Source organism: Ictidomys tridecemlineatus, chromosome 3 (assembly GCF_052094955.1).
Source record: "Ictidomys tridecemlineatus isolate mIctTri1 chromosome 3, mIctTri1.hap1, whole genome shotgun sequence".
Taxonomy (NCBI): domain Eukaryota; kingdom Metazoa; phylum Chordata; class Mammalia; order Rodentia; family Sciuridae; genus Ictidomys; species Ictidomys tridecemlineatus.
Genome location: NC_135479.1, coordinates 87,108,498 through 87,180,586, shown reverse-complemented (window position 1 = coordinate 87,180,586; position 72,089 = coordinate 87,108,498). Strand labels below are relative to the sequence as shown.

General features: G+C 39.3%; 1 protein-coding gene and 2 long non-coding RNA genes across 4 annotated transcripts in view; all 3 read right to left on the bottom strand.

Moving 5' to 3' along the window:
• LOC144375851 (uncharacterized) overlaps nucleotides 1-852 on the bottom strand; it is a 3,227-nt gene extending 2,375 nt beyond the window's left edge. Inside the window, exons 1-2 of the long non-coding RNA XR_013435702.1 lie at nucleotides 694-852; nucleotides 1-301 (exon numbers count right to left, since the gene is read on the bottom strand). The exon at nucleotides 1-301 is cut by the window's left edge and continues 2,375 nt beyond it. This is a non-coding gene — a long non-coding RNA (uncharacterized LOC144375851). The remainder of the gene's footprint in view (nucleotides 302-693) is intronic.
• A 16,242-nt stretch (nucleotides 853-17,094) lies between these two features.
• Slc25a36 (solute carrier family 25 member 36) lies at nucleotides 17,095-49,769 on the bottom strand. 2 transcript variants are annotated; one of them, XR_013436540.1, is made up of 8 exons: nucleotides 49,514-49,769; nucleotides 35,930-36,094; nucleotides 34,218-34,295; nucleotides 30,233-30,333; nucleotides 29,230-29,273; nucleotides 26,446-26,482; nucleotides 22,461-22,527; nucleotides 21,480-21,636 (listed from the first exon to the last, which is right to left on the bottom strand). XR_013436540.1 is itself a non-coding variant. In XM_078043416.1 (7 exons), the coding sequence occupies exons 1-7, from the start codon at nucleotides 49,552-49,554 to the stop codon at nucleotides 20,585-20,587; spliced, it is 936 nt and encodes a 311-aa protein (XP_077899542.1). In that variant the 5' UTR covers nucleotides 49,555-49,763; the 3' UTR covers nucleotides 17,095-20,584. The 2 variants fall into 2 exon arrangements, 1 of the variants encoding a protein (XP_077899542.1); XM_078043416.1 differs by lacking the exons at nucleotides 26,446-26,482; nucleotides 29,230-29,273 and adding an exon at nucleotides 17,095-20,778 and having other exon boundaries at nucleotides 21,347-21,636; nucleotides 49,514-49,763.
• Nucleotides 49,770-51,087: 1,318 nt separating this feature from the next.
• Nucleotides 51,088-52,477, bottom strand: LOC144376271 (uncharacterized). Its single transcript, XR_013436541.1, has 2 exons — nucleotides 51,626-52,477; nucleotides 51,088-51,308 (listed from the first exon to the last, which is right to left on the bottom strand). It is a non-coding gene; the product is annotated as an uncharacterized LOC144376271 (long non-coding RNA).
• Between the last annotated feature and the right edge of the window lie 19,612 nt (nucleotides 52,478-72,089).

Sequence of the window (72,089 nt, the reverse complement as noted above, 5' to 3'; positions counted from 1 at the left end):
TACTAAGTAAGTACCAGTTCCATTGTAAAGTCAAAAACCAAAAGTTGAACAATTGTCAAGTCAGGGAACATCTGTAATGACAGATGAAAGAGGCTTCTATTATAAAAGAGAAAAAGCATTTGTAAAAATATGTATTTCAATGTATGCGTGATTGGGGGCACAGTTATACTCAGACACAATGAAGAAGCCAGATGGACCTACCCCTCCAGCTAGACTCACGGCCAGCCAGCATCTCCAAATGCAGAGGTGGTTGATTTGTGACTCCAGTAGACAGTGGTATTGTCTCTGGTCTTGTGACTTTCTGAAATGCAAATGAAACAAAAAACAATCTTGATTTATACAGTAGAAAACATTTCTAGAAAGTGCATTGTATACAAAACCCACAAAAATATTTTATGTTTATATATAAAACAGAGCTCAAGGGTCAGATCATTATGACCAGACTGTTCATGGATGCAGATTTCTGGCAGGAGACTGGGAACCCTTGTGGAGCACAGGACAGTTGTGTGACGTGGGACTGTCTCACACCTTTCAGGGTCTCCAGCACCTGGCCCACACCCATCGGGTGTCCTTTCCAGCATCCTGATGACTAAGCGTATGGCTCAGATTCCCTGAGACCCTGGCAGCCAGTGGCCTGCCCAGGCTGGACATGGCTGGCAAAGAGCCACCCCTGGAATGCAAACACACACTTACCTTTTCCTTCTGGATGCTTCCTGCTCCTCTGGATCCCAGATGCAACTCAGAGAGGACAGACATCATTGTCCTCTTTTCCCAGATGAGCTAGAAGACGACCCAGGAAACTGCTGGTGCCACACCATCGTGTCTTGGGCCTTCAATAATTTTACTTCCAAATCTCTAAGAGACCTAGCAAAGAATAAGGACTATCGTTAACGTGTGGTCTCTGTTTTACACAGAAACACCTAGCCAGTGGCGTGCATTGTTTTCCTAAGGTACTCACCAATGAACTTGGGCTGGGTAACGAATGCTTGGTAAACATGACATCATAACCTAATGAGACTTTGCTCATATCATAAGGACAGAGAGGAAATGCCTCTGGTACATTTCTGCTAATAGCCACTCAGCTGAGATGTGACACAGATGAGCAGGAAGGAACTCTCTCTTTAGGCGCACGGTCCCACTGCCAGCCCTTGGCTGATTATCAGATGCAGGAAGGAGTTCATTGCGGCCATTCCCGAGAGCCACGGCATGAGAGGAGTCGATATGAAATGCCCAGCAATCCATATTTCTTCTATCAGAAAAACTGACCCACTCTCTTGTCTTCTAGCACTGGCATGGCTTTGCGGAATATCAGGCAAGGGTCCGATGGACACGGCCATCTCTCTCCCCCGCAGGCACCAGATAAACACTCAAGCTACTGTCCCGATCCCTCTTGTTGCTTTCCTATGCATTTTTCTCTTAAAGATAAAGAAAAATGTTTTCTCTACCCAATTCTTTTCTTTCTGATGCAATATTTTTTTTTATTCCTCGAAAGAATAACTGAGACTGGCAGAAGTTCCTCTAAACACAGGCCTAGAAGACAGAAGGTTTAGAGGAGGGGAAAGTGATTGCCTTGCTCTCCAGGGCCATGGAGGACCTACAATTCCTGGCTTCCTATAGATTGAATGTCCAAGCAGCCCTGTGGCTGGAGGCTTCAACATCCCTATTTGGTAGTTGGAAGGTTTCCAGAGCAGGTGCCCGACTGAGGATTTGGACTAGACCCGTCTGAACGAGCAGATCATGCCGAACCTCTGGTACCCTTTGGGGACACTAGTTTGAATGATGTGCCCCTCCCCTATCTCACACAGGGACAGGGTGCTCATGGCCTCCTTGGGCATCATTCTTGGTGTGGCACAGTGACTTTGGAATCAGACTCAGTTCCCAAATGAGAACCTGCAGGGGTGCGGCGGGGAACGCCAGTGCTACCTACAGATCGTTGCCGTTCTGACCCCCACAGATGGAACCAGGGGCACAAATCAGTGGGCTTTCGTGATATACCTTGAAGAACTGCTGCAGAGGGTTCCAAGCTCCAGTGAGCTCTGCCAGGATCTCTCTGTAATCCCGTAAACATTTCCTGAATGGGAGTGAAAGGATAAACAAGAAAGCTGATGAGTGTGTCCTGGGCTTCCTTAGCCTGAGAACACATCTCCAGTGAATGAGATCTAAGGAAGGGAGGGACGTGGATGGGCTATGGCAGGCTGTGTTCTCTTTGCCTTGACTGCTTGCTTTATTTATTTATTTGGCACAAGGGATTGAATCCAGAGGCACTTAACCACTGAGCCACATCCCAGTGATTTATTTTTTTTTTTTAATTATGAGAATAAGGGTCTTGCTAAGTTGCTGAGGGACATTTCTGAGGCTGGCCTCAAACTTGTGATCCTCTTGCCTTGGCCTCCTAAATTGCTGGGATTACAGGTGTGGGCCACTGAGCATGGCCCAACCGCTTTTAAGTGAAACCCACGGGAACAAAGAGGAAATTGCACCAATAAACACAATATTACTTTAAATCCTTGATTTCCCGTGTGATCTGGCAAAGCGTATTTGCTAATGCCCACTCAAGTCAGCCTGAAATCTCATCCCCCAACAGCAGAGAGGGGCGAGAGGGGATAAAAAGAGGGTACTGACCACAACTGCGATTAGGACCAGGATCAAACTGTTTTAAAGACACAGGGTCACTATTTTTGCAGACTGCTCTCCTGTGGGGTAGGGAGTTTGGAAGTTCTCATCTTCATGATCTTGTTCTAGCTAAATTAGATCATTCAATCATAAAATCATTAATATGCAGCACAAATTTGGAGATATGTATACGACAGTAGTAAATCGTATGTGAAAGGGCAAGTATTCCTCATGGGGAATCTTTTTATTCAAATTACATTTAATTTGTCCTTCATCCTCACCAAAGGCCACAACAATTCTTCAGTTCTGTTCATGGTTTTTTTTATTAATTTATTTTTTAGTTTTAGGTGGACACAACATCTTTATTTATTTATTTATTTATTTATTTTAATAGACAGTGAGAGAGGAGAGAGAGAGAGAGAGAGAATTTTTAACATTTATTTTTTAGTTTTTGGCAGACACAAAATCTTTGTATGTGGTGCTGAGGGTCGAACCCGGGCCGCACGCATGCCAGGCGAGCGCGCTACCGCTTGAGCCGCATCCTCAGCCCACATCTTTATTTTTTTATTTGTATGTGGTGCTGAGGATCGAACCTGGGCCACACACATGCCAGGCAAGCGCGCTACCGCTTGAGCCACATCCCCAGCCCCTCTGTGCATGTTTTCATTGTAATTTTCCAGGCTCCGGGACATCCTAGGAATTTTCTGACATGTGAATTTAGTAGAATTTCAGGGGTGCTCCTCTGGGAATGGGGCTGCTCCCAGGTTCTGAAGGTTCTCAGGCCTTACCCTTAGCTGGGAGGGAAGAAGTCACTCTGGACCCAGATAGTGGCTCCAAGCCCCAGGGCAGCTGCCGGTCACCCCTAGGGCTTTTGTAGTGATGAACGCCTTTCTTCTCTTTAAGTTTCAAGCCATTTCTCTTCCTTAAACCTTTCAACCAGGGAGACAATGGGCAGAAAATTTGGGTGAGTTTTTTTTTTTTTCCTAAATTATATTTCACCAAAGTTGAGAATCAGGTTGCCTTGGTAATTATTTTCTAGTTGTTTGAGGAATTTAATTATCAGCTGTCCACAGACCTTGCAACGGCACAATCGCTCTCCTGTGATATCCCTTCCCTAAGTGCACAGCCCCAGGATAACTAGCACAAACCCAAAGCAGGGGCCACTCTACAAAAGGCTTGGTCTGGGCTTTCAAAAATAAAAATCAAAGACTAAGAGTAGTCCTGGATGAAGGAGAATAAAGAGACCTAACAGCTGAATGCAAACTGTGGTTCTGAACTGGATCTTTTGCAATGTAATCAGCAACCTCTGAGTATGGGCTGTATTTCAGTAAGAGGATTGCACGGATGTCAATTTTCCGGAATTAGAGCATCACACTATGGTTATATAAGAGCATATGCTAATATCTGTGATTTACTTTTTTTTTTTTTTTTTTTTGGCAGTACTGAGGATTAAACCCAGGTGTGCTTTAACTGCTGAGCGATATCCCCGGCCCTTTTTATTTTTTATTTTGAGACAGGGTCTCACTAAGTTCTCAGGGATGGTCTTGAACTTACAATCCATCTACCTCAGCCTCCTCGGTTGCTGGGATTACAGGTGTGTGTCACTGCGCCCTCTGTAACTTATCCTTAACTGGGAAAAAGGAACTGAATTAAAAAATGAAGAAAATTGAAAATATGTAAACAACATGCCTATGGTATTCAAATCTTAATGAGTGCTATAGTTTGGATCTTGAATGTCGCCTGAAGACTCACATGTTGAAGGTCTGGACACTAGTACTTCAAGAGGTAGAGCCTGGTGGGTGGAAGTAAGGTCACGGGGGCAGCCTCGGAGGAGATATTGGGACTCTGGTTCCTCCTCCCTCTCTCTGTTTCCAAGCTGCCATCTGTTTTATTCACTGTCATGTTGTTCTGCCTTGCTATGACCATGGACTTAAACCTCGAACCTGTGCACCAAAATAAACCTTTAATCCTTATAAGCTGATTATGTCAGGTATTTTTGTCACAGCGACAGAGAGCTGACTAACACAAGTTACTGCAAACGTAGAGGCTTTAAGTAGCACAAATTTATTATTTTATAGTTATGGAAGTTGCAATTGGGTCCCCCTGTGCTAAAAATCAAGGTGTCAGAAGGGTTGCATTTCCTTCTGGAAGCCCCAAGAGAGAAAATCTGTTTCCTTGCCTTTTCCAACTTTGAGAAGTTGCCTGCATTCCTGGCTCATGGCCTCCTTCATCTTCTAAAGCCACAGTGGCTGGTTCAGTCTTTCTCACAAAGCTGTTTCTCTGTTCTGACTCATCTTCCTCTCTTTTCTGTGATAGAGATTGCACAGGACACACACCTGAGTTACCCAGGACCATTGCTTTATCTTAAAAATCTGCTGAATAGGAGATTTCCCCTGCAACCATAAATTTCCCTCCCCATAAAACACAGCATATTCTGAGGCTTGTGGGACTAGGGGACAAGGATGCAGACATCTTTGAGGAATCATTATTATGACTAACACACACACACACACACACACACACACACACACGCACGGGAGTGGAGGAGTAAATGTGTTAAGAGATTAACAAGAAATGAAGGTTTTATGGAAGTTAAGTATAATATTCTGGCAACTTCTGTGGATTTGAAATTTTTTTCAACATGAAAAGTCTAATTTTAAAAAACTCTTACAATAATTGGACATTTCAAGCAACCACAAATCCACAGTCCCTTATCAGAAATGCTGAAATGCAGAACGCTGAAAAGTGAGATTTCATCAATCCCCCGCACCCAATCTGCCGGGCTTTTTACAGCCTCTGTTCCTTCCCTCGCTGGGACCAGCCGTATGTTTCACTATGGAAATGTCGATGTCCTTTCGTCTGGTTTGCACTGTCTTACCTGCTGATATGTCAGGTGCTGGGGAGGCAAACAGGGACACCCAGCCCTGTCCCTCAAGAACCCAGAGCTGAGTGGGGCAGAGACCCAAGCTGCCTGAGATCAGCTGAGGAGGGGGAGGATGAGGACACTTGAGGGCCACTGGCTGGACAAGTGGAGAGAGGACAGCCGCGTGGGCTCACAGAGGGGGCTTTGAGCCTACCCGGGGGGAGCTGATGTCAATCATCTGATAGAACCCACAGTGGAGTCTGGAGGCCCGGGGAAGGCGAGGCTCAGCAGAGCCTTGTCTGCTTTTTGATGCTGAAGTTCCTGGAGAGCTCCCGGGGGGTTCTGTTAGCATGGAATATTTAATGCAGAACACACACACTCAGATATGAGGCAGGCAGCTTCTAAAATGGCCCAGGAGTCAGGCTGCTTGGTGTTCACACTCTGTCATTCCTTCCCCAGGGTGCAGGTTTGATGCAGTAACTTGCTTCTAAGGCAATATGGCGGAAAGTGATGGCCCTCCCCTCTGAGAACCGGTTTAAGAGACTCCGGCTTCCTTCCTGATCACCTTTTCTGTTCCACCTCTTGCTCACTCTACTGAAGCCAGCTGCCCCGGGCAGGCAGCCATGTTCAGGATCGGAGGGTGGTGGCCTTTGGCAGAGAGCAAACCCCGCATTCCAATCACTCCAGAGGAACTGATCCCTGGCAGCAATCACAGGTGGGAGAGGGGAAGCAAATCCCTTCTTCAGTCCTGGGCTGATGTCACCCCAGCTGACACCTTGTGCATGCTAAGAGTCCCAGAGATGGTTGACCCAGAGCCTTGACCCCTTAGAAATTACGAGATCATTAATATCTATTGCAAAATTACGAAGTTTTGGGGTAACTTGTTATGAGGAAATAGAAAATGTTTTCTCTTGAAAGAGGTGATTATTCAGAATTTTGTGTTTATCCATCCCTTGGTTTTCTGTATCAAATTAATATGTACAAGGTTTACCTAAAGAAATTTTGCAAATTTTGGAACTTCCTAGAAACAGAACCTTGTTATGATAGAGGTATCCTAGGTTGACCCCTGTGATTTACTTTTCTCATTTACAATGAGGTTCCTGAGGTTGAGCCACATTGATGGCGGAGTTCATTCATTTTCCCTGATGTGAATCTCTCCATTCTCCTGTTCTTGGACTCTCGGAATGTTTTCTGTGAGTTGCTTTGGCAACCAAGCTGCTATGAACATTCCTGTGTGGTTCCTGGAACATATGAGCTCGGGCTTCTTGGGGTCTGTATCTAGGAGTGGAAGAGTAAGCTGATATTTTTCCAAAGTGTTAATAACAGTTATAATCCCAGTTGCTATGCATTAGAATTCCTTTGCTCCATACCCACTTAATGTCGTCCAATTTATTAATTTTTTGCCTTTTTGAAAGTTGTAAAATGACATCTCACTGTGATTTAATTTGTAGTTCCCTAGTTACTACTAAGATGAACTTTTTTCTCTCATATGTTTATTGCATAATAGGTTTTATTCTTCTGTGAAATGCTTATTTAAGACTTTCTTCCTTCTTTTCTTTCTTTTCCCTCCCGGCCCTTCCCTCCCTCTCTTTTTGTACTGGGGATTGAAATTCTAAATCACCAGGGGTGATTCACCACTGAGCTACATCCCCAGCCTTTTTATTTTTTATTTTGAGATGGGGGCTCAGGGTATTTTTAAGTTGCTGAGGTTGGCCTGGAACTTGTGATCCTCCTGCCTCAACTTTCTTAGTGGCTGAGATTACAGGCGTTTGCCACTGCACACAGCCTTATTTGTGACTTCTGTCCAGATGTTTATTAGGTTGTCTTTAACTGATTAATTCATAGATATGCTTTATATGTTGATTCTAGCCTTTGTCAGTTTATGTATTGCAAATATATTATCTCAGTTTTGGGATTTTCATTCTTTGTGAAGTATTTTGAGCAAAGGAAATTCTAACGTTTATTTATTTTTTTGCTGTACTATGGACTGAACCCAGAGACTCTCTACTGCTGAGCTACATCCCCAGCCCTTTTGATTAATTTTTAAGACAGGTCTCTTAAATTGCTGAGGCTACCCTTAAACTTGTAATCCTCCTGCCTCAGCCTCTCAAGTCACTTGGAATTATAGGTGTGACCACCACACCTCACCTAAAGTTGAATGTAAGCTAATATGTCAATCATTTCCTGGATGGTGTATCCTTTCCATATCTTGCTTACGAAAACCTTTCACTCCACCTGTAATCCCAGCGGCTCTGGAAGCTGAGGCAGAAGAATTGCAAGTTCAAAACCAGCCTCAGCAACTTAGCCAGACCCTAAGCAACTCAGTGAGGTCAAATAAAATGCGGAAAAAAAGGGCTGGGGATGTGGCTCACTAGTTAAGCACCCCTGGGTTCAATCCCTGGTACAAAAAAAAAAAAAAAAAAAAAAAAAAAAGAGGGAGAGAAAGAAGAAAAGAAAACCTTCAATAAATCTATAGTAAACATCATACTTTTGTGACTCATTATAGTAGTTCCTTTAAAATAAAAACAAATCAGGAATGCCCACTATTACTATACCACTTTTACTCAACATTGTACTTAAGAACCTAGCCAGAAACAACTAAAAAGGAAGAAAATAAGTTTTATTGTGATTATCAACATAGAAAATTCACAATACTTTTTTTTAATATTTATTTTTTAGTTGTAGTTGGACACAATACCTTTCTTTTAATGTGGTGCTGAGGATCGAACCCAGGGCCTCACACGTGCTAGGCGAGCGTTCTACCACTGAACCACAACCCCAGCCCTGAAAATTTGCAATACTTTATAGATGAAATATTAGAGCTAATGTAAATCAAACGACACTGCTGGATATATAGAAAGCACTATTTTATAGCAACCACCACAAAATTAAAAAATTTTTAAAAATGGCATTTATAATAACAACCATTTAAGACAGATACAAATGTATCAAGAAAATATGGAGAAAATTATAACACTTCTGGAAAACTCTCAAAATCCCAGATAATTAGAGAGCTTGGCCCTGGAATGGTATCAGTTGCCTCTAATGCACCTATTTAATCACAACAGAATTTTTTGTCAGAGTTTGTTAAACTAATCCAAAACGTGCATGGTAGAACAAGGGACCTGAAGAGCCGAGATTCTTAACTCAAGACAGCGTGTTTTGGGGCAGGGACACATAGAGCGAGGGAACAGAAGGCAGAGCCGAGAGACCTGGGCAGATACCTAATGGGTATTTAGAGGTAGGGTGTCACTAAGTTGCTTAGGACCTCACTAAGATGCTGAGGCTGGCTTTGAACTTGTGATCCTCCTGCCTCAGCCTCTGAGCCACTGGGAATACAGGTGTGGGCCACCAGGCTTGGCTACTGAAGGTATTTTTAATTTATTTATATTTTAGTTTTTGGTTTTAGTTGGACACAATACCTTTATTTATTTATTTTTATGTGGTGCTGAGGATCGAACCCAGGCCCTTGCATGTGCTAGGCGAGTGCTCTACCGCTGAGCCACAACCTCAACCCCTGAAGGTATATTTTAGATCAAGTTAAAGAATTTCCCTTCTAGTTCTAGTTTACAAAGTTACCATGACTGAATATTAAGTTTCACCGAATGCTTTTCCACATCCATCAGGATCATATGTTTTTTCCTCACTGACTACTAATGTGATGAATTACAACAATAACTTCTTTAATGTTAGGTGAACCTGGAATTCTTGGGATTAACCCATTTTGGTCATAATTTCACAATTCTTGAAAAAAATACCATTCTAAATGCAATTTGCATTGATTTTATTAGATCCACGAGAAAGGTTGGCCTGTAATTTTTTCTCTACTCCTCTTCTTGCCTCCTTTTCACAATCAAGGAATTCTAATCTGAAAAATGAGAGTGTACCTTTGCTTTCTCTTCTCTGAAAAAAATATTCATAAGTTTGGAATAATCTGATCTTTAAGTGGTTGGTAAATCATGATGATTAAAACCAAGGATCTCTGTGTGTGGCCTCTGAGAAAATTTTAAACTACAGCTTAATTTTCTCCTTGTAAATCAGTATTGTTAGTTTGGGTAAATGATTCTTATTAGGAATTTTTTTCATCTAAATTTGTGAATTTTTATTAAAATATTTGCATAAATACACAGTGAAGATGAATTACATTTGTTTATAATGGAAATCCAAAACCTAGTGGCTCGAGTGGATTTCATCACTAACTAGTGTAATGAGAAGACCCAAGGTGGCTGTCCACAGTGGTCTGTGGCTCTGCCATTCTACCTGGGACTCTTGGTTCTGCTTTGTCACATGCTGGGTGCTTCTACTCTGCCACCAGGTGGCTGGCCTCAAGCACAACGATTGTACTCCGGGCAAGATGAAGTCAAGAAGACAAGGGTCCACACAGCGATCAATACTCCCCCAGTAACTGAGCTCTCTGACAGGGTCCAGAAAAAGTTGAGAACGGCTGAGAGTGATTAACAGGCATCAGAAGCCAAGAGCAAAATCCAGAGAGCTTCCTTGGCAGTCTCCAAAGAAAGGCTCATTTTTGCAGGGAAGAGCAAGAAAACTGAGGGCCAGGCTCAGGATTTAATCATCCAAATAGTCAGTCTCCAAAATTAAGCTCCTAACCAAAATAGGTCTGCAATGCCCAGGTCAGGGCTGTGACTGGGAAAGAATGGGGGCTCTGACACACGTGAGGGGGTCATCTGGGTTGAGGCCCCTGCAAAACTTAAATCCTTATTCTCTGCAGACAACAGGCAAGGTAACCAAGTAACCTGAGTACTGTAGATGCAGCTTGGCCTGGCCCCAACAGCTGGGGCTCCTGTTTAAGGAGCCTGGTCTAGCTACTGCTGCCACCTAGTGGTCAGCCTTCCAGCCGCTGAGACCAACGCCAAGTAGCTGGCCTGGCACCATTCCAGGAGGGTTGAACTGTGAAACCATTAAGGAAGATGCTGACTCTATATGGTCTCCGGCATTTGAGAAGGCCAGCAATTTGTTCTAACAGGGGTAGACACATATTTCAGGGGATTTACCTCTCCTGCCTGCAAAGCATCACTCTCCGAGATAACATTTCAGGGAAGGAGTGTGGGATTTTGGCCCGTGTCATGGGATTCACCAGCTATATCTATCATACAACGCACCATCAAAAGCTCTGGCTTCAAAGAGCATTGCAGTGGTCCCCTAAAGGCACAACCGAAGCTCCATTTCACAGGCGACAACTTGGGACACTAGCCTCCAGGGTGTTGTATACAAACCAAAGACTGTTAGGCAATTCTGCATCCCTATTAGAAGAATACATGGGTTCACAAGGGTGAGCCCACTTACTACTTCCAGCTACGAGTTTCATTTTTTTGCATCTCTGCAAATTTGGAGGTACTGGTCCCCAAGGGGAGGAACACTTGTGCCAATACATAAAAGCAAGAGCCCACTTGGACTATAAGTGTCCTCCGCCGTGGTGGCACTTCAAGGTCTTTGTCTCTAGAGGCCAGCAGGCAAGAGGAAGAGTCCTCATCTTATTAGGAGGAATAGCCCCTAATTATTAGGAGAGAGTTAGGGCTTCTCTTGCTCAGGAGTGCAGGGCAGAGAACAACACGACCCAGAAGGTCCTCTCAAGGTCACCTGGTATTCTTGCTCCATTTTGGTGGCAGCTAGACAAATAGCAGCAGACCTGTACTGCAAGGGGTATAGTCACCAGATTGAGACCCTTCAGAGGTAAGGGTCGGGATCATGCTACCCTATAGACCAGAGACCAGCACAAGTGCGACCTGAGCGTGAGTGAAATCTAGAATGGACAGCAGGAGAGAGAATGCAGCTCCATGCCCCTCCACAGTGTTGGGGTCTGCAGAGGATCTTGTGGACCTTCCTCTTAGGCTCTCCTTGGAAACCGCATCACACTGGGCTCTGGAGCTGCTTTCAGAAGGCAGGAGGAGGTGGATCTGAGCAGAACCAAGAGCCAGAGACGGGCAGGAAGCTGTGTCCTCCAAGTTGTTGCATTTATTGTTGTTGTTGTTTATCTTTGCAGCATCTGTAGTCCTTATAGGGTTTGGATTTTGTTTCATATTGTTTCTCAGGTGACTTTCTTTCTTTCTTTTTTTTTTTTAAGGGAGTGGGTGGGGTACTGGGGATTGAAATCAGGGGCACTTGACCATTGATCCACATCCTCAACCCAATTTTGTATTTTATTTAGAGACAGGGTCTCACTGAGTTACTCAGCTCCTTGCTAAGGCTGGCTTTGAACTAGGGATCCTCCTGTCTCAGCCTCCTGAGCAGCTAGGATTACAGGCATGTGCCACTGCACCAGGCTAAACAGATTTAAAAATTTTTTAATTAAAAAAATTTTTTTAGTTGTTGATGGACTTTTATTTTATTCATTTATTTATATGCAGTATTGAGAATCAAACCCAGTGCCTCACACATGCTAGGCAAATGCTCTGGCCCTGAGCCACCACCCCAGCCTCTTGAACTGATTTTTATAAAAGAATTTTCACATTCTCCCCTATTACAACCATGAAAGTTATACCATTTTTTGCTCTTTGGTGGCTATCGTAGTTACCTCAATATGGATACTTAAAATTTTTAAAGTTTTCAGCACCCTGAATAATATGTTCTATAGAACATCTAAATAATTCCATTCTCTCTATTCCTTCCTTCAGAAAAAATTTAACACATGATACTATTTTTTAAAAATCCCACTGTTATTACTTTTATTTGGCAAATCACCTTTTGCATTTGTCTACCCAACTTACCATTTCTTCCCCTTACATCTTAGGTCTTTGTTCTGGTATTTCTTCTCAAGTTTATCTTTCAGGGGCTGGGGTTGTGGCTCAGTAGTAGAGCACTTGCCTAGCATGCCTGAGGCACTGGGTTTGATCCTCAGCACCACATACAAATAATTAAAAAAATAAATAAATAAAGGTCCATCAACTAAAAAAATTTTTTTTTAAAAGTTTATCTTTCAGAATTTCCTTTGATGAGCTTCTAGTATAGCAGACTCGGAGTTTTATTTTCCTGAAATTTCTTTATTCTATTCTTATTCCTTGACCATCACGTAGGCAGAAGAAACCCCGATCTTCACTTTGGTGTTTGGTGCACTATGTCTACAGGCAGGTGTGAATCCTGCTTAGGATGTGTTGATTTCATAGAGCTACACATTCATGTGTCTGGTCTTGGAAGGTCTACATCTGTCTTTTTGTTGTTATAATCCCTCATAGGGCTGGCCCTATGGGATCTCACCAGGTAATGCCATGAGAGTCCTGCAGGCCTAACTTAGAAAGTTTTCCTCTAAAGATTTGGTTCTGCTCTTTTTTCTGCACAAAAGAATCCACCTCCCTCACCCCTCAAGCACCTTAGGATGCCTGCGTGACTCCTCTTCAGCCCCAGGCTCCAGTTTCTCCTGGATGTCTACCCCAGCCCTATTCTGGCCACTTTATACCAAAGATATATATGTATATGTACTAGGGACTGAACCCACGGGTACTTAACCATTGAGCCACCTCCCCAGCCCTTTCTGAAGCAGGATCTTGCTAGGTTGCGTTGGGCCTCATTTAGTTACTGTGGCTGGCCTCAAACCTCCCAACCTACTGGGATTATAGGCGTACCCCCATGTGCCCTGCAAAGGTTACTGGGGATTGAACCCAGAGGGGCTTTACCCTTGAACCACATACCCAGCGTGCGCCCACCCCCAACAGCACCTGCTTTAAGAGAAAGTCTCCATGTTGTTTAGGGCCTCGCTCAATTGCTGAGGCTGGCCTTGGACTTGTGATCTTACAGCCTCAGCCTCCTATTGCTGGGATTATATACATCTGGCTCCAAATGTTCATTTTTACAGCCTCCATTGTTTTTTGAAACATGTTGAGCACGCTTACTTTATGAACTATAACTTGGTCAACAATATCTTTAAAGTCTTTTTATGTATTTCATTCTGTGTGTGGCTTTCACCTGTATATGCACTTTCCTGAAAGTTTTTGTTTTGTTTTGGCGCATTGATTTTTCTTAAAACATGTATAAACATACAGCTAATGAATTAACCACTACCCAGCTCAACAGTAAACACCAATTCTAGCACTTGGCCCAGCCTTGCCTGTTCTGGACCTTTGTGTAAATGGATCAGACTACGTTATCACATGCGGCCTTCTTTCATTGAACAATTTTGATCACATTATCCAGAAATTGTTTTTTTACTTGTACTGTTCCATTGTATGGAAATATCACTATTTATTTTTTGGTATTATGGATATTTAACCACTGAACTAGTCTTTTTTATTTTCAAGACAGAGGTGTCTCTCCAAGTTGCTGAGACTGGCTTTGAACTGTCAATCCTCCTGCATCGCTAGGATTGTAGGCATGCTCCACTCTGTCTCTTGATGATTACTTATTAACTATTAATAGTTAATTAATATTAATAATCACTTATTAACTTATTAATAATTGGTGGACACATTATTTCTAGTTCAAACACTGCTCCCCCTTCAAGTAAAAAAAGTGCAGTCATAAGAGCAAATACAGCTTTAAATTTTCTTAAAAACTGAATGTTTCCAAAGTAACTATACCATTTGACATTGGCACAGGCTGTGTGAGGGACACTTGTTTGCACATCTTGGGGTCCTTAGTCTCCTGGTTTCGCGTCACTATCACTGTTTTATTTCCAATTTGTAATACTAATCACATTAAGCATCTTTTCATATGCTTATTTTCTTTTGTGAAATCACACATCAATTCTTTGCCCAGTTTTTGCTACAACAGATCCTGTGGGTGTGGTATAAATATTTTCTGTCTGTGGCCATGTTTTTACTTTTAATGATTTATTTATTTTCCTATTAGCGTTAGTGCTTTTTGCCTACAAGTTTATTATTTTCTTCCACAGGGTCTGCAATTCTCTCATCTTTAGGCCTATGATCCATCTTGGGTGAGGTGATTTCATTTTTATTTGTATTGATGTCTACTTGCCCTAGCTTACACATTTGGGGCAAGGAAGGAAAAAAAAGGTGAGAACGAAATCTAACAAAGTACAGAGGTTGGGGCTGTGGCTCGGGAGTAGAGCGCTTGCCTAGCCCGTGTGAGCGAGGCACTAGGTTCAATCCTCAGCACCACATAAAAATAAATAAATAAAATAGAGGTATTGTGTCCATCTACAACAACAACAAAAAATACTTAAAAAAAAAAGTACAGATTAAATAACCTGGATTCACACCTCAATGAAATCCATGCAAAAGGCATCAGACTAAAGAAGCTAATACTCAAAAAGTAGTGGCTGAAGAAAATGGGCTATTTATCCTTGACCAGGGAAGACTTGAGAAATTAGGAGGTGCTTTAGAACAAGGGATTGGAAAAGGAAGAAACAGGCCAATACTAAACTGTTAAGCTGGACATGATGAGCTTATTAACACTAGGTTTAGAATCCTAGGTCTACCTCTAATTTCAAAAATCTCAAGTTTGTCAGTTCAAAGGTAAGAATAAAGAAAATGAGTTATTTCTTCCAACCTGGGCTATTAAAACACGCTGATCTGGGGGTGGATTTGCATTTATTTAACTGCATGTAGGAAGCCACCTCTTTGTCAACTTGTGGTCAACAGCATTTAATCAGGGGCCAAATATCCATAGTTAATGGTAAATGGAGACTTCAATATATGGCTCTGAAATTTTCCACATCATGTTCTATTTAATAGAGTTGACTATACATTCCAGAATGGAGAATTTCCACTCCCACCCACACTGGAGACTTCAGAGGAAAACTGGAGTTACATTACCTAATAGTTGATTTCCAACATAGTCATTAGACATGCTGAGAACTTCCATATATCATACGACCTTACAGGACTTAGCTTTTGTTTTTTCACAATTAGCTGGGGGTATAAGAACTCTTCTACCATTATTGGCTAGGTGTCTATGACACCAGAATTCATGATTCCACTCACCAAGAATCTTTCAAATACTTAATTTGTGCCATGTTTTAGAGTTTGAAAGGGAAAAATTAAAGATATTGTGTGTGCCTATCAAAAAACAAAACAAAAAACCACATTGATCTTTGCCGCAACAAGAATGCCCTTCTCAGCCGAGTGTGGTGGCGCAGGTTTGTAATTGTAGAGGCTCCGGAGGCTGAGGTAGGAGTTCAAAGCCAGCCTCAGCAAAAGCGAGGCACTAAGCAACTCAGTGAGACCCTGTCTCTAAACAAAATACAAAATAGGGCTGGGGATGTGGCTCAGTGGTTGAGTGCCCGAGTTCAATCCCCAGTAGCCTGCGTTCCCCTTCTGCCAAAAAATGCCCTTCTCTGTAGACTATTAAACGAACTGTTTCAAAGCATGGTTAAAATGCTATTTCCCCATGCAACCTCTCTAGATCCTTCTAGAATGTACTTCTATAAAGTACAGATCTAGTTCATCTTCCACAAAACAGCCTAATTTTTGCTAAGACTGACTTTCGCTGATGTCATGTTTTGCCCTATGGGGAAAACTCCAGTGGTTCCTGGTTGTTTCAATATTTCATTGAAGGTCTACAGAGGGCAGGTCCAAAGGCACTTCTTACTGTCCCAGTTTACATTTTCAGTTCTATTTCTCATTACTCCCTAATATGCTTTCACTCTGTGCCAATTCCTACAGAACTTTCCTTTAAATGAAGTCTTAAAAAATATTGTCCTAATGTCATCTTAAGCACCTCTGAGAACAGTATGCACAGGACAGACTCGAGCTCCAATTTGAAAAGTCCAATTGCAATGAACACCCCGTATGCCTACCATCTATAGGCTGTTAGTAAATCACACAGAACCACTGTATAAATAGCACTCCACACACACACATTTTGATTGATTCAATATACATCAAGACTGCTTGCTGGTTGGTATAAAAAGAAAGGAAAAAAGGACATCATTTAACTACTTTGTTTACTTGCCTTAGTTTTATAAGTTGTACAGATGTCACACTTGAACTATAAAAAAAAACCATGATCTCCCAAGTCATTCCTGTCATAGGTCATTCAGTAACGAACATACATACAAATTTAAACTTGGACGGGGCTAGACCACACCAACCAAGCATGACTCGTAAGTGTCATTACATTCACTAGTAGAATGAACATTTCAACTTAATTAATCTTGAGATAAGAGTGTGTCCTTGCCTATAAGACTGAGTAACATTTGTTATGTAAATTCAAGGAAACTGAAAAAAGAAACATCATGATAAAATGTGTTAGTTATAGTTCAACCTAACATGGATTCATTTGGTAATTCTAACAAGTTCTCAGATTTATATTTTTAATATCTTTAACTTTCCTAAAAGTTAGAATTAAACAAACAAAAAAATTAAAAATGTTACAACCTAGGGTTATAAATCCAATAACCTAGACTCCAATTTCTTAAAAATGTTCTGGGTAAACTGATTCTATTTTGATACATGAAATACAATGGACTGTGGAAAATATGCAAGAACAGATATTCTTACCAAACCATGAGGGAACTGGGTTATCTGACCTGTTGATTCCTAACAATATTATTAGGTCTAGCAGACAGAAGGTGCCTCAAAAAAAGGTGTGTTGAATGGTCAAGTTTCACTTCAAATTGACAATGCACTTTGGTTCTACACACAGGACAGTCCTATTAACACGTGATTCTAGTTTCACCATGCCAAACAGAAACAAAGTCACCACAATTTCATAAGCATAGTTTAATTTTTTAAAATTTTAACAATTCAAGTAAAAGCTAGTTAACATAAATACAGAATATATGCACATAATTTACAGCCATGTACATAAATGAAAGAAGAGCAAAACTCACATAAATGGGCAAAAGTTACCAACTCTTTAAAAGTTGACGTGTTAGGGGTGGCAGATAGGTCATAATTTAATTGTTCACATACAATGGGGTACACATTCAAAAGTTTTTTAACATAACTGAGTAGGACTAGAATTTTTCAGTTCCTAAAAGGAGTAGCATAAAATCAACGGGAAATATAAGAGCATGATAGAGAGTTAAAAACAGAAAGCATACTGTACTTCATATATTAAAATTCCTTTCAATTTACACCATTCAGAAATGACTATATTCCTAGGAATGTTAAAGTCATGATTAGTACAGTCAGCCTTTTTCTCCTATAGTATGAATCAGTCCCAAAGGGTCCCTACAATTACTACATTTGGGTAGAAGAGCATGTAAACCACAAAAACAGGCACAAGGGATTCTGGAAGAGGGACTAATTTATTACAACCCTGATTCTGCTGGTCCTAAAATAATGCTACTCCACAGTGCACATTAGGTATGAGACAAAAGGTTGGATTAAATAACCTCATGATATTCTATTTTGGTTTCGAAATTACTAATCAGTTTGGGCCTATTCTAGTAAGGTTGGTTCTACAAAGTTACATAACCAGAACCAAGACGGAGGTTTCCTGGTAGATTCTTCCCCTGGAATTGAAAGCATTGTATGGTACTCACAACCACAGGGGTGGCACCGTGGTCTCAGATTTGAACTGCGAAACATAGCAAACTCTTTCTGGGAGTGGCTACTCTATGAGCATAAGCTTTCAGTACCTACTGCCTGAACCTGAAGAAGTTCAATTCAATTTCTGAGAAGATTCTGTAATAAAATACAGACCAATCTGGAGTGCTGATGATCTCCTACCAAAACACAACAACAACAAAAAAAAAAATCCAAAAAGTTCTCTGATAGAAAACAGATGAAAGCAACACATAAGCAACTTTTTAAAAAAAAAGTCCAATGCTCTGATGAACATCTTTGTCTTTAAACATTAGAATAGATTAAAAAAAATCAACCTTAATTGCATTAAAGCAATTTTCATATGTAGTTTTCTTTTTTGAATTATCTGTCCTAGTGTAAACTATGGCAGAATGTACTCAGGGGAAAAACCAGACTTCATTGCTCCTTTCTAGTTGTTGCACAAATGCAGCCCAAGACTTGAAAATCTTTTCCTTCTAGTACACACATAATATGCACTTTAAAAGCTGATATAATGCACGAAAGGTCAACGTAAGTTTTGCTTGCTAAATATAAACAGAAATAAAATACCATCCTTGAAGGACACTTGTTATGAATTTGCTATAACAAAATGAGATGTTCCTTAGCTGCTGGTTTTCATGTCATTCTTCATTTGTGGGGCACTGAGATCAGTAAGACTAGGGAGTGTGTCCTACATTCAACACATTATTTATGGATCTTCACAAGGCAAATGGCACTGTATTAGGCAGTATAAATGGCACTGAAAAGGCAAACATTATGGAATGAGACCTTCTCTACAGATTTAAGTTAGAACTTCTGGGGTATTCTTCTGGTGGGGAAGAGAGCTTAGTATGTTCCTCACTATAAATGTCAAAGCAGAAATTAAAATTAAAAAAAAAATGTTAAATAACAAAAGGTAACAAAACTGAATTTGCCTTTGGTCTCCAAATAGATTGGAATATTTTAAATTCCAACTGAGCACCTCAAAAACATCCAGTTACTGCTGATTACAAGGAAGTTAAGGTAGAATTCAAGAGAGCTTCATTGGTGACAGCAAAAAAAAAAAAAAAAAAAAAAAAAAAATTGCAATGACATGCTGCTTTTCCATAATGTGGCACTGCAGGGTACGAAGAATGCTTAAACACATTATTAGACCTTCAAAAGAAAAACCCAGAAAAATGTTATGAACACTGTTTCTCCCTAAGACCAATATTTAAACAACAACAAAAAAAGTTAACATGAAATTCTCTCCTCTCTTGTTCCCTCCCCACCCCCAAGGCCACAAAGTGCATTCACAAGGAGTCATTCTCAAGATAAAGCCATTGCACAAAATGTCAAGTTAAGGTAGACTGAACTGAGGACCACACTGGAGTTCAACTGTAGAAGTTTTATAAACCAGTATAGCAACATCCATAGGCAAAGTCCCTTGACATGGTATAATAGCAGACACCTCATAAGGGCCATATATAGAACACATTTAAAGTCTTAAAAGGTACAGGTTACTTAATAGCAAAATTTAAAAATTACATCCTGTCAACATATTTTACTAACTTGAATCTTTCTATGATAGACCATTCGAGAAAATAGGACAGAATAAATTTCCATCAGAAGTAACTGTTCATTTATAAACTCTAAGTCAATTAAGATCATTACCTTCTGAATCAGAGGGCTCCTCTTCTATAATGTTTATACTGTCCCACATTAATACCAGCTTTAAAAAAACTCATAAGGGCAAAACTGAAAATTACCATTTTCTCTACAAATAAATCTAATATATACAGATCTGGAAATGATTCAAAGGTTTAGATTCTTAAAGTGATAGCAAGTAGAGAAAGATTCAGAAGTAGTAAAATTTTCTATTTAACTAAGTGATACTTAATTCAAGTCCATAACAAGTAAATTACTGAGAAGGCATTTGCATTCATTCATGTACCATAAAATTAGGTAAGATTTAAAGACACATTCAAGTCATTGAAATGGCCAAGAATTAATGTTTTACTAGTTTATTTTGCCAAACTACTGTGAGTTTGATATTCTAACAATTTAAAGTCCACATTATGCTCAACATCAAGCACCGGTTAGTCATGGAAACCAAAACATCTTAATGCTAAAAGTACACAAGGTATTTAGACACAATTTCATTGGTTGTCAATAACAGTTAACTATTGATGCCAAATAGTTAAATTTAAAATACTGTGCCAGGTCCTCTCAGGAAAATGGGAAAATAATATTCAGGATCTATCTATTATTATTATTCTAGTATTATAGGGATTAAATGCCAGAAGTTAGAAATTATGACTGTCAAATACTATCTTTGGATAGTTGTAGTACAGTATATAATTAGGGATGGCTTTGTTTAGAGACTGAAAAAATGCTGATGGAACAACACTACACTCTGAATGCCATTACTCAACAAACACAACTGCATCTTGTGGACATGGTAGAGAAAATGGCAATTTTGAGAAGGAGTGCTTCTAAAGGCATTTCCTCAAGGGTAGCCAAGGATTGTTCACATTACTGAGAGACTAAGTAATGTGACATGGTTACCACCTCAATCACACTGCTGCTGAGGCACAGTTATATGTTCCCAACTACTTTCCTTCTGTCCACCATGCTGGCTTTGCTACTCCATGGTCCACTGTAATCTTTTTGGTCTTCCCTCTTTGTAGTGTGGCAGCCTTTGCTGCTATCCATTGAGTAGGTAGACCACCAATTCATAGGTGGCCATCATAATGGCTGTGTTTGGAATCTGTCTCACCAGGTGGGTTGTTAGACCACGGTAGAGAGATCCATAACCTTCTTCTTGAACAACCAAAGACAGTGTCTGAAAAAAAGATCTGTATTTTGTTCCCTCTTCACGTAGTCTTGTTCTTACAACTTCTGTTTAGGAAAGAAAGAAAATCATCTTATTTAAATATTATTGTATCTTTACACTCTCACAATACTGAGCACATTCCTTTTCCCATTCTCAGGATATTGACTTTTAACATGTAGCTTACTGAAACCAGTCACATTTCAGTAACACCAAGTTCCTAACATAGCTAAAATCATGTACACCAACTATCAGTTGTACATTAGATAAACAGACACAGAGTTAAGGATAAAACTGTTAAGAAGCAGGATAGGAAATGTAGCTAAATGGATACAGAAAGATACAGTGAGAAACAAAAAGATTTAACAAAGCAGTAAAAAGACACTTCGCTGGGGCTAAGTGTGGCTGAAATTTGCCACTGGAGCTGGAACATGACTGACTCACAGCTCCTGTCCAACAGCACATACCTGCTTATACCTCATGTTACTTAGCTTTAGTCCCACTGTAAGCTCCAAGAACTGCATTCTGTTGTACTGTAATTAAGTAAAATCCCACAGATTCTAAAGATGCTTCGAGCTGGGGTAGGAAAATGTTTCTGATCGAACAGTTTACTCACAGAGACTCAACTGTTCTTACCATGTGGATATGCTATAGTTGTGGCACAAGTTTTTGAGGTGGCAGCAGCTAGCATCATTCCCACAAAATCTGATGCTTCTTTCACCGACTCTTCACCATTTTCCATCACAGAAGCAGTTTTACATTCCAGTAGTTTTTGCTTTATACTTTCATAAATAACAAAATGGATAACAGTCTCTGATATGCCAGCGTATGAAGCAGACATGCCCCTATAAAATCCTCTAAGTCCATCTGTCCGATACACTTTACGAACACATTCAAAAGCACCCATTCGCTTTTCCCCACGGTTCCTGAAAGGAAAAATATTGACACTGTATATAGGTTTTTTAAATAAAGTAAATGAAACAGAGTAAAAATATGCCTCTCTAATAAAGAATGATCTTCTTTAACACATAAGGGAAATCAGAATTTTAAAAATACATTCATCTTTCGTATTTCCTATCTTTTGTCCCAAATTTGTCATATTAGATGCATAACATGTAAATAGCTTAATTTACTGAATGCAAAATATATTTCATTGATTCTATAGTTTCACACCCTCCTTACTAGAGTTCAGGTAGTAAGGATAACCAAGAAACTCCAACAGGAACCAGATACTCTGAATGCAGCTCAACATAAAAACAAGTCCCCCCAAAACCAAACCCCTCACAATGTAATTCCAGTTCCAAGTAACTTAAATATCTGACAACGATGAGATATTTATGATGACAGTACACTACAAAGAAAATTGTATAATTGAGTTTCTGTGCATCTGTAGTTCTTCCATCTCCACCCAGACCATCCCCAAGAAGTGAGTGTGTGAGCATCAAATGCCCCACGACCACTTAAAGACAATGGCCTTATTAGTATTCCAGGAAATGGTAAATGAGAACCTATAGAGTCATCAAGCGCTTCTTCAGAACTGTTCTCAACACAATATCCTTAATGCAATTGAAGGAAAGACTTGCTTCTGACAGCAGACTAAGTTTCAATGTGGAACAAATCAAAAAGTTCAACAGAAAAAGGTAATAAGGAGAAAAAAAAAAATGAAATGGCTGGCACTGAAATCTTACTGACGTAAATTTGTAGAAAAAAAATAAATACTTTTAAATTTTATTTTAAGGAATTAACATACCTTGCATCTAGCTGTAACCGAGTCTTTATAAGCCAAATGGGGTTGGTTGCCGTGATTGCAGTAAAACCTAAACAAACACGTTTAAAATGAACTCCAGTAAAGATGAAGACACGATTAACTTTAAGGATCTTTAATTATGACTATAATTAGAGAAAATATCTATAAGTATTTAAACTATTAACTGATATGTTCTATAAGTATTTAAACTAATAATTGATGTTTTACACTTTTATTTTACAAATTCATATAATCATGAACATCTATCTGACCTTACAATCTACACAAATTCTCAAATTCTGACCTTAACAAAAGATTCTTTTAAGAGTAAAATCTGATTATATGTAAAGTGCTCTCCTCCAACCTACCCAGAATGCCTGCGCTGTCTATTGCCTAAACTGAATGCAGAAACCCAATGCTACAGACAAACACACAGTAACTTTTTTCTAGGCTACGAAGCATGCACTCTAGAACAGCTACTTGGGGGTGTGATTCTTGTCACAGATCAATATGTTCAAAATGAGTTCTACATAAATGGCAGTATTTACTAATATTTTTATTCATTTAACAGAAAAGACTTATTTGGCCCCATGAATACTCTGTACAAACATACTTACTAATACTGTTAAAATAATGGTATGACAGAGGTAAGGTTTCTGTTAGGGTTAATAGGACAGATTACTTTTCATACACTTAAACACATACGAAACTCAAAAGTTCAGAGTTGCAAATTGGAACTTCCCTCTCACTTTCAGAGATACTGAATAAAGTCAGGGTAGAAGGTAGCTCTAAGTTACTTTAACACTAAAGTATTAAGTAGGAACTATTATGCAGAAGGGTAGCCCCTAAGGTGATTCAATTCTAGGTAGAAAATTACGATTTGTGGAGCAGTAAGTTTCTAGGCTCGTGTATATATTTTCTTTGACATCTTCCTAGTTTGGGAAAAACAGTAGCACACAAACTGCAATCTTGATGATGGGAATTTATAAAGATTGCTTTATCTACACAAAACAGGGTATTCACATTTTATGTTTACATTTAAGATCAAATACACAAACATTACAGAACTACTTACATCAAGCTACATTTACTCAACTGGCCCTTAAATTCGAAAACTTATATGGAGAAATATATCTAAGGATCTTCACTGTTTTAATATTTTCTATCAAATGCTAGCAGGTCAAGTACATTATTTTTAGCAAGATGGTACTACATTTCACATACTTAATATAAGCACTTTAGGAACAAAAATGCTGTAAAATATTTAGGAATGATTTGTTTTAAAAATTAATATTATATAAGGTGGAACCAATCATAAACTGCTCTTGGCTTTCAAAGTTACTATGGGTAACTACATATGCAAAATAATTTTACTAAACTGTTTACAAAGCTAAATTTGGACTTATAAGATTCTTTTCTCCTGTCTATGTGAGATAATAGCTAAGTCAAATTTTACTTCTCCCTTAACACACTGTTCTAACACTATAAATAGGCAGATGTTATACAAAGGGATGTTCCAATTAAATCTATTTAAGAAAGAAGGTAACTGGAATAAAATTTGGTTGAATAATTCCTTTAATAATTTATAAGAATTATATAGTTCTCTATATCTCTTACATGCTTTTAATATTATATACATAAACATAAAACTAGAATGGGACCAATGATTTTAGAAGCATCAGTCAGAATTAAACTAATAAAAATTTAGAATCGAACAGTTGTTGCCACTAACATTTTTCAATAAGAGATTCTTTGTATGAATATATTCTTGGTGAAAGGAAAAAACAGAAAACTATGCATCACTAGTTTAAATATTTTTCTTGCATAATCTGGCTTAACTGAAAACAAAGTTATTCAATGTTTTCTTCTTTTTGAATCTCATTTTTCTAACTAAAATGGTGAAACTAAAGATATTTGAACCATAATTTTTAAGCAATCAAACATCCATATTCTGATCAAACCCCAATTTAATGATTCTTACTTCTGAAATAAGAATCTGATTCTTCTTTCTTAAATATTTATATTAGCTAAATGTTTGTGAGATAAAGGCTCCTTAAGTGAAAAGCTGTTCAGCAGCAAAAATCAACAGAATACATTACTCAAGATGGCAATTACTGATCATTCTTAAAAAATTTAAGTTAAGGAAAACTACCTGTTTATTGAAGTTGAAAAACCTAAAACTGGGAATTCTTATATCAAATTTAGAAAAACTCAATAGCCTAGGTAAAAATTTTCATTTAATTTATTATATTTCATTTGAAAAGATGAATACCAAAGTTTTTTAAGTAAAAGTTCTATTCTAAAAATATAAACTTAGTACCAAAGTTTTTGCCAATAATATTTTTTTCCAAGATACAAAATTCCCCAAATTTTAGACTGGGAAAAAAAACATTTAAATATGTATATATACATAAATATTTATAAATATTACTATAAATTAAAAATTTGGGGGCTCAAAATATTATTTTAAAATTATTATCTGTGCATATTAGTAGACAATGTCAGAAAGCAAACAACAGGTATTGCTCACTTAACTAAAACTCATTTCCAGGCACAAATTAAACCCATATAAAAGGTCATATGAAAATTCAGGTGAGAAAATATTATCTGATCCCTTAAAATGACTACATTAGTAAGCTATACTTACTATAATTATTCTAACTCAATTCTCCCAATAACTAGAATGAATTCTTAATAAAGATACTAGCCTAACTTCCAGCATTCAAACTATGAGTTGAATAAAGAATCTAGGCATAACCCACAGGCTTTTAGTTACTGATCCTTTACCAGTTTAAAACTGGATGGTATTTGAGTCTTATGCTATTACTTCTTCTTAACCAAAAATAATGAACTAATTAGAAATTACTAGGCTAAACTAATTCTAGAAAAATCTATTAATTAGAAAAAAAATGAAACAAATGGAAGAAAACAAAAGTTTACTATTAACTTAGAATTACATACAACCAGACAAAGCTAAACAATCTTCCTACTGCTTTTAAGATATGCACACACAAGGTTACTGGGTATGGTGATCCTGAAATTTAGAAACTACCTATTCTTATTTTGCTTTTTAGTTTTGTGACAATTTACGATAACTTATATTAATGTGGAGCACCTAGTAAAACATTAAAATAGACTTAAAACTATAGGAGGGATCCATTTGTAGTTTAAGAAGGATTAGTACTGCTCCAGTTAGTTAAAGCAAGGTGTCAATACAATTGCCATACTGTTAGCTGGGTGATTAGTGTTTTATTAGATAGTCTTAAAAAGGTTTTAAAATGCAGTTTTAAAAACATGTTGCTTCATGTAAGATTCCATTTGATAGTGTATACCAATTAAAAACCAGATAAACAAATTTCACATACAATAAATCTGCTGAAAATGTCTATTTCATTAAGTGAGTGATACCTGTAGTATTGCATTTTCAGTAATTCATTTTATTTCAGTTAACTCTATAAAAACAAAACTCATGTACTGTCCTAAAAAGAACCTTATAAAAAGTATTTTTTTAAGTAATTAAAACTAAAACACCTAATATATCCTGCATTTATTTGGAAAGTCGTGGCATTAAGATCACTATTTTTGGCAGAAGAATAGTAAGCTAAGTATTGATAGACAAGAGAATGAAAACCACTTTTAAATATGTTATGCTAAGTAAGTGAACTATTTTATCTAAAGTTTTAGGGCATTATGATATCATTTACAACTATGAATATATACTGTTACCAAATTCTTTGGAAGTCAGGGCTGTTATAGCCAAGCTAAAGACCCCAGGATTACATGACGACTGAAACATACCCCATTCTTCCTTCTAGAAGGATTATTAAGGGATCTGAATTAAATTTCTATAAAATACTCAATAATGCATACACAAATTCAGGAAATAAAAATTCATTTCCCGCCTTCTATTCATTTCACAGCTACTATAAAATCCCAGGGTGTGTTTCTTATACTAGAGGCTGCAAGAGATGCTCAGATCAGTACTCACGAGGTTTAAGTTAGTCCATATTTCTACAGGAAGTGACCTGCGGATGGGGAGCATGAGATGACACGATCTCACTCTTTTCTCGGGAGAAATGTACAGTAAATGCCTAAAATAGACACAGGCTTTTCTGTATCATAACAACAAGCAGTGACCTCATCAGAAACACGTGTACAAATTGAATCCCACTGGAAGGATTTGAGAAATATTTACTGTGAGAGCTAACCTTTTTGAAAAAGTCAAGTTAAAAAAAAGAAAGAAAGAAAGAAATATCAAAATGGGCCATTTTATTTACAAAAATGCACCGAGTACTGAAAATCCTGCCATCTGTAGCAGTTTGAGTCCAAATACTTACCTAAAAGAAACCAATTTTGGTCTTAGAAAAAAATGCTAACCTTGTCAATTGGGAATCTAAAAACAAATATTCAGAGGGGATTATCACATTCCATTTTCCTACCATTATTATCTACCATGATTAACAGCTGAAAACACAATTTTCTGTTCTTTTAACAATCAGCCTAGTTAGTAAATCTTTAAAAAAATAAAAATAAAACCCCACCAGAATATTCAACTAACTTTATTTTAGAACTGTTTATATGTATATATATATTTTTTAATAAAATAAAGTATATGCTGCTACAATAGTACCTTTCACTTTTTGCACTCTAGCCAGTAATATTGCACATCCATACTTATGGAATATTTTGGATTATTTTGTACTTAATTTCTTGTGTTCTACAAAACAGAAAACAGGAAAAATATTTACATAAAAACAGACAAAACATCTGTCCAAGTATCCATTTGGCTAAATAATTTGCCACGGACAAATATTATTTAAAAATATTTTATATATGCAAGACAAAAGTTGTATTTAATGAGTAAAAATTTAACCTTTAGAAATGAACTATAAGTCAAACAGAAAAATATATCTTGAATTCATTTCATTTACATTTATAGGGCTATTATATGTTCATGCCAGATTTTTAAAAAATTTTAAAATTGAGTAATTTAAGAAGTTTACCATAAAGAAAGGAGAAATTTAATGATTTTGTTGTATACACATATGTGCTTAGGTGTATACAGAGGGATGTTCAAGCTCATTTTAATAAAATACACACATAAGACAGATATCCTTAATAGCTAAAATAAACTTACTCTGACAAAGGTCGTATGTAGGAGGAAAAATAGCAGGTAAAACATTAAGAAAAGTCAACGTTACTTAGTGTGATTAAATATCCTCATAATTGGAAATTTTATTTAATACATGAAAACTTATATTTTACAGACTTAAAAATTCTTACAGCATTCACCTGTAACACTAAAACAAATGAAAAGATTCACTTTAATTGACCTTTTAATTGTTTCAGTAGCTATATTAAATGTTATGTAAAATAAACTTAAAATAAATTAAATGTTTTGAGTTGATAAAAATGAAACCAGAGGTTACTTGGAATAAAAATTAAGTAAACAGTGCCTTACTAAAATCCTTAACATGAATGCTAATTGGTGTTGCAAAAATTTCCAGGAAAAATGCTGAATTACCTATTTTTAGTGCGTTTTTGATACGAAAAGTGACAAGGTTAGCTTTTTTTCCTTGAATAGCCAATTTTTAAAAACCTGTTTTTTCACATGACTATATCTCTAAGTATTTCACACCCCAAAATCATTCAGAGTTAGACCTCTAAAAATGATCCTGAAGAAAACTCAGAGCACTCTGGTCTAGATTATTTTAAGAATGAAGGGGGCAAAAGGCTACCTTAATGAGTCTGCACTGAACCATTCAGGATGTAGTTATTTAAAAAAAAAAAAAAAAACCCTAAAATTGTAATGCTAAAATGTTAAGGCTCATGAATAGTGCAAGGAAACTCTGAAAGCATAATTCTCAGAACAATGTAACTGCAAATAAATATAATATATATCTTAAAATTACACAGTAAGTGTATAGTGCAATAGTCTCTAAACAAGCATGACCATCAATTTGCTAAAATGCAAGGAATTCAGATTGGCAAACAGTATCAATGTACAGATAAAAACAACCTGAGTTAATATTTGTACCCATTTGAGAAAAAAGTACAAAATGATAATTTTACTGAATTTCTTTGCAATGTGATACAAATACATAATAGTAAATTCTGGTGAGCTATTTTAATGAAATAAGGTGCTTCAGTGAAAAAAGATATTCTGAACCTCTTAATTTATAATACTGATATTATAAACATTCAAAGCAATGTTTATCTACTTTCTTGATTTCAATTTTTTCAAAAAGGCAACATTTTTAACATTTTTAAAAATAATTTTCTGGGGTTAAAAATGAAAATCATATACACTGGTAAGCCAGAAATATATTCTTAAAGAATCTAACCCAATAGTTATTAGGTTTATCACTGCCACTAACTTTTACCTTATACTCAAAATTTGTAGGGGGAAAATCATATCCATATATTCAACATCTATAAAACATACATTAAAAAATAATTCTAGTTTTAACTAGATAATCTTTATCATAAAAGAACTAGTTCTCAAAATCCAAGTCTGTCTACATCAACACTCCATGGATGAGGTCAAGAGGCTCACATAAACTACCTAACTTGCCCAAGATCTCCTTATTGGTAAATCAAAGTATGCACTATCTTGATTGTTAACTTTGTTGTCCCTTCCAACTTTTAAACTTCAACAGTCAATCAACAATAGCTAAATATGGAAATGTGTGAAAACAATTTGTAGGTATATGCTAGATTTATTATATGGTAAAGACTATCAACCTTTCAGAAATTAGTATTTCAAACTTACACTTAGTTGATTAAATATGTGGTTCAAATTGATCCAATTTATTTCTAAACAGAAAATGGTTAACAGTTTAAGGCACTCATTATTAAGCATATAACTGACACTCTATTTACTGATCATCAGCTGACAAAAGTGGCTACAGTCCACTGTATAAAGCCACAGCATAATTTGGAAATATAAAATATTGTTAAATATGCAACAAATCTCAGAAAACTTAGAAAATTTCTATTCAGAACCAAACTTCATGGCTTTGTCTAACATGCATGGCAGCAAATGATTCCAGAACCAGACTGGTCAAACCAATCTCCCATAGTTTATTTTTAAGGCAGTGCACAGACCTGGGGCAAACTGTTTTAATTCAGAATCATACATACTCATCAATGATATCAGAAGAGTTCCTGGAAACATTTCTATATCAAGCATGTCCACACAGCCAGTGTCTAAATTTCTGGTAGTATCTAGTCTCATTTATGTGGATGATAAATATATTTTAAAAAATACATACATTATAGTAACTGCTTGAATTATATATATCACTCACAAAAATCTCAGCATTTGAGCACAGGACAAAATGAATACTTTACCAAGAATTGCCGGCACATTTCAGACAGAAGCCAAAACATGCAGCAAAAAGGGGAAAGGCACTAACAGAAATTGAGGAGAGAAGAATAAATTATAGCTCTGTAACTTACAGCGTAATTATGGTTGGAGTCTTAAAATTGTTAAAAGTAAATACTAAACATTCAGTAAATTATAGAACAATATGAACATTATATTATCTATCTCATTACTTAAAGTCCTAAAGACAAAAATACCAATTTACAACAATTTTTTTGTACCTAATCAAATCTGTTTAATACAAATAAACATAAAAATCATCTTTGCACATGCTAGTCAGTGAAAGCACACTAATCATCTTAACTTTTCAAAATAAACTCATCAAATTCAGTATTAAGTCTCTGGGTTTCAGAAAGTTTTTTAGTCTTTTAGTATTATACATTCATACCTGCCACAGCAGCCGAAATCATGTGTACCTGGGTAGAATCAGGATCAAACACACCATTCAACGTTTCCTTGGAGTTTGAATAAGCAGCAAAGTATATTGCTCTAAAAATAAAATTTAAATTTGTCAATAAGCACATTGTCTAATTCTTAAGATTTAAATGTAAATTTACCTTCATAATCTCAGAATGGAAAAATCTAAACACCAAGTATCAGTCATATTCTCATATAACATCAGATTAACAGTTTTACGTGAATACCCTTAAATACTTTCTGTATTGATTAAAAAAAAAAAAAAAAGGGACAAACTCCAATGCAAAGTTCCTAGTTTCTATCCTTAAACAATCCTCTACCCAGTACTTTGATGCTACTTAGAAATTGACTAACTGGAGCTGGGCGCCATGGTACATGCCTATAATCCCAGCGGCTAGGAGGCTGAGACAGGAGGATCCTGAGTTCAAAGCAAGCCTCAGCAATAGTGAGACACTAAGCAACTCAGTGAGACCCTGTCTCTAAATACAAATGGGGCTGGGAATGTGGCTCAGTCAGTGGTCAAGTGCTCCTGGGTTTACCCCTGGTACCAAAAAAGAAAAAAAGAAAAGAAAAAGAAATTGACTAACTGGAACAAAAATATTTGTACAAGATTTTTATGCTTGGAAACCCTCTGCATGATTGTGAGGTTTGTGCAAGACTAAGGCTAAAGAAGTACACCTAACTGAGCTGAGTATCAACTGAGTGTAACTTTTTGGTGGGGAAAGGAGAGTATCACTAAAGTACTTGCTAAAAATTTTAATATAGCATAGTCTTAGCTATAACATACAGAATAGTTCACAGTATTCTTTTATTTTCAGTGCTGGGGACTGAACCTAGGACCTCAGGCATGAGAGGCACGAACTCTACATTGAACTTCACCCCAGCCCCACAAGTGAAATCACACCATCAGATTGGGATGTGTTTGTCAATGTTTGTGAACATTCTGTTAAATTTTTAAATATTTTCCATTAACATACTTTGACTTTTTACATCCCCAGTGTTTAACTTTCCAGGCATAGAATTATTTGCTTTCTATTTCCTATATCCTATTTCTCAACAGTTCTAATTATCTATCCAATAAATAACAGATAAGTACAAATGGAAAGTTTCACTGTTACATCTTTTTAAATGTGGTTAAGGATAAAGGGAAATTAATAATTAAAAAAATTCTACTTTATAAGAAAGAAAAAAAAACAGTATACACTTGATGCTAAATTGTGAAGTAGAACAAACATCTCATTCCTAGAAATGAATAAGGAAAAAAAGACCCTAATGAGGAAATAAGTATGGAATACATACAAGCAATTCACAGTAGAGCTATGAAATGTCAAGTATTAAGAATGAGAGTGCTGCTGCATCAAAAATTAAACAAGGATATATTAAAACAGAAAAAAAATCACATTTAGCTCATCTGGCAAGTATTAACAAGATGGACAGTAGCCAGAATTGGTAAGATTGTGGATAAAAGAAAAACGGATTCACTATTTGATAATAAAAATATGGTATGCCTTTTTAGAAGGCAAATGAACAGTATTCTCTAGTTTTAAATGTGCATATGCTATTTTATGCAGAAGTTCTACTTCAGGGTAAACATCCTGAAAGAATATACTTGCTTAAGTACTCAAAGGTTCTACATTTATAATACCACTTTCCCCCGCTACCACACTGGGGATTGAACTGCACATGGTAGGCAAGGACTCTACCACTGAGCTATAGCCTTGCTCTAAGTTGCCTAGGCTATTCTTGAACATATGAACTTCCTGCCTTAGCCTCGTGAGAAGTTTGGTTTAGGTGTGCAATACTTCACCCAGCTCCACAACACTGTTTTTTATATTAAAATCTGAAAATAATCTTTTAACGTGCATCTCTGAGGGAATGCTTATTAATGAGGGTCATACTATATAATAAAAAAGAAAATATCACCCACAGAACACGTAAAGAGCTTCAACACAAATTAGGTTGAATAGTATGAGCTCAATTTTATATAGTCGATAATTATACATTTAATTTTACAAATGTTTTTATGCATATGATAACCCAGAAAAATTATTGGGAAGCTATACACCAAACTATTGTTAACGATGGTTATCTATGAGGAAAATTAGTGTATGGGAAGGGGAACAGGGTAATAGACAATATGTTTAAGATGGAAAGTCAAATTCAATGGTATAATGCTTTTTTTTTTTTAAACAAGAAGGATGCAAAATGAATAATTTCCTAAAAACAAAACAAAACAGCTGACCTCCAGTAAGTAATTAGACATGAATCTGGTTTAAGATTTGGATTCAGAGAGCTGTTGTGCTCATGCTCATTCTAAATAGGAACTTTGGACATCTTACATCATGAAAGAAGTCAACCTAAGATAAAATGGCATCAGAGAAATGATAAAAGTAATATTCCAGATCTTTATGGTTTCTTTAATAGGAAATGGAACTATTTGTTTGGCTTGTTAGTGAAGCCAAAAAAAAGGCTTAGTTTTAGAATTCCCAATTTTCTTTTTCTTATTGCTAAGTTCCTTTATTTGTTGTCTTTTGAACTTGGTGCAAAGACTGCTTCACAATGATATCACTGAGAGGTCCTTTTGTACCTCCACCTGGTGCAATCTGCGTAACCTTTCAGATGATCACTGTTACCCCACACTGATATCCTTACCACCTTGACTGTGTTCAGATCTCCCTTTACTGGGCCTTCCTTACTATGGTAGGTACTGTAGGCATCTTACTGACCTTCAATGCTGCACAGATTTTCTTGTTTTAGACTTTCTATTTCTTTCTTCAATCCTGTTCTAAGCCCTGAACCCTTTATAGCTCTGATTCTACAGATGCCATTTTATTTCTTTGAAACTCAACTTCTATTTGTATAATCAGAAAGGAGCACTAACTTCAAGTGGAGTACAAAATAGGGTAGCATCTGAAGCAGAAAAATTTGAAAGACATATTTTAGGTTCAAGGGATGCATTTTTAAAAAGCTTATTTTTCCTAAAGATAAAATTTTAAAAGATGTATGAACAGGTTTAGTTAAATTCAGAAAACCACCAACACCTATTACAAAGTATCAGTAGTTGGGCTGGGGATGTGGCTCAAGCGGTAGCGCGCTCGCCTAGCGTGCGTGCGACCCGGGTTCCATCCTCAGCTCCACATACAAACAAAGATGTTGTGTCCACCGAGAATTAAGAAAAAATAAATAAATATTAAAATTCTCTCTCTCTGTCCCCCCCTCTCTCTCACTCTCTCTTAAAAAAAAAAACAAAAACAAAAAAACCCACAAAGTATCAGTAGTTTATGGCCTTAACTCTGCATAGATTTTCAATTCCCCACAACAAGAAAAAAATTCTTCCAACTCCCAAAGGTCATTAAGAGGGTATAATTATTGTCCTGGGAGAACTCAATACATAGCCACTAGCTCTAAGGGAATTTATAGATTTTTTTTTTAAACAAACATTACTAATTCACCATCTCTTCTTCAATCCAAAACAAATATACATATTATCTTCCCTATTTTCAACTTTGAATATCTCCTCCAACACCTGAAATCTCAGGTCCATTCATGGAATTTAAAAATTTACAACTCTTATTTAGAAACAATGTTTCTCAAACTTCTAGGTATGTTACGTCATACTTCTTTATTTCTCCACTATAAGACCATCTATAATTTGATACAAATACTATACTTTTTACCTTATATTATGGAACATTTCCTTTGCATTCATATCACAACTGTTAATTTCTAACATGCTGAAATTCTGTTAGTTTTCCGAACACCCAGTACCACTTCCTGCCACCAAGCATTACTTTGTAAATTTGTCCTGGTTAATGTCCAAAATCCTTAAAAAGAAAAATATTTCCCCAAAACACTAAAAACTGCAGTTAACTGTATATAAATGATTTAAATCCAGATACCCTGAAACAAGAAAGACTGCCATAATTCTACTTAATCTGAATTTATATTTTTCTTACCTGGAAGGGGCCACCCCCACTAAATTAGGGCCTAGTCCTCTGAACAAGGAGCGAGGCCCTTCTTTTTCCAAGATCACCCTAAAAAAGACAAAAATTACATTAGAAACGTTCTAGGTCTGGTGCTTCATTTATTTTATATAGCAAAGCTAGAACCTAAATCTGTTTGTATTACGTTAGGCATTTCTGTCTAGTTTTCCTTACTTATAAAAATCTATTTTTTCAAGAAATAGCACAAAGTGCTGAAGACTGGCAATCAATTTTCTAGCAATAATAAAAAGAACTCAATTCTGATTCTTTTCTAAAGAAGATTTTTATATATTTATGCTACTCTTATCTCAATCTTCTCATTTTAATATTTTTAACAGAAAATTCAATTCTTAATTAGAAATGTAAATTCCTAAAAAAAAAAAAAAAAAAAAAAAAAAACTGGATTTGAGGCCTTTTGCTCAATATTGAACAAAACACTTAGTACTACAGTATGATGGTATCCAACCATTCCAGTGAAGTATTATGGCAAAAATCTATCATCCTAACACCTTTTAGGGGACTGGAGTTTTTGACTGCTATCACTTCTCCCTCCACTCAGCTAACACTTCCTATACAGAATACTAACTGTATAAAAGACCTCATTGTTTTATTTACTTTTTCGGTCCTGGGATTGAAATGAGGGTACTTTACTACCACCGAGCTGCATTCCCAGGCCTTTGTACTTAGAGGCAGGGTCTTGCTTGCTAAATTACTAAGTCTGGCCTTGAACTTGCAATCCTGCCTCAACCTCTGAGTCTCTGGGATTACAGGCACACACCACCATGCCCCACATAAGGAGGTTGTAATGACTAGACAGAGAGCAGAGAGGTTTTTTTTAATTCAGAGTTAACAGACTAGGTAAGTTAAGTGACTCACAAATATCTCTCTGCTTAAGAAAGATCTCTCAAAGGCAACTGAGTGCAAGCACCTGAGCTGAGGCCAGACTTCTCATTCAGAGCCCAGTGGTGGCAGATGACTAACTGTGAGACCAGAAAGTATTTTTTCTCATTCATCCAAATTTTCAACAGTAAATAAAGGTAAACAGTATCTCTTTATTGGGTTACTATGAGGATTGAAAAATCATACATAAAAAGCTTTTGGGTTTAAAAAACTGAGAAACTAAAACAGAGCCCAGAGGGATTCTCCAAAGTTCCTGTGAGAAGAGAAAGCACAACTATTGAAAAACACAACAATAACAAAAATGTATCAAGGAAAAATTTTAATACTAAGTGATAATAACTATCAAGGTCATATTAAAATACTTAGTGATCAGAAGAATTTATCTGTAAACGTGGTATTTTAATTCAAAATTATTAACCATTTTATTCTACCTATTCATGCACTTAAGCAACCAAGTTTGAAAAAGTTAAGTGTGATGAAATCCTTTGGTAGCAAAAGTAAACACAATGAATGAGCTTATTTGCTTCTAGAAAATAAATACTACTGAACTAAGTTCAAACAGATTAAATCCAAGTGAGCTGATAAGGGAGACACACAAGGTTTTCAGTTATAAACTCAACTTTACCTATGTAAAACCTATTCTATTCTATTAGGGATTATTATTTCTAATGAATTATTTCTGTCACTAAGTTTGTAAAAAAAAAAATCTTTTAAAACGTGACAGAATATAAACATGGGAATCACAGAAAAACAGACTAAAAGCATCACAAGTACTGTGCTCTCACTTTAGGCAATGGAGGGGTCCAGGAGACACGATGCGGTTGACGCTGGCCCCAGCCATGGTGTTCAGCTGAACTTCAGAGATGTAGAGTGTCACAGAAGATGACTGTAGCCGTGTTTTTACAACTTCCAGTGGACATGTCAGAATGGCTCCCACTGTGCCGCCACATCTATAAGACAGGAGAAGGAAACCCATCTCTTATCAGGACACACTCCGTGCTGTACCCCAGGGCCCGAAGCTCTGCCAACCTACTGAACTTTAAATTTTTTAAGGATTTTAGAAGACTAAATGATGTTTTAAAGTTTCATTTATTTAACTGCATATAAACACCATCAACTGCTACAAAGAACTGAGCTTACTACTACCCAAAAAAACAATTAGCTAAAGAAGATTTCAAATCATAGGTGCTTTTACTATAATTCACCAGTAAGTCACATCACATCACACCTTTGAATATCTTTTCAGGGTTGATGATTTAGAGCTCCTTGCCCTTGTACGACTTGTAGCTCTCTTAAAACCAAGACCATTATTTGAAGTATATCCTATCTTTCAAATATCTTTTTTAAAACTAAAGAAATGGTTTTCTTGAATTTAAAACTCAAGAAATAAGTCACTGACGGATAAGTATATGTGTTTCTTCCTACAGTGAAATACTCAGAAATATTTCACCTACAAAAACCATCAGGCAAGTTTCATAATCAGTATGTGTTAGGTTAAAATGTGGAAATCTATGGAAGATACATACACTCAGCTAAAAAAATCCACTTTAAAAAGACTGATGGTCAAAAAAAAAAAAAAAAGCTCTTAAGAAATTATTAAATATGTTAAGAAGACTGGTAAGCCATTTAAGTATTCCTTTTAAAGACATGAGTGGAGCATATTTTTCTTTAACATTTTTCTTTTAACATATCATACTAGCTACCCAGTGAAGTGCTGAGAACTGCTTTCTAACCACAGAGGATGGTGACTCAGCACAGTTCTCACTGCAGTCAAACAAAACGCTGAGAGCCAGAGGTTACCATGGACCTCCATGAGGGCATTGAAGGAAGCAGCAAGGAATACACTAAACAAACCCACCCCCAGAACTAAATACCCATCTAAACCTATAAGATATGCAGTGTAACAGGAAAGCAGGCATGGCAGCAATAGCACTACAAATAAAATTTAAAATAAAAATGCATTAAATGAGATAAAGAATGATGTAACAGTACACATCACAAAGAAAATAGAAACCAACTGTATGCTGTTGATCTAAGAGTGAAAACTTTACACAACAAAACTACTAACATTAGAGGACATGGATTCATAACATAAAACTTGACCTTACACTTCACACCATATCTAAAAATTAATTCAAAATGAATCAGAGAATTAAATGTAAAAACATGGAACTATTAACACTCTTAGAAGAAAAAAATCTTTTCAGTTTGGGTAAGAAACAGCTTTCTTAATTACCAAAAAAGCATAAACGAATCATTAAAAAAAAAAATCAAATTTAGACTTCACCAAAATGAAAAGACAAGCTAAAGATGAAAAGAAAATTATTTACAAATCATAAAATCACATACCTGATAAAGTGCTTGTATTCAGAAACATGAAAAACTGGATAATAACTCAATAAAAAAAGATTTAACATTTTACCAATGATACACATGGATATAAGTAAAGAGAGCTGTCATCTGGGAAAAGCAAAGCAAATCCATAAAGAGCTATGAAACCACAATGGCTAACATTAAAAAAACTCACAATACCAAGTGCTGATAAAGAGCAACTAGAAATCTTGCACACTGCAGGTGGGAAAGCAAAATGATACACCCATTTTAGAAAACGCAAGAAGTTTTCTACAGAGTTAAAACTGCCACACAACTCTGTAATCTCACTCCTAGGGACTGACCTAGAAGAAATGAAGATTACTTCTACACCAAGACCTGACCATGAATGTTTATAGCAGATTTACTTTTAACAGCTAAAAAATGTCCATCAACTGGTGAAGGACAAATAAATTGTGGTACATCTACGCAATGGAATACTAATCCACAAAAGTAACAACCTGGATGGATCTCAAAAGAATCATGTAAATTGAAAAAAGGCTTTAATTTTCTGACATTCTTGAAAAGGGAAAACTATAGGAACAAAATGAGATCTGAGGTTACCACAGAGTGTGGGAGGAGGGAGGAACTGACTGCAGAAAGAATGAAGGAATTCTTGGCATGTTCTACATTTTTATTACAGTAGTAGCTTTAGGACTTTATAGATTTGCTGAAATTCAATGAACTATACATCTAAAGGGTGGATTTCATTGCACGTAAATGGTAGTATGATGCATCTAAAAAAGAAATCCCAAACTCTGTGAAAACTAATAGGAATTGCTAAATATGAACTACCTGGAGCTGAATACATATACATATATTTTTTTTTGGTGGGAGGGGTTCCAGGGATTGAACTCAGGGGCCCTCAGCCACTGAGCCACATCCCCTATTTATTTTACATTTTATTTAGAGACAGGATCTCACTGAGTTGCTTAGAGCCTCGCTTTTGCTGAGGCTGGCTTTAAACTTGAGATCCTCCTATCTCAGCCTCCTGAGCCTCTGGGATTAGAGGCGTGGGCCACTGAATTTTTTTTAGTATGTGAAACATTTAATAAACTTAATATTTACATCCACAAATAAAAGATACATAATGAGGATCTTAACTGTATAGAGATCGGTACGTAACACTTGGGTTGTCCTGAAGCAGTTCCACATTATAAAATGCAATCCATGTGCAGTTTAGGGGTGGCATTCTGGTATTTCTCATGCTGCTATTTTAAAGTAATTATTATATAAAACAAAATCATCAGAATTGCTGTAGAAAACAAAACAATTACTTCACTATTCATTTAAAATTCCTATTTTTGAAAACAGGATTAACCTCCTTGATTTATCTCTCTTCCATGTTGAAAATCTCAACTTCTAAAGAAATATGCCCCCACATCAGAGAATGCCAGAAAAAATCAGCAGACACAGGATTTCAGTGAGGCCAATGGAAAGGGCCTTAGTAAAGAGAAAGGCTTGCAGAGGGAAATGTCAAAAAGCAAACAGTTTTGCCACTCAAAATCCCAGATCAAGGGAACCACATACTGCAGATAGAGATAAAGCAAAGAACTAACAGAGAATAGGCCTACAAGCCGCACAACAAAGGCAGGATGCGTGTACATTTCCTTTACAGAATGGAGAGGAGAAAAGGGAGAGGTATATGGGCAGGGGCCAGGGTGGGGTCGGGAGACAGACATGGAACACATAGACAGATACACACACACCTGATGGGTAAAACTATATTCCAGGGCAGAAGCCTAATTCTCTGAAGAACACAGGAACACAAGAATTTCCAAGCTCAGGATTAAGAAGTATATTGAATGCAAAAGTTTCCACGCTAAGCCGAACCACTAAGCCAGGTGCAGCACTGCACACTTCCAACTCCAAGGACTCAGGAGGCTGTGGCAAGAGAATAGCAAGTTCAAGGCCAACCTTGACAATTTAGCATATACCTGCAGACAAAGATATATTCTAGCAATTGCCTACCTTGTGCCCTTTTCTTATACAGTTAATTAAAAGAACAAATTAAGAGAATAAACTAAAAAAGAGGACATAATTGGATGTAAGAAAAAATAACCCAGGCTCAAGAGAAAGTGCCCACAAAAGGAAGTGAAATGCTAGGCTCAGAAACAGCCAATACTAATGGTCCTAGGATATCATATTTCAGAATGACAAAGATCTTCATGAAGATAAACTAACATATAACCACATGAAAATAAATATTCGAGAATGAATACTTACACATTTAAGAAAATGTTCTAAATAGGTGAAACTACCTCCAAAGGTGGGGAAGGAAAAGAAGTTACTCAAGAAAGAAAAAGTCAACAGAACATAATTTAGCTCTAGAATTAAGTTGTATTTGCACTGTCAAAACTAAAATAAGCACTGACTTCAATTAACAACAACAACAACAAAAAACAGATCACATTGTAACTAGGTATGTATTCAAAGGTGGAAAGAAGGGGGAAATGTCAGTAGTGCAATATAACTTAAGAAAATCCTTATCTACCAGAATAGAAAGTTGATGGGTTACAAATAAATTGGGAAAAAAAAAAAAAAGTAATAGAGCCAGGTGGTGGCACACGTTTGTAATCCCAGAGTCTCTGGAGGCTAAGGCAGGAGGCCAGCCTCACCAAGTAAGATCCTGTCTCAAAAAAATAAAGAGAGGGGCTGGGATTGTGGCTTAGTGGTAGAGTACTTGCCTAGCATAGGCGGGACCCGGGTTCAATTCTCAGCACCACATAAAAATAAAGGCATTGTGTTGTGCCCATCTACACATAACAAATAAATGTTAAAAATAAAATAAAATAAATAAAGAGGGCTGGGGCTGTAGTTCAATGGTAAAGTGTACCTGAGTTAAATCCCTAGTACTAGAAAACAAAAAAAGAAAGAGGGGGGGCAATAGAGCATATTTAGACGCATGAAAGAAAATTCCAAAACAGGTTAGAAGTTATAAGACATTTCTACTAGGAAGCAGAAGTGGGATGGGGCACTGGGGAATACAGTTTTTATTATCTTCGGTCAGCTTACCTCATGCATACATATATTTTTAAATACATTTTTTTCAAAATTATAACTATCCATTTTTAAAATCACCACAGTTTAAACTGGAAAATATGTAGTTGATTGATGTTTCTGGGACTCAATGAAAGCTCACATGAAATTTTAAGAAAAAGTGATGCATACGGTAAGTATGTAAATAATGTTTGATCCAGAACACAATCTAGAATCTGGATCACTTCTCACCATTTCCACCCTGGCATCTTACTGATTAGGAAGGGCAGGGAAAAAACTGTCCTGTGTTGTTATTTATCACACATACTGTGTCAACTATAAGAAGAGGTATTTTTATGGGGTGATCAATTTAGTGCAAAAGATTAAATCATCGTGCTACTTAACTGAAAGGCAAGGACAATGCATTCTCAACTTTACATTTAAATGAACAAGAACACCACTAAAATATTAAATATATATTTTTTATTTAAATGAATCTATTAGATGAGAACAGGACAATTACTCTAAGCCAAGCAAGTAATATGTAATGACAAAGACTGGAACTGGTGTGGTGATGATGCCTCTCTACTCTCAGCTATGTGAGAGGCTAACACAGGAGATTATAAATCGGAGGCCAGTCAGGGACTAAGTGACCCTGTCTCAAAATAAAATTAAAAAGGGCTGAGGGGGACTAGAGTCATGACTCAGTGGTAGAGCACTTGCCTAGCATGTGTGAGGCCCAGGGTTAAACTATTAGCAACACATATAAATAAAGATCCACTGACAACTAAAAAAATATTTTTAAAAGGCAGCGGGGAGGGGCGCTGAGGATGTAGCTCAGTGGTATGGCACTTGCCTACATGTACAGGTAGGTCCTAGGCTCAAACTTCAGCACTGCAAAAAATAAAAAATAGAAATAAAAATAGAAAAAAATTCTGTATCAAAAAAACCCCATAGTATTTAACATTAGTTTTATTCACTTCGACAAAGAAAGTTTCATAACAATGAATATTAATTTAAATATTTTATGTTGTTTACAATAAGCAAACTCTTCACACATAATCAATAACATTTTTTAAAAAACAAGTTAGAACTACATAGAACGTAGTGAGGCTGAAAAGGAATCCAGAATCAAGGGGAAAAAATTGCAATCAAGAAGACTGGCCAAAAAACCCCTAAAATCACCAACAGTCTCCAGTGGGAGCAGCAATGCACACAACAGCCTCCCAAGTTTCGCCAGCCTGAAGCCGTGGCCAGCACGTGTTCTCTGCCCATCTCACCATTCTCACCACCCCCACTTCAAGTGCCACAAAGCAGCCCTCATCATTTCTCGTGTTTTAACTGGTCTTGCTTTCCTCCAGGCTAGCACTACATACTGATTCCATAGATTATTAAAGAACTGTTTAACATGACTATCACTAAACATTTATAAGATAGTTTAGAACTATTAAGACTTTCATGTTGCCAAATTGTGCCATGAAATAATCATGTCACTTCAGTAAATTATTGGAAAATAGATACACTTTCAGCTTATGTAGAGCTAATTAAACCAAAGTTTTGGGAGTGTAGTTAGTTCTGTAGGAATTTACAAGTGTTTCATCTACTTATTGTTGATTGTATAAAATGGAGATCAAGGCATGCCAGCAGCCTAGTTTCTTAAATACTCTCAGCCCCTCTTGAGTAAAGAGGTAACCAAGGGGCTGGGGCTGAGCAGTAGTTCACTTGCCTGGCATGTGGGAGGCACTGGATTCCATTCTCAGCACCGCATATAAGTAAATAAAATCAAGGTCCATCAACAACTTAAAAAAAATTATATAAAAGTAGTAGCCATGTACACCTTAGAACTTAGGATATTTTTTGTTTAAACTAAACACAGTGTAACCAAGAAATGGTTTAAAAAAAAACAAAAACATAAAAAACCTTGTGTGGGCTGGGCAAGGTAGCACACACCTATAATTCCAGCTGCTTGGGAGGCTGAGGCAAGAGGATCTCAAGTTCAAAGCCAGTCCTACTGTTGAGGCACTAAGCAACTCAGTGAGACTGTCTCCAAATAAAATACAAAATAGGGCTGGAATTGTGGTTCAGTGAATGAGTGCCCCTGAGTTCAACCCCTGGTAACAAACAAACAAAAGATAAACCCAAGTAACCTTGTGCAGCAGGGTGCAGTGTGACATATCTGTATTGAGGCAGGAGGATGGCAAGTGCAAGCAGCAAGACCCTGTCTCAAAATAAAAATCAAAGAGATCTAGGATGTAACTCAGGGAAGAGAACCACAGATTCAATCCCCAGTAGGAAAGTGGAGCCTGGGAGACCTTATGCAAATAGATCTCATAACAAATAAAAATACTGGAGGCCTCAAAGAGTTCTCCCACACAAGTGACTGCAGCACAGGGGGCAGCGGCTGGGGGTGGGAAGACAGGCAAGAGAACCGTTCACTAAACACAAAATAACAAGCAATGTCAATTTCAACCATGATGTCAAAAGTCAGGAATCCCTAAATTAAGTGTGCAGACATAAAATCCTATCTGCTGGACAGCCCCAAACCACTGAACTACTGGATGCAGCTTCTCTTTGTCTTTAAAGGACTTTTAATACTCCATTACAATTTACTAGTTAAGGCATTTATCAAACTATGGAATAACATTAAAGATTTCATTAAAATGTTAGCCAAACTTAAGGAGTTTTAGATCTTGTAACATGTGGTCTGTCTCTAAAATCCTGTAAAAATTAAGGAAGTCTTACTAAAAGCATTTTCCCTTAAGTATTTGTGTTTCAGTAAGAAAATACTAATTTCTGAAATGGCGAAGGACATTTTCTATCATTTGACAAATTAACATGAATTGCTGAAAATAAAAGCCTATTTAAAAAGGTACATGCAGTATTTCTGATACAGAAAAAACAGGCTATTCCTATTTTAACTGTTAGAGCAAAATCAAGACCTAATATCAAAGACTGTATTAGTAGTTACCATCACTGATAAAATTGGAAGCACAGAAGGAAATCTTATCATACAGCCTTCACTCAGAACAAAACACCATCAGACTGAGGACTAAAAAATCCACTACAGAAACAAAACCCACTGAGGGAATGTGGTAGAATTAGTGAAAGTAAACCTCCTCTGTAACTACTGCTTGCTTCTTTACTCTCCACTGCAAAAAATCTCGATTGTCTACTTTTTGTCTCCAATTTCTCTCACTTCAATCAGACTTGCCATGGAAACAGCTAATCAAAATCACCAAAGGTGCCCCATTGTCAAATTCAATACTAAGAGTTCTCAGACATCACCTGAAATGACAGTGACATTTGAAAGTTCATCACTCACACCTTCCTAGACACTGAAAGCATGCTTCAGCTGGACTTCAAAACTCCACATTTTCTTGGTCACCTCTTCTACTTTACTGGTTCCTCCTCTCCGAACTTCTTTTACTGGAGTCCCAAGAGGTTAATCCTCTGAAATCTTCTATACTCATTCCCTTAATGACATCATCCAAGCTTATGCTGCCATCATGTTCTAATGATTACTTAATGTATCTCAGGTTCAGATCTTTTTCCTGGCCTTCACACTAAATACATCCACCTAAGCAATTGCCTTCTGGACCTTGCTACTTCTCAAATTTACCACATCTAAAAGTAATCAATCTCTCCTTTTCCCAACCTTGTTTGTTCCCTCTGCAATTATACCCATCTTGGTTGACAGCAATTCCATTCTTTCAAGTGCCTTAACTAAGAACATGTAAGTTTTTCTTGCATCTTCTTTCCCTTAAAACTTTATGTACAATAAGTCACAAATTTTAACTCTGCTTTCAAAATTTAAGAATTCAAGCACAATGTCTAGTCCTCCAACCCAGTAAAAACCTCCATTATCTCTCATCTGGATTACTGAAAGCTAATCATCTCCCTACTTCTGCCCTGGCCCCAGGTGTTGGCTCTTCCAACACAGTAGCCAGGGCCAGCCTTTAGGTCTAGCAATGTCTCCTTTTACTTCAGTAGAAAAAGCCAAAAGTTTTCTAATGGCCTAAGACTCTATTACTCTCATTATAGTGCTCATACCTTAGGTCTTTCCCAGCCCAAGCCCTCTGCATAACTTATTCCCTCCCCTCCAGGCCTCTGCTCAAATGGCAACTTCTGTATGATTCAAACACTTCCTTACTTCAACCTGCGTGAACTCCCACTGTCCCACTTTTTGTTGCCTCTATTTCCTTCACAGTATTGAATAACACTATTTACTTGACAAGGTGACCCTCCTTTTTGGATAATTGTTTATTCTTCAATACTACATCAAAATGGGACAACTGGCAGGTTTTTAGAGGCTAGCTGTAATGTAGAATCTGAACTACAAAGGAAAATGTCAATTTTCCACAGCTATATTAAAATCCATTGGTCTATCTAATACTACAAATCGATCTTTTACTTATTTATGACTCCACTGTAACATATATTGGTCATTTGAAAAATACTGGTTAAGTGGATTAAGCAGGTCTCCATGTTGATACATTTTATCAATATAATATTATTTACACTTTCTTAATTGATATTATTGACATTGTTATCTCATCAGAAATATCCTTAGGCATTAGGAAGCTGTCACACTGGAGATGGTGGGTCAATCCAAGATTTTAAAAATTCTAATTTTTACTTAAAAATTAGTTTTAAAAACTAGTTTAATCATTGACAACAAATAATATGAGTGTTTTTCTTTAAAACACTTCCTTTTTTGAGAAAATATCTGCCAAAAGGGTCAAGTCAAAACAGTCTCTCAATAGTTCTTTTTTTTTTTTTTTAATATTTATTTTTTAGTTCTCGGCGGACACAACATCTCTGTTTGTATGTGGTGCTGAGGATCGAACCCGGGCCGCACGCATGCCAGGTGAGCTCGTTACCACTTCAGCCACATCCCCAGCCCCTCAATAGTTCTTTTAAGTAAGTCTGTTTCCTCTAGGAAAAAAAGAGGTTAATTCTGCTTTCAACTGAAGACAAATACTGAACCACACTTTGGAATGCAGGAATAGGCTTTAGGCCCATTTCCCATTTTGACACAGTGAGTGTTAAATAAAGATGTGAATACCAGGGTCAAGATTTAATAAAATTAATAATTATTACCCCCTCAAGAACACAAACTGGCCTTTCAGTTGTGTTTTTTAATTTCAACTGCTCCAAGATGAAGAAGACAATGACTACTAGTTCAGTCACATGCTGCTGCCCTCACACAGCATAGCTGTTATACCACAAGTGCAAACTTCAACACATTTGTGAAAGGCAAACAAGTAAAAACAATACTTTTTACCTTATTTTTATGTAGGGCTGAGGTTGCCTAATATGTGCAAGGGGCACATAAAATAAAGGTTATTGTGTCCACCTACAACGATTTAAAAATACCCAAATACCACGGAGCCCAGCCCCAGCCAGTATTTGAATGAAAATAGTTTTAACCTATCAGACCACCAAAAGGGTCTTGAGAATTCTCAGGAGCCCCCTGGCCTACACTGCTGCGCTACACTAATCCATTTATAGGAAATAGCTTCTTTGAGAACATTCTATATCAGGATAAGCAATTCCTCCAAGTTTTCTAATCTATTGGTAAGAATGAGAGAATATTTTTAGAAGGAAAAAAAAGGGATATCTGAAAGTTTGTGTCTCCTCAAAATTCATATTCAAATCCTACCCATTAAGGTGACAGCTCAGGATGGGCTGGGCCCTTGGGAGGTGATTAGGTTGGGATCGGTGCCCTATAAAAAAAGAAAGCTAGCTAGGCCCTTCTACTATGAGGACACAGTGAGAAAGTACAGTCCGTAAGAAAGAAAACCCTCACCAGACATAAGAATCATACCTTAATCTAGGCTCTAGAACCATGAGAAATGTTTGCTGCTTATAAGTGACCTGACTTACAGTACTGTATTACAGCAGCTGAAACAGACTAAGACACAGGAAAAGGAGAGGTAGTAAAAATTGAGAAAATGGGAATGGAGGGGAAAAAAAAGCATGAACAAAGTATAGTGGAGGGCTGGGGATGTGGCTCAAACGGTAGCACGCTCGCCTGGCATGCGTGTGGCCCGGGTTCGATCCTCAGCACCACATACCAACAAAGATGTTGTGTCCGCCGAGAACTAAGAAAAAATAAATAAATATTAAAAAAATTCTCTCTCTCTGTCCCCCTCTCTCACTCTTTTAAAAAAAAAAAAAAAAACAAAACAAAAAACAAAGTATAGTGAAAATAATCTATATAAACTATACTTTAAAATATCCTAATTCTGCCTTGAGCATACAAAGAAGTAGATGAAATTAATTTAACAAAAATCATAACATAGGAGTTTCTTATTAAATTAAGTGTTTAATAAGTAAAAGAATTCTGATACTAAAATAAGCAATTTGATAATCTGCAATAGTACTAACTACATGTATTCCGTTCTCTCATAGTCATAAAAGCTACACGGAAAAATATCATCCACTTGGAAGTCTGAAGGTTTATCACTCCCATTTGAGACAATCTCCCTCAAATAGTATGTGTGTGTGGGGGGGAGTGAATGGCCTCTGGTAAACATATGCAGCTGACAGAACACACAAAGTATTTAAAAATATATTTCATGTTATCTCTTTATATACAGATATATAATGACATTAGAGGTATAGCTAAAATCAAATTGTATTTAGACCATTTTTTACAGGCTGCCATGATATGCTTCTGTAACTCAATTACCTAACCAAGGATCTTACAAACTCTGAATATTAACTCTGGCAAAAGCATAATGAGACCAAAGGGTGTCTTAAAGAAAGCACGAGTTATGCATGTGAGTGTGTCACCCAAACCCAAGGTCCAGTGCTGATCTGCTTCAAATGTCCCGATTTAAAAGTACACTTTAGAGGTATAGTAGCATAAAAAAAGGAAGGATCACGGCTGAGGTTCTGGCTCAGTGGCAGAGTGCTTGCCTACAACCTGTGAGGCACCAGGTTCAAGCCCCAGCACCACATAATAAATAAAATAAAATAAAGGCATTCTGTCCATCTACAACTACAAAAATAAAAGAAGGCTATCTGAATCAGTCCCTTCAAAATATGGAAAAATACTGAGATATAAATATTTGGAAGATCCTAATCCAAACTGGAAAATTAGTGCAATAATGCTAATATCTATTTAAAATATATGTGCTCTATTTTTAACCACACTTGAGGGCTGGGGTTGTGGCTCAGCATTAGAGTCCTTGCCTAGCACGTGTGAGGCACTGGGTTGGATCCTTGGCACCACATAAAAATAGAATAAAGGTTATTGTGTCCACCTACAACTAAAACAAATATTAAAAACAACAACAATATTTGATATATGAATCCTCAATGTAGAGAGACAGAAATGTTAGAAGCTAGAGAAAGGTCTTAGATATCAAATACCACAATATCATTTTACAGATGAAGAAATGAAAATCAAAAAGTCTGTCCATTTTTTTACCCAAATTAGGGAAGGGGAAAAAAAAGTGGCCAGAATTGGGTCTGTGATCTCTCAACTTTCAGGTGTCACAATCACATCTATTTACATGACAAAAAATTACTTGCATGACAAGACATCTTTACTGTTAAAGAACATATATAATAAAACTGGATTAAAAAATAAATAAAAAGATTTACGGGGCAATAAAACATTTCAGAAATATGGAAAGCAAACTGGATCTCACAAATTAATAGAAAATGTTTTTATGACAACATAGTGACTGGCCCATAAATGAAGTACAATAAATATTTGTTGGATGAATATGTGCCAACTAAGAAAGTACTGCCATCATTGTAAATAGAGTCCACATGTCCAACTTGAAGCAAGACAACATAAAGAGAACTCCGTTTAAAGTGGTTGATGAGGAAACAAATGATAGTCTTCAAAGATATGATGTTTTACATGTTACATAAGTGAAAAAGTGTCTTAACACAATTCACCCGTAACGATTTTTTAATATTAAATTAATCCTACAGATAAAAGTAGCACTTAAAATTGCTATAATTGACAGCGCGTGGGGCACGCCTATGATCCTAGCGACTTGGGAAGCTGAGGCAGGAGGATTCCAAGTTTAAGGCCAGCCTCAACAATTTAATAAGACCTGTCTCAATATAAAAGGGAAGGAGGGGTGCTGGGGTGTAGTTCAATGGTACAGCGCCCCCAGATTCAATTCCCGGGACCCAAAATAATCAAAACAAAACAAAAATGGCTATAATTCTCCAAATAATCTGTAAGGAACATATCTAACGGGGAAACTAAGCAAAATGGCTGTAGCTCCCGGGCTGGCAACCAGGTAGTGCTCATCTTGTGCACACCCACTGTAACTACCGTCCTCTTTATTTGACCTCTCTCTACCCCACTTTCTCCTTTGAGCAGCAGAAAAATAGCGAGTTTGTGCAAGAGGACGGGTCTGCCCAGGGGTGGCGGGAGGACCTGACTTCAAGGGCACCGCCGGTTTGCATGACATCCCTCAACTCGGAAGGAAATTTCCAAGAGCTTAGGAATAACCCACAGCTCCCACCGGCGAGAGAACGCCAGCGCCTCGGCGGCCCCAGCCCCTCCGGCGGCCCCGAGCGCCGCCCCCGCCTGGCGGGGCCCGGAAACCGCCGCCCGAGGTCCGAGGCGGGGCGTGCGCGACGTGCGGAGGCTCAGCCCGCGCCCCGCCGGGCCGAGGCCAAGGCGGCCCCGGCGCCCATTTTGTCTTCGGCCTCCGCATTGCCCGCCCGGTACCCCTGGGCACTGCGACCCCCGCAAGGTCCGGGGCTGGGCCCCCACTGGCGCCACATCCCGGACATCCCAAGGCCGCGGGGCCCGGTCTGATCCTGGGATCCGGATCCGAGATCTGCGTCGTCCTCGGCCGCGCAGGCCTGCGGACCTGGCCCCCGCCTCAGCCGCTCCGCAGCCTGAGCACCGCCCGGGCTCCATCCCGGGCCTCCCCGCCCGGGCCTCGCCTCCCGCCCCGCGCTCGGACTGGAGCGTCCCCGGCCCTTAGCCTCGCTCCCAGCCCCTCGGCCCTCGGCTGCACGCCCCGTCTGGACCGTACCCTCCAGCAAACAGATGCACCAGCGTGTCCCTCTGGCTCATTCTCTCTCCTGCATGTCCTCCGGGCGCTGAGGCGGGACGTGGATCCAGGTGCCCGCTACGGCCGGCGGCTTCGGTCCCCGAAGGAGCCGCACGACGCCCCCGGGACAGCGAGGGGAGCTGGCGGAGTCGCAGCTGCAAAAGGAACCCAGCGCAGCGCTCCCTGCCGCGCTGCAGCCGCGCCGCCGCTTGCTCTTAGGGCGCGCGGAGCGGGGCGTGGAAAGTCCTGAGCCCCTACATAAACAGAGACTCCCATTGGCTCCAGCGGAATGACGTCACGGGAGCGGCATGCCTCTTTCACGTGATCGCTAAGAGGTTCCTCAATGAAAGGGGCCTCGAGGCGGGGCCAGAGCGCGTGCCCGGACGATAGTAGGTCGCGGCGCCCCCGCACCTAATCCTCTAACCCGGAAGGCTACGTCGCGCCTCCTGGGCCTGCGCGGAGCGCCCGGCAGATAGGGGCCCGCTCTCCCCGAACAGGAGCCAGGAAAAACCTGGGTGCGGAGCCCACAAGTACATATACTTTTGAAAAAAATTAAACGGCTTTATGACCCAGTCATTCCGCTGTCAGGCATTTACTTGAGAATAACACACAATGCTTGAAAAGGCTTGTGCAAAGATACTCATGCACAGCATCACAAAGGTATAGTATTGCAAGCATACCTTGTAGTAGGAAAACTTGGGGGGATCTTTGGGGAATGGAGAGAGAAATCATGGAACATGCCTTCTATGGAATAGTATGCAATGGTGACGGGTAAATATGGAGAAAAAAATCTTGAAGACATAGTAAGTAAAAGGCAAATAAATTAAAGGTTTGTTGTAGAAAGAATAAACTGTCCATTTACTCATTCTATGGATCAATAAATGTTTCTTATATGTATACATAGGAGGGTCAACATCAGTGGAAAAGAATTATTTCTCCAGAACAGTGGTTAAAATTTTTAAATTTTTGTTAGTAATTATTTCTGAGACGTGCAGACAAGTCCAGAAAATAATACCAGACACCCAATGCTCATCATCCAGACTGAACACATTTCAATATTTCTACCTCTTTACCCATACAGCTGCCCTTCCATCTTCAAGGCCTCACTTTTTGCCACCCGCTGGAATTCTCCAGGACCCACCTTCCTTTTCTTCCAGGGCCAATTCATGAAGGCTGGGCTGATGACTTTATCTGTGTTCCTTATGGGCTCCTAAATTCCTACAAAATGTTCAGACCTCAAGTGCTCATCTACTCCACCTTAAAGTATTAAGTGTGTTAAAATATTTAAAGCACTTAAAACAGTGCTACCTAAGTGCTAGCTGGAATTATTGTTTGTGTTCTTTTACTGCTTTGTATCCTTTTGTTTGCTTTTTAAGAAACAAGAGTCTAAGTTTCCAAGGCTGGCCTCAAACTCCTGGGCTCCAGGAATCATCGCACCTCAGCCTTTCCTGGACATGAGATCTACAGGTGCATGCCCCTTTCCCTGCTCTCTATTCTTTGTGACAGAAATAGCAGCTCATATTTCTTTAGTACTCACTAAAGTTCTAGGCTCTAAGTGAAACATTTTATAACATTCTTTTATTGAACTCTCACTAATCTATGAGGTAAACAATATAATTACCCTAATTTCACATGAGGAAACAAATGGCTTTAGGATAATTTTGTGCCTTGCCCAAGATTATCAGTTCATCCCAGAGAAGCTTGGACTTGAATTCTGTGAAATCTGATTCCAGAGTTTCAGTTGGCAATGTAATCGCTGCCCATTAGAGGGAGAGATCTGGGTAAAAATAGAAAAATAGAAACAAAAATTGATACCACTGGCCATTGCCAAAAAACAGTTACATTTATATAAAAGCTTTATTGAGATACAATCCTCATCAAATTCACTTTAAATTGGGTGACCTAATGGGTTTTAATATATTTTCATGGTTGTGCAAATATCACTGCCACCTAACTCCAGAATAATTTCCTCATCCCAAAAGCAACCCTGTTCCTTGTTAGCAGTGACTCCCTTCTCTTCCCTGGAACCCACACATGTATTTTCTATTTCTAATAGAGATAGAAAATGAATGATTAAATGAATCCTCCACTCACTGTGTGGTCTTTTTTGTCTGGTTTCTTTCAGTGAACAATGTCTTCTAAGTTTATTCATGTTGTAGCATGTATCAGTACTTTAGTCCTTTTCATGACAATTTTGTTTGTCCATTCGCAATAGATGGACTTGTGGGTTATTTCCACTTCGGAGCTATCAAATAATGCTGCCACGAATAATTGTGTACAAGTTTTTCCATAGGCATACATTTTCAGTTTCTCCTGAGTATATACCAAATAGTGCAGCTTTTAGGTCAGCTGGTAATTCAACATTTAAACTTATGAGAAACTGTCAAACTTTTCCAAAACACACCATTTCAGGTGAATTTCTTTTAAGGTAATAGCTATTGGTCCACGTTTTTGACCAGGGGCCTGCCGTAAGAATTATGTTTAATGTTTTTATGAAGTTTCTGCAACTGGTAAGAAGGGAGTCGAAGTTCTTCTTCAAGGCAGTAACGATTATTGCCTTGAGCAAGGACAATTCTTGAACCTCATTCAGATGCCACTGTGGAAGCAGACTCTGCCCTTGCAAGTTCAGGTCACAGGTGTGGGTGTGGTTGCTGCAGGCCTCCTTCTTGCCGGGATTGGAGGGTTGCGTTGTCACCCATGCTTGCTGCGATTCCTCCGCAAAGCCTCCTGCAGCTCTTTTATAATCTTCCTTCCTCTTTCGTCCTGGCTGGAGTACACCGCGGCGAGAATCCTTCAGGATCAGCCCTCGCTCCTGGCACACATCAGCTTCTAAAGGCTCGTGCAGGAGGAGGACCTTTGGGAAGTGGGTGGGGCTGAGACCGCACTCCTCCAATCAGACGCATCTTCACCTCAGAGCGTCCCCGTTCCTGCCTGCCCAGACGTCTTCTGGGAGTTGTAGTTTCTAAGTGGCTATGGGAAAAAGGTTAGTCTCGGTCAGGGTGGTCACAACCCCAAACCTTCCTCTAAACAAAACAAGCTTCCTGTGAAGTAAGGGCGGATCTGGTTTTGCAGATTGGTTCTGTTTTCTAATTTTAAGTGCTAAAGGCCTAGAGACGACCCTAAACGATTCTCTCGGTGTGTGAGGAGGTGGGGGGCATGCTAGAGAGCGTAGGTGGACTGATGTCACGTTGCCAGCTTACCCTCTGCTAGTCTTCCAGGTTTCGAAAATTTCTGTAAGTTTCAAGCCTTGGAATGGCAACGTCAGTTTTAAATGTTTGGTCTTTTGCTACTGTTGTTGTTTAACCTTGGATGTATGCTCTTTGCCAAATATCATTTTATATATATATATTTTCCATTTTGCTTTTAACAATAAACAATAAATTCAGAAATCCCTCTACTCAGCGGAAAGCAAAGCATCGTTAGCAGCTGTGGGAATATTCTCATGGGTACTTCATCTCAAAGAGCTCCAGATTTCTACACCATTTTTTTTTATGACCAGACACTAAATATTTTTGATTTTTAAAAATTTGTTGAATTATAATTAACCTAAGTAAGCTGCACACATATGTAAAGAATACCATTTGATATGCCTTGACATGTGTATACCTGGAAACCGTCCCTGTAATCCAGGTAACCAACGTAGCCATTACTTTGTAATCTTTCCAATTGCCTTGGACCCTCCCAGACACGCGCTACTCACTACTTGCTATGTCGCTACAGATTCATTTGTATTTTCCTAGCATTTTGTTTAAACCAAACCACAGAATATGTCTCTTTTTTTTGTTTTGTTTTCTTCTCATTGAGTATAATTATTTTGAGATTTACTTATGCAGAAGCATGAGATAAAAGGTCATTTCTTCGTTTATGATGGACATTGAGGTTGTGTGCAGTATTTGGTTGTTACAAACAAAGCTGCAATGAATAGTGACTTGCATGCCTTTGTGTGGACCTGTGCTTCCAGCCCTCTTATCTACAAGGCATTGTTGCATACCCTTGCCAAGTATTTAAATTAATACTCTCGAAACCATTGTAAGGACTTACCATTTTATAGTTGAGGAAACTTAGATGCAGAGAGATTAAGAGATTTGTCTGGAAATCCCAACTAGCAAGAAGCTGAGCTGGAATACAAATCTAAGTATTCTGGCTCCAAAGTCTGGTCTCTTATCCTCTATTCTCTGCTATCTCAATATATGTATTTTTTTGAGAATATAAGATGTAGTTCCTACAAAAACCCAAAAACTGGAGCTGGGGCTGTAGCTCAGAGTGCTTGTCTGGCTTGTGTGAGGCACTGGGTTCAATCCTCAGCACCAATAAAAATAAACAAATAAAATAAAGGCATTCTGTCCATGTGCAACTTCAAAAAAAGAAAAAAGAAAAAACGTTTGGAAAAAACATCAGAAGAGAAGGTGCTGAAGAAGAAAAAAATGGGCAATTATATCTGAGCCCTGGATGGAAAATCACAGGGCAGTTGCTCCTTAATGCAGGTTTTATCTCCTGTTCAGCTGCCACTCCCATCCGCCACTCAGTAGCATTTAGGTTCGGTGATGTTTAATGGTGCTTAGATATACACCCTGGTGATAAGTATATGGAGGTAGTATGAGACAGATAAGGAGCTTTACTTGGAAAAATGGGTTTTCCCCATAATGAATCAACATTTTCCTTGTGGAAAACACTCTCTCTCTCCAAGAGCGTGTCCCAGGAACCACAGGAATAAAATCCAAAAGAGAGAGAGAGAGAGAGAGAGAGAGAGAGAGAGAGAGAGAGAGAGAGAGAGAGACTTTTTCTACTTTCCAGGAGAAGAATTAGAACTGTGGGGAGATATTACAAAGGGAAGCATAGATTTCATTGAGATAAGAGTACAATATATGTTCTTTTACCCAGACATGCCTGGAACTTCAACACTGTGATACTAGAGAGTAATACCCTTAGGCATGGGGGTTTAAGTCAGTGGTAGAGCCCTTACTTGGTATGCACGAAGCTGGGGGTTCAATCCTCAGCACTACCCCGCCCCCACAAAAAAAAGGTAGTACCCTGCTTTCCTGCTTGAGAACCTATCTCAAGCAGGAAAGCAGGGTCTCTTATAGTCTCATCCAGGATCCTCTTTCTGAAACCCAATTAATTTTTGGCATTTAGATCTTGCCTTCTAACATTAATTCTTGGTTTTTATTGAAAGTAACAAACTACCCAATTCAAAAATGGACAAAAAAATTTGAATGACATTTATCCAAAGAAGATATACAGATGTCAATAAGCTCATGAAAAGACGCTTAATGCTTCTCATCAAATGCAATGCAAATCAAGGGCAATGCAAACCAAGATCACTGTGAAATGCTGCTTCACACACACTAGGATGGTAATAAGCAAACAGACGAAAGAAAAAAGGAAAAACCCTCAAAATATCAAGTGTTGGCCAGGACGTGGAGAAATTAGAACCCTTTCTCAAGAAGTTAAACATAGAAGTCTGATCCAGCAATTTTACCTTAGGGCATATACCTAAAAGAATTGAAAGTGAACCCTCAGGAGATTCTGCATGCCAAACTCACAGCTAAAGAGTGCACAGCAGCCAGAAGAGGGAAACATCCTGTCAAGCTGTCCGTCAACAAAGGAATGGATGAACAGAATGTGACTTATACATACAATAGACTGTTATTCAGCCTTTATAAAAGAAGGAAACTGACACAGGCTACAACAGTGGGGGGGGCACTTTAAAACATAATATTAAGTGGACAATCTCCAGATTTTCATTTCCTGCCAATAAATGAGGCCCACTGGGTATGCAGTATAATAAATGAGGAGACCCCACCCACATCCTGGCATTTTGCCATGGAATTTTCCAAACCAGGGATAAAAGCAAGATCTTAAAGGTTTTGGGAAAGATGGAGCAGGGTAAAGGGGGAGTAGGAAAATGAAGAAAACATAGTTGGGTGAATTGTTAGGGCACAGACAACAGACTCCTCTTGTACTTGGAGTTACAACCAAAGACTGGTGCTGAGAAAAGAAAGGTCTAGGACCTATAGTTGGAATTAACTGAGAAAAGCCTTTGTGTCTCCCGGGAGTATGGGCTACTAATTATGCCTTTGTACTAATGTTTCCCCATGCCCTCAATTAATTCCTCAATGTCTTCTTCAGGATGTCATTGAAATCATTGCCACCCAATTTCTCCACCACACTAAACAGTTGGCTTTTTATCTTTTCACTGATTAGGAAATACTTAAAACGATTTTCATTATTTTCCCATAATTTTGTTTAAGACCTTCAGATCCAAAAGAGATGGGGTAACAAGAATCAGAAATAATATTAAAAACTTGGCAAAATATATAAACTTATGGCTTTTAAGGCCCTGAACATTGAGCAATAAAAGTCTAATTCCTGATAGATGGAAAAATAAACAAATTAAACCATACAAATGCCAGGGCTTATGGCCTGGAGAGAGTTTCCAGCCACAGTGCAGGAAGATGGAAACTAGGCAGAACCTGGCAGACATCCTGGCATGAAGGCAAACAGGTCCAGGGAGACCAAGGCAGCAGGGTTTGTGGGGCAGAGGATCAAGAACCCAAGATACTGTCACCTTGAGTTTTTGGCTGAGTACTGATCAGAGCATGCATGTGAGGACAAGAACCTCTTTCAGAAGTAGAGGGACCAGTGTGTGACATTCACACAAGGCTGGGGATAGTGCCTCTTCCCATCAGCTAGAATGGAAAATCTCACAAATCAGGGGGAAACTGGGTAGAGTACTCAGAAGGGTCTTGCCTCACTAGTGGGGGAAAAAATAGTCATGTTCTGGGCCTGCCTCATAAATATTAAAAGTAAAATATGCAAGGATTAATCTGTGTGCAATTTAATGCATTACAAAACAAAGATCAAAAATATTACAGGGTCTGGGCATGTGGCTCAAGCGCACTCGCCTGGCATGCTCGAGGTGCTGGGTTCGATCCTCACTCAGCACCACATAAAATAAAGATGTTGTGTCCGATGGAAACTGAAGAATAAATATTTAAAAATTCTCTCTCTCTTTAAAAAAAATTACAGGAGTAAAAATATATTTAGTACCCAACAAGGTAAAATGAACAATCTTTGCAAGTAATCAAAAATTACCAAGCATGCAAAGATGCAGGGAAACATAACCCCCAAATATTCTCTTGTTTCTTACAAAATGTGTGAAGCATGATATCACTTGGATAAACTGTGATGAGTTAAAGCTGTATACTATAAACGCTAAGCACCACTAACGTGGAGTTTTAGCTAATAAGCCAATAAAGGAGGTAAATTGAAACATAAGAAACATATAATCAAGTAAAAGACATAAAAGCCCACAAAAATAGGTGACACAAATGGAAAATAAATATCAAAATGATAGATTTAAATCTAACTACATCAATAGCCATATTAAATGTAAATGGCTTAAATACCCTGATTAAAAAGAGGAGAATAGTAAAATTGGTCAAAAAAAGCAAGATTCAACTATGTGTTGCCTTAAAAAAGTTCTAAATATTAAGACACAAATATATTAGAATAAAAAAATGGAAAAAGATATGTCATATTAATACTGGTCAAAAGAAAGCCAAGTGGGGCTAGAGATGTGGCTCAAGCGGTAGCACGCTTGCCTGGCATGCGTGTGGCCCGGGTTCGATCCTCAGCACCACATACAAACAAAGATGTTGTATCTGCCAAAAACTAAAAAATAAAAATTAAAAATATTCTCTCTCTCTCTCTCTCTTTTTTTTTAAAAAAAAAATCCAAGTGGCTCTATTAATGTGAGACAAGATAGGTTTCAAGGCAAATATTACCATGTTTAAAGAAAATCATTTCTTTTTTTAAAATATTTATTTTTTAGTTGTACACAACACCTTTATTTTGTTTATTTATTTTTATGTGGTGCTGAGGATCTAACCCAGGGCCTCACATGTGCTAGATGAACGCTCTACCACTGAGCCACAACCCCTGCCCCAAGAAGGTCATTTCATTATGGGAGAGTCAATTAATCAAGAGTAAGAATGATCCTAAATGTTTATTTACCCATTATCAGTAGGGTATATAACATAGAACTGCAAAAGAGAAATAGAGAAATCACAATTCTGGCCAGATATTTCATTACCATTGTCTAAGTAATTGATGGAATGAGAAGACAATCTGCAAGTATAAATTTGCTTTGAACAATACTGTAAACCAACTTCTTCTCCCATTTACAGAATGTGTCCCTCAACAACAGCAGAATACATATTCTTTCTAAGTGTACTAGACTATTTACCTGATAGATTGTATTCTAAGCCACAGAACACATCTTCAAAAATGCAAGAAGACTTAAGTCATAAGTATTTCCTTTGAGCACAAGGGAATTAAATTAGAAATAATAATTATAGTTGAGCTATAGAGTTGTTTCAGCCTTGAGTGCATCTATTGCTTATATAATTTGATTCCTCCAAATTAAGTTTGGGCACATTTTATTTCTTATATGTATGAAGATTTTGATGGATAAACTGAATGGAGTAAGTTGCTATATGTATCTAATAGGTAAGGGGTAGATAGCTGGAAAAGTGATAAACTTGTGGAACTGTGAGTGTGGGTGAGACAGTGTACTATTCATTTGGGTCAATGAATGAATGGAAACATGTATTGACAGTTATGCAACTAAATTTTTATTCAACTAATTTTTATCAACTGCAGGTGCCTTCACATGTTATCTTGTTCTCTTTTCCCAACAAACCTCTGAGGTTGAATTTATTTATTGTCTGATTCTTTGAGGCAAAGGGGAAATGGAAAGAGAGACAGAGAGAGAGAAAAGAAAGTTCAAGTCCCTTAGTGTCACTCCAGCCTTTAGCCTTTCCTGGTGAAGTCCTTGCTGCCTCTCCTTCCCTCCCTCCCACGATTCCTGAGCCGGCTCACCTGCTGGCACCGCCCACACTCAGGCAGTTGGTGCAATCCTGGGGCCTTCTGGATGCTTTCCTCCCCTGTGCGCCTGCGCAGCTCTGTGCCAACCTCTGCAGACAATGGTCCTGTGGTCCTGCGGTCCTGCCTGCGTGATGGGCAGCCTCCGGGGCTCTTGCACACTGAGTGCCAGGATTTCCGGAACAACATCTTTTTGTGAGAAGGCCTTCTGATGGATGTGATTGGATTCCTGACCTTGAGAACTGAATCAGTTTGAGAAGGTAGAGAAGTTCAAGGAGCTCCCAGAGTAAAGGTCTCTGTTCTCAGGGACTCCCTAGTGTGTCCTTGGGAAAGTTCCAGCCCAATGAATACACAACAGTTTACAATGACCTCCAGGATATGGTGAAGCCAAGTCTAGAGAATGAGAAGATAAGTCATGGTCTGGGAGAAGATACTAGCAAAACACATACCGGATAAAGGACTGTGGTCCAAAATATATAAAGAACTCTTAAAGTTCAACAACAAACAAACAACACAATTTTAAAACTAGCAAATGACCTAACACCTCACCAAAGAACATACACAGATGTGGCAGGGAAGCATATGAAAAGATGTTCAACATCAAATTTTATTAGGGAGTTGCAAACTGAAGCAACAAGGGGATAGCACTGGCTTGCCTGTTAGAATGGCTGAAGTCTAAGCAGACAACATTAAGTGCAGGTGAAGATGTGGAACAATGAGAACTCTGATTCACAGAGTTGCCGCTTTGGAAGCAGATTGGCAGTTTCTTCTAAGCTAACCATATTTTATCATATTATCCCACTCTTTGGTATTTATTCAGATAAAATGCAAATTTGTTTCCTACAAAAACCTGCACACAGCTGTTTGTAGCAGCTTTATTTGGAATTGCCCACACTTGGCAGCAACCATGCTGCCTTTCAGTAGATGAGTGGATACACTGTGGTATTTCCTGATGATGAAATATTACTCAGTGCTAAAAAGCAATGTATAATCAGTCTGCAGAAACGCATGAGGAAACTTGTATACGTATAACTAAGAGAAAGAGGCCAATGTGAAAAGTTCACTATGATTCCGACTTTGTAACATTCCAGAAAAAGCAAAACTATGAAGACAGTAAAAAGATTAGTGATTAGGAAAGGAAAAATAAGAAGAGAGTAGGATTTTCACGGTGGTGAAACTGCTCTGCAAGCTCTAACCATGAACAAGTGTCATTGGACACTTGTCCAAAACCATGGAATGTATGCCACCAAGAGTGAACCCTAACATCCATCCCCGACTTTGATTGACAATAATGTTTCAACACAGCTTCATCAATTTTAACTAAGATACCTCTGCGTGTGGGATGTTGATGGTGGTGGGGGGTGCATTGGGAACTCAGTACTCTCTGTTGAACTGTGAACCTGAAACTGCTCCAAAAAAAAAAAAATCTGTTCAAAAATTAAAACATAAGAAAACAAACATAACAAAGTAAAACCAAGCAAGTTTACTCATAATAGGCAAAAAAAAAAAAAGCTGGAAAATATTCAACAAGGAAAGGATAAATAAATTATGGTTTTTGCATCTGTTGAAATTCTACTTAACAATAGAAAAGAAAGAAGATACAAAATGGATAAAACTCAAAGAAATTTGGCTCAGTGAAATAGCCAAACACAAAAGTTATACCATACAGTGTCACATTCTAGAACAGGCAAAACTAACCTAAAGGGAGGGAAACAGATATCGGTCACCTGGAGGTGAGGGTGAGGCTGGGGATTGATCAAAACTGAGGGATGCTTATTGAGGGGAACAGAAATTACTTGCTAATTACTTGGCTGGAAATATTTTTTTAAAAAACTCATTGAAGTGTATACTTGAAATAGGTGCATTTTATTATAATGTAAATTATACCTCCAAAAGTTTATTAAAAAAATGAGACCATGGCCCATGCTGGTAATCCCAGGAACTTGGGAGGCTGAGGCAGGAGGATCGAAAATTCAAAGCCAACCTTAGAAACTTAGGGAGGCCCTAAGCAATTTAGTGAGACCCTGTCTCAAAAAATGAAAAGGGCTGGGGATGTGGCTCAGTGGTAAGGTGCCCCTGAGTTCAACCCCCAGTACCAAAAGAAAGAGAAAGACCATAAAAAATTTATAAGAAAACTTGAGAGACTTTAATATATATACAAATTTGGGGATGAAGAAGACTTGTCTAAACATGGCACAAAGTCTGGACAACATTAAAGATTGATGCCTGCAATTACTGAAATGAGAAGTTCCCGAATGGGAAAGAAATAATATGTGCAAAGTAAGAAAACAGGTGACAAACTGGGAAAATATTTGTAACTTGTTTTTTCTTGTTCTTAAAGTACTGCAATTGAAACTAGGTATGAATACAAACCTGCGTTGTTTGAAGGCTGAGCCCTACGAGGGAGGTAAGGTGCCTGAGTCCTGAGGACTGCAGGTGGTGACCACGGTTGGGCTGGGTTGTTCTGGAGGGCCAGATGCTGGAGGCAGTGGTTGGTAGTGACTGGGCCTGTCTCTCTGGGCAGCCCCTCACCTGGGACTGAGAGGAGCAACCATAATAAACTCCTCATCACACCTTGGTGTCCCCTGGCATGCTGCTCCTACTGGTGACACTGACCTCACATGCTGGATTTAGGCTAATGGTGCAGATCCAGATTCAACAGGGAGACTCAGGAATCCAAGGTTTTTATCCCCTCCTTCCTTCTCTTGATTAAGATGTAGGAAAAATTCCTTTCTTCTGAGTTTGAATTGAGGTCTCCCTAATCACATCTGGAAAAGGAAACAAATGGGGCTGGGGCTGGGCCTGGGGCTGGGGCTCAGTGTCCGAGCACTTGCCTAGCACGTGAGAGGCCCTGGGTTCGATCCTCAGCACCACATAAAAATAAACAAATAAAATGAAGGCATGCCATCCATCTACAACCACACACACACACACACACACACACACACACACACACACACACGCACACAAAGGAAATCCGGTGCACAGATGCCCTCCTCCCTGGCCTGATGCTCCAGCGTCTTCTAGAAACCTAGTTTCAGATTAGCCAAAGCCTAGTGCCGGATTAGACCTGCTGGCCTTGCCCATCACACACCTGGCTCGGGTCCTTCCCCTCGTGTCAGTTTTTTTTTTTTTTTTCTGGATCCTAAATAAAGAGCCTGGCTTCTAGGTCAAGGTCGACTGGGTCGGGATAACATCCAGCCCTGATTGGATGCTGGGTCCTGTCCAGAGCTGGCTTCCTGGTCTCAGGCTCACTTTTGGGCTTCAGGTCACCCTCCTCAGCATAATTGGAATTAAGTTTCCATACGGGGGGAGGTGGCTTGGTGGAGGTGCCAAGTATCTATCCAAGTCTGGTATCCTGGTATCCCCCCAAAATATCCCTTTTCTGTGTCTCCCAAAGATTCTCTCCTTACTCTCCAGGCCTCTCACTGTTAGCTTTGCAGTTGCTTCTTTTCTCTGGAACTTTCTATGGTTTGAAGCTCCAGGAAGTGCTTCTTCACCTTTCTGCATACCTACTATTTGACAACAATTTAACTAGATGTTGGAATCAGCCCTGCCTGCAAACTGGGGTGGACAGAGAAGTCGATAGGCCCTAATAAATGATGTGCATGGGGCTGAGATTGTGGCTCAGTGGTAGAGCGCTCACCTAGCATGCGTGAGGCACTGGGTTCGATCCTCAGCACCACATAAATGTAAAATAAAAATATTGTGTCCACCTAAAAAAATAGCTGGGAAATAAATGTTAAAAAAGAAATGTGACTTTGCCTGAACACTGGAAGAACCTCTGTTTCTAGAAATGCTGTGCATGATAAAGGAAGCTGGCCTGGAGAGGATAGTGGGATCCTGGAAGACAGAGGAAGAGATGAAGAGATCAGGGAAGGTTTCTGCAGAAGGTCATGTTATGTTTGAAACCCAGGCCTGAGAGGCAGAGAGGTAAGCAGAAGGGGAGTAGGAAACCGGAGAGAGCATTGGGACCTACAGGCAGGAGACTCACACAGCTTATTTTCCTCCATTGTTAAATATAATAGTTCTCAAAGATCTCATACGAAATCTGGCAGCTTAAAACAAGAAACACTCATCAATCACTTTCTAAATATTTGAGGTCAGGTGCCTAGGGGCAGCTTAGCTGCGTGGTTCTGGCTCAGGATTTCTCTTTGAGGTTGCAGTCAAGATGCCCCCAGGCTAATCATCCTAGAATTTGACTCAGGTCAGAGAATCTGCTCCTCAGTTCACTTGTGTGGTGGTGCAAGCTTTAGTTTCTCACCAGGTGGCCTTTCCAGAAGGTTGCTCATAATCTGGTAGCTTGCTTCTGACTAAGAGAGAGAAGAGACCAAAAAAAAAAAAAAAATCCAGACAGAAATCTTTTATAATTTAACATTTCAAGTGACATCTCATCATTTCCATCACGTGCTATTCACACATAGCCCAATTTTGGTGCAGTAAGGGAGGGTACTACAGAGAAATGTGAGTCCAGGATATCACTAAGACCATCTTGGAGAAGAGCAGCACAGATCCTATAGTTTAATCAAATCGCATCGCTGGTGATCCAAGCCTAGCGTGCACACTTGGTTTCTATGTAGCGACGTGGCTTCCTTGGGGCCCTTCTTCAGAGCAGAGGATCAGGTCTCATGAAATTTAGACGTCTCCTAGCCCCTCCTGCTTCAGGAGTGAGGGTTTTCCTTTTGACCTCCCGCCTTTTATTTCTAGTTTGTAGGAGTCTCCTCCTTCTTACTCCACTTCATGGGTGACTTAGGGCATGCTGTGAACCAACAAATGGCTGAATCTTCCCCAAGTCATCTAATGAGCAATTTCTACTTTTTGGAAGTCTAGGTACAGCCAAAGGATGGCTCTTCTTGAATCTAATTACTTTAGTTTTGATACCGCTGGTTACCGGTAACAAGTTCTGCTTCCTCACACATTGGAATATACCATTAGAGAAGCATGTCGAGGCAAGCATATTCAGCAGGGTTTATTTAAAAAGGGTAATGGAATGCCAGATTCGTGGGACCCCAGTAGACCTCCAGGAGCTGAATCCAATGCAGTCACACAAGAGTCTTTATTGCAAGCTCGAGCCTGGACTCACAACCGTTCCCAATGCAGTGGTCCCAGGGAGTGAGTCCCGGTCCTTTGTTCAGTGAGATTTTATAGGTTTTTTGGGGATACCCTATGCATTACAACATCACACAGCAAATCATTTCACACCACGGGAAAATCTTAACATTGATTAGCACATTTGCTGGCGAGAACAAGTTGGGTAGGGGTGATTGGTTAGTACAAGAGGGGGATTCCTTTGAACTGATTGTTTTAGGCCATGAGGGGTGTACGTGCTAAACTACATGGTTTCCCAATATGTTATCAACCACCATAAACTACTGGGGGGTCATCTGGCATCCCAGGTATTTTCCCTGTCTAATGCTGATTGGAGGTTGCTAGGGGGTTGCTGTGGGTTCTCACCTAGCCTAACTGAGTCAGGGACACCTGGTGCTGCAGACCTCTCCTGTTATTTGCAGACAAACAATTCAGCAGGGTGGGTATGTGCCTAGGAGTGCTCTGTGGGTCTTTCCAAGGACAAGGGTCACGCCCCCTTCCTTAGGACAGGCCTTGAGGTAGAAGCTGGTTTCTCAAAAATGGAATCACATCAGTTTCTAATAACATAGGGGCTGGGGTTGTGGCTCAGTGGTAGAGTACTTGCCTAGCATGTGTGAGGCACTGGGTTTGATTCTCAGTACTGCATACAAATAAGTGAAAATAAAAGTCCATCAACAACTAAAAACAATTAAAAAAAGGGGAGGGAGGGGTTAATATAGACTTCTCCCAGGAGGGAGAAGGGGCCCATAACTGGTATCTGGTATCCCAAGAAGCAAGGTGTTCCACTCTTTTACATGTCCTAGGCTTCCTTGGTTCTCCTGCTCTCTTCCCCTTATCTTTCTCCTTCCTGCCTATGTGACTAGGCCCAGGAAATGGTAGGTGAGATGGCCAAAAGGTGAGAAGCAGATGGACAGGGGAAGGGCAGGATGGAGCAGCCCAGGACACATTGATTAACAACCTTATAGCTCCTGTAGGGAGGGGCAATTCCTGGCACTGGTTACCTTAGCCACAGGTTGGAGCCCAGGCAGGTTCTTGATAAGAGAGGAGGAAGAATTCTCTGAAGGAATTAACATTTCAATCCCTCCATTTTCTGGATCTGACCCTTCCCTATCTGCCCGTCTAATTCTGGCTTCAGTCTTACAATTCCAAAATATTAAAAGACTTTTTTTTTTTTTTTAATCAAAAGAAGAGAGCGTGCTATTGTTCACCTCCTGGGGCGATGGACTACGTGATATGGTGGAAAGAATATGCTTAGGCTGCAGACCAACCTGGTTCTATCACTGGCCAAGGTCCTTCACTTCTCTGAACTTTGGTTTCCTTATCTGTGAAATGTGTTGTGCTGAACATTAAATGAGGTAATTCATGCAAAACACTTGCTGGCCTGGGGTAGTTTATAAAAATCGGTGCTTCATTTATTTTTTATCCCAGTAATTGTGTTGGTTTTAGTATTATCAGGACCATGTACCTTGAAGTTCTAACTTAACATTTATCTCTACTTCAAATCTATCAAACAATCAAGCCATCTTCGTTTTCTAAACTTGAGTAGCAGTTTCAGTCAACACTTCACAATTCAGCATTGAATTACTTACTCATCATCTTACATGGCTTCCTATTTATTTCATGTGTATCATCCTGACTTCATAATTAGATTTTAATTTCTTGGAGATAAATACTGTCTTTTCCTGAAGTGCCTCTAGTAGAGCCCAAAAGAAGCCAGGGTATACAGTAGTCACTCAATAATTACTTTTTTTTTCAAGATACCTTGCATTCTTGGGAAGCTGACCATAAGCAGATCTCTGTTCTGAGCTCAGAAAACCATCAGAGAAGGAAGGAAAAGGAGAGAGAGAGGGATAACATGACTAAGCATAAAAAAAAAACCCATGAATTTTCTGCAATATAAAATGTTGTACGGTATTTTGCTTGCTGTGATTTTTTGGGAGAATGCAAAATTAACTGAGAAAAATCCTCTGTGCAGCTAGCAAACAGCAGGGAAGCTATCAAACCAGATTGGATTTATCTCTCTAAAACAGCATGCATGCGTTAATCTTACTTCTGCAGAGGAAAACAGGTTCTCACCCTTCAAACTTTTGCTTAAAATATACCAATCTAATATTAATCTGAAAAAACAATGTAAACAGCACTTCCCGCAAGGCATCAGTGTTACTATTTAGAAAAAAAAATCCTAAACCCACATTTCTTGCCACACTTGACAACATGTTTGTCAATGTGGAGACTGTTTTGGAACCAGGGAAGAATGGTTCCATTAAGGCATCAGCTTTATGGAATCTGGTGGCCTGGCTGCAAGTGCTATTTTAGGGCTTTGTGACACGTATAAATGTGTCAACGGCTCTCGTGTCAGATTACCAAATGTGAATAGAATGAGTCCTCAGTTAAAAATGAACTTATTACGAAGTGGAATTGCAAGGTGGGTTCATCTCTATGCCCATTCCTTATATAGAACCTGTCAGGAGAGGCTTGAAGGATTTCCATCCTGTACCACACAGGTGGGTTGTTGGAAGCTCCTGGAGAAGACGCACACTGCAGCACCTCTCTGGCGATGACCTCAGTGGTGGGTCATTTTGTGGGTAACTGATGAGGCCAAGGAAGGGGCTGTTTCCAGAAAAATTCCTAGTTCATAAATGAAAATGTCCAAAGCTTCCATTGATTGCTTCCGGGAATTGGTGGATCCTAGGCAAAGAAATTTCAAACTAGGGTCAAGTTTGGTGTTTGAGAAGTCAGTGTGCTGGGATTGTTGTTGAAGGGCAAAGTACATGTTTGGAGAGAATGTCTTTTCAAGACAGGTCGGCACCTTTAGGGAACAACACTGTGTCAGTGACAGCCTCATAGGAAATCTCTTTTGTCCTCAATGATGCTTGTCCTTCTGCTGAGCATAGCAGGTTTAGGATTGCAGTTTAGGGTTTTGGGTAACTGCAAAGAGGAGGGGCATAACCAGCACCTAAATCCTGACTCTTGAAGACAGAGATTCCAGACAATGATAGAAAGCAATTTCACTGTCCTTCTGCTGGTCTGGTGCACCTGTCAGAATTCCCATGTGCTGAGGTTCTCAGTCCCCATTAGTCCCCCCCACCCCCAACCCCGCAAGCCTCCCCTTCCCACAAGGCCTTGCACCTGACCCTTGCATTTCTTCCCGGCAAGCTCCCAATGTCTGGAGCTGGTCTGATAAATGAATTCATACCAGCCGATGCATGACCACTCCATTCTGCTACTACTCTTCAAGGGTGGAAATTTGATTATGGAGACAGGTCAATGGGAGAGGCACTTGTGAATGGAGGAGTTCTGCACAGGTGGTCACACTTGTTCCTGCTCACGAGGATGGCATGGGATCTTGGAGCACACAGGTCCAAGTTTGGGAATCCAGGATCCCAACCGTTGGGAATGTAAAGCTTTTGGGAATTTGGCAAATGTTTTAATTACTTGTATGTGTGGGCTAGCTTTATTAGAATTTGGGATTGGAGGTTGAGATGTGGAAGAGAATCTAGCTGTCAGGCTGGAGATAAATTTCAGGTATGATTGAACTCTTTGGGGCTCCCTGAGCCCCACACCCTGTCTCTAGATCACAGATGGGCCGGGGCCTGCCCACTGTACACAGAAGGCCACATCTAGAACCTCCATGGGCACTCTTTACTGGCCCCTGCAGGCCTGGGCACCACATATGGTCATGAAAGCAGAAATCCAGGTGGGGTCAAAGGGCTAGAAGCAAGGAATGTGACTCGTGCTTTGCCCCTTCTTTTTTAGAGGAGCATTTGGGGAAAGCTTAGATTCTATGTGTCTTAGACAATTGCAAGGATGATTTGTGAAGATTAATAAACAACACCTTGTCCCTTTTTTTTTTTTTTTTTTGGTACTAGAGATTGAACCCAAGAGTGTTTTACCACTGAATTACATCCCCAGCCCTTTTTATTTTTATTTTTTAATAAAATACCTGTATTTATTTATTTTTATGGGGTGCTGAGGATTGAACCTGGTGCCTCACACATGCTAGGCAAGCACTCTATCACTGAGCTACAACCCCAGGACCTATTTTTATTTTTTTAAATGTCAAGACAGGGTCTCACTAAGTAGCTGAGACTGGCCTTGAACTTGTGATTCTCCTGCCTCAACCTTCCCTGAGACCCTGGGATTCACCACTGGACACTGTGAGCTTGCTCTTGAGGTCCCCAAGAGGGGCAGTTCCAGGGAGGCCCTTCCTGACTTGCCTTAAAGATAAGAGACGTGTCTCATGCATTCCCAATGGCTCTCGTAGGTGCTCGTTGTATAGATGCATTTTCTGAGATCAGGATCACAGACAGCTAAGCAGGTCGAGAGGGAGAATAGCGTCAGACAGTGGGACACTTAGGCTGAAGTGTTCCAAAGGCAGCTGGAGGATTCTAACAAAGGAGAGAGAAAGGCTCCGAAGCTCTATCCAGGTGGAATAGGTGGAGCTGTCGTTTGGAGAGAGAGGGACCTCTCTGCTTACCAAAAGCATGTTGGTGGGAATCACTGGTCTGGGAGCAGAAACTCAGGGAGCATCATCTGTAGATAGCTTAGAGAGTTTTACAACTCTCTTTAATGATGGTAAAAAAAAAAAAAAAGCTTTTAGCATCATCAGTGCGGGTGACTAAAACATGTCAGCTGTAAATTTCTCCTTTCTCCTGGGACAGATACCCACTTTGTTGGCAAGACACCACTTGCCCTGCTCATATGTGTTCATCTCTTGCCTGAAAAGTGCCTTCCTGAGTGGACACCCTCGCCAAGGTTCTCTGACCCAGTACCAGGCCTGTGTTCAGATACTTGAGCAGAATCAGAACGTGGTGATCCCAGGAGAAAAGAAGACAAGGAAGGACCTTCTAAAATGGAAAGAGATTTCTGCTCAGGTCAGCGAGCACCTGGATCCATCATGCCTGAACATTGCCCTCAATGGTTCACTGTGGAGAAAACAAATATCCCTTTGTGCTGAAAGAAGTTCAATTTGGGTTTGTGTTACCTGAGAAGGAAAGAGTTCTAGTTATATAAATTTGATATCCATACCTGTGGGCACAGGAAGCATGTGGTTATGCACACCGTGTTCTGATTTTCACTTAGGGACTAGGTTAGAGGCTGCGGTTTCTAGGTTTTTCCTGACTTTGGTGACCCCTATCATCACTAAGCAAACATATGGTCACAGGCACACCTTTCTGTACACAACAGGACTCAGTGGTAAGCTGCTTGGACTCATTAAGGGGCAACTATTTGCAGAAGTTCCCAAAGCACATAATGACAGGGACACAGGACAGGGACCTGCACCTCAAGGTAGCTTTTGAGTAAAACTCTAGAGTGTTACACAGGTAATAACTAAATGACTCAAATCTGCATTTAAAGTAAAAAAAAAAATTTTTTTCCCTCTGCATAAGCTTAAAGGGAGACTTGGACTAACAGCATTGCACTAGAGAAAGCTTTGAAACAGAGATTTTAGAAGAAAGGAGACGAAGCTTTAGGGTTTTAATTTATTTATTTGGTGCCAGAGATTGAACCTAGAAGTGCTTAACCACTGAGCCACATTCCCATCCCTTTTCATTTTTTTTTAAATTTTTTTTTAAATTTTGAGACAGGGCCTTACTAAGTTGATGAGGCTGGCTTTGAACTTGCAATCCTTCTGCCTCAGCCTCCCCATCTGCTGGAATTACTGGTGTGGACCATCACTTCTGGTCTGTTTTAGGGCTTTTAAAAGTATCCTAGGTCTGACCCTAATTAGTAGTTGACCTTCTGCTCCTCAGGGGCACTTTATCCTGATAAGATAGCTTGTGGCCCATGCTATCTTAAAGTGAGGGAATGTTTTTACCCAGAATTTCCCCAAGATGGCTGTGAGTAGGCCCCTTGGGCTATGTCCCTGTCTCTGAGCCAATCTTTGCCTAGGGGGAAGGGAGACCTGTTTGTGTCTCTTCTCTACCCTGTGGAGTAGGGGGGCATATCCTCCCTGATAGACAGCCCAGTACCATCCCATGGATTAGTAAGGGCAGGTCAACAAAGCCTGGAGGTGAGGACGATAGAAAACCCATCCTGTGGGGTTTTGAAGTTTGCTTTTTTTTCACGTTGCTATTCACATTTTTCTCGTCCCTATGTTTGAAGTCATTGTCCTGGGCCCTTCTTTCCCTGGGAGAGATCTCACACAGACTTATTGTTAGGTAGCAGGTAGACACGAGCTGTGGGTCTGGGTTTTAAGAAAATGCTTAGAACAGAACAAATCAGTTAATCAGCAGTCCTGCCTCAGTGGTGTCTGACAAGAGAGCTCTTTCAGGACCCTGGCCCCATCTCAGGCCTACAAACAATTTTTCTTACAATAGGACAAAGATAGCTGGGGGAGGACAAAGATATTTTAACTCAGAGGGGCCTAATGGCTAATACAGCTTAAGCTAGACCCTATGCAAACAACACAGACCAGAGACTCCCAGACCTGGGACAGTAGGACAGTTATGACTGAAGCCCACTGACTGTAAATTCTGTAAAGTCAGTTTCAACTAGGACTGGTCAGTCAGGCCACGGCGATCCAGAGCTGCCCGGAGGTTGTTGGCTAATGTAGTCTGTCCGTCCAGCATCCGGTGGTGATCCTTGGGCAGGACCTTCTAACACTCTCCCTCCTACCTCAATACATGCTGGACACAAAGAAGGAAGCTTCTCGGAGAGGGCCCACTTCCTCCCTTGAGGGTGCTAATCTGCTCCTTCTTTTTCTTCTAGTGAACTTTGCTGTACTTTCACTAAGCCTGGTGCCTTGCCTGAAATCTTCCCTTTCGTCACATCTGTAAACTATTTTCAGAGTGTCACCTGGATTAGGGCTGTCTGAATAGCCGGGACTCCAGCCTAGAGAATCTGACCCATAAGATGGGCCAGTAACCCCCTAAATTGATATTTCCAACCCCAGTCTCTCTGCTGAGCCTCCGATCTGAATAGCCAACTGCCTACCCGATAGGACCATGTAGTGCTTCCAACGAGTCCCTGAACCCAACTTCTGATGGCCATCTGTTCCTACTCCCACCTGCTCTTCTGCCTTCCCCATCCGTGGCTCAAATAAAATAACATCAGAGTCATGCCTGGTTCTGTCACCAACTCCTCTCTAGGCAAATGCTATCTTCCCCAGTTCCTACACAGATTTCAGACGTCTACTTTTTGCCCTCTCCTCTGTCTCCACCCTAGCCCAGGTTTCTTCGTCTTCAACCCGGGCCACTGCCAAAGTCACCCAGCCAGTCTCTGCTTACATTCTTGACTTGCTCTCTTCCTGACTCCACCCACTCACCAGAGTGACCTTTTTTAAAAACCTAAGCCAAATTTACCTGATTTCTATATTTGGAAACCCCGTCCGTGGCTTCCCACTGCTCTCTGGTTGAAATGTGAACTTCTTACCTGGGTAGAGTGCATTGCAAAAATTACCCACACATTCCTTCTTTTCCTGTTTTGTCTGCCCCTTTGCAACGTGTCTTAGCCATTCCTCCTGTTAGGTTTTCATTGCTGTAACCAAAATACCTGACAAGAATAACTTACAGAGGGAAAAAAGTTTACTGTGAGTTTGATGATTCAGAGGTTCAGCTCTGAGCCTCATATGAGCCCCATCATGGCAGGAGGGCCTGGTAGAGGAGACTACTCAGCTCATCGTGGCTGGGAAGGAGAGAGAGAGAGAGAAATAGAGAGAGAGAGAGAGAGAGAGAGAGAGAGAGAGAGAGAGAGAGAGAGAGAGAGAGATATTAAGAGATATTGAGGTTTTTTTCAGGGCATGCTACCGGGTGACCCACCTCCCTACAGTTAGCACTCGGTCAATCCATTCAAACTAGTATGGACTGAGTAGGTTACAGCTCTCATAATCTAATGATTTAATGATTTCACCTCAGAAGATTCCTGCATTGACAGGAGCTTTGTGGGGGGCATACTTCATATGCATACCTCAACACCTCTCAGACAGAGTGTCACTGGATAGGGATCTGACAAGTTCCCTCCAAAGAGGAGACTTCTCTCAGTCCGAATGGGTTCTTGAACTTCATCAATGAAAAGAATTCCAGACACATCTAAAAGCAAGATGAACTTTTTTTGCTGGTTACTATTTTATCCCCAGCACTTCGCACAGTGCCAAGTTCATCGCGAGGGCTCCAACAGCACACCGCTTACCTTGTTGAGTGCGCGAAAGGCTCTCTATGGCGCAGCCTGGGGGAAACCAGGAAGCTAACTGAGACACGAGATAAAGCAGACAGACTCCTGAGCTCTGGAAATGAGACGGCTACACCAGTTAAGCGAGGCCGACTTTTCTCATGCTCCTTCTGGGTCCTTTGCCCATTTCCACTTGGGTTCTCAGTGTGGTTGGTATTGCAGGCTGCATCTGGATTCCAAGGACAGTCAGAAAAGTAAAAAACTATTTTTTTTGGTCATTTCAGAGCTTTCTGTGTTCCAAACCTGTGGAGGGCAGGCACTGTGGGCCCATGGTTGGTAGGGACATCAAGGGTGCAAAGTGCAGGACCTTAAGGAGGCATGACTTCCGGAAGCCAGGGTCACGGAGCATCTACTAGGCACCTAGGGGTCCTTGGCTATGTCCTCTGTGTCTGTGGTAAATGCCACAATGGCTCAT

Bases quoted from the DNA above. Each gene is read 5' to 3' on its own strand.
- Slc25a36 (XM_078043416.1), bottom strand. From the start codon at position 49,554: ATGAGCCAGAGGGACACGCTGGTGCATCTGTTTGCTGGAGG. The intron at 21,637-22,460 runs GTATGTTAATTC...TTTTCCTTTCAG, and splicing joins CGGTTACAGCTAGATGCAAG to GAACCGTGGGGAAAAGCGAA. The intron at 20,779-21,346 runs GTAAGAACAGTT...TTTCCTAAACAG, and splicing joins AACTATAGCATATCCACATG to AAGTTGTAAGAACAAGACTA.